Below are 72,089 nucleotides of genomic sequence, written 5' to 3' on the forward strand. Positions count from 1 at the left end.
TATTGTTTGTAGGTGATGGTGGAAATGTGTGGTAGCTGGGATAGAAGGGTTTATAGGTGTGGTTTGTGTGGTTTTGTAGTGTGTGCTGGTACATTGATTTGTGCATACTGTTGATTTCTAGTAAATATGTGGAGTACATTTGGTGTAAGTGTATTACTCTAGTCATGGATGGGGTGGGGTGTGTGCTGATGTATGGGTAAATGGGCAGTATTTCTGGCCCTATTCCCGACCAGTCTCAAACAGGCTCAAACAGGCAACTACCCTTGTCCTCTCCACCCTTAGCCTCTGCGCCCTTAGTCTCGACCCCCGGGCTGAGATGCCCTAAACCCTGTCCTTTTATAGCCCTAGTGACCCCTTCAGCCAATGGGAACCCTAGACCTAACCCTAACCAATCACAAAACTAGCCCTAAACTCTAGAACCAATAGGAGACCAAGACCTTACAGCCAATCAGAGCCCTAGTCCAAGCACTCAATCAGGCACAAAACCATAGTCCTTATGTCCAATCGAAGGCCTAACCTGGCTCTAGTCCCAACAATAGTCCCAGCAACCAATCACACAGGAAACCCTAATCCCTAGTTCCAATAGAAAGACTAACCTTAGTCCTAGTCCCAGTCCCACATCTACTCCAGCAACCAATCACACAGGAAACCCTAATCCCTACTTCTAAAAGAAAGTTTAATCTAGCCCTAGTCCCAACCCTTGTCCCAGCAACCAATCACACAGGAAACCCTAATCCCTGCTACCAATAGCAAACCTAACCCCAGCCCTAGTTCCAACCCTACATTAATTGAATCACTGACCCAGGAACCAATCAGAACCCTCAAATACCCAACCAATGAGAACAATAACCCTAATCCAATAGAAACACCAGATACAACCACTAATCAGTACACATGTACCATCCAATAGCAGGCTATATAAGGTCCAAGAGACCTCAGACAAGGTTTGCTGGCCAGGGGGGCTGGGGAGCAGCTCCTCTATTCAGAATCTCCTAGGAGATAGACAGGCTCAATCCACACTTTGGACTTCTGCAGGTAACTACAATTTTTAAACAACCACAAGCAAAACAGTAGAAAAAAATGCAATCACAGGTAAGAAAAATCGCTTTTTAAATTTTAGGAAAGAGGCAGCACTAGTTTGCCTCCTTACCACCTCCCGGCCTTAGGCTCACTGCAATCTGGGGCACAGGGAAAGTGCACCTGACAAAATGGAGGTGAATATTTTTGCGGGTTCACCCAGAAAACCCTTAAGGGGTCTGGGCAGATATGAGACGAGGGCTCAGGGTTGCCTGGGAGCTGAGGAGCCAATCAGCAAGCTTAGGTTTGCTGGCCAGGGGGGCTGGGGAGCTGCTCCTGTATTCAGAATCTCCTAGGAGACAGACAGGCTCAATCCACACTTTGGACTTCTGCAAGTAAGGGCCTAACAAACTTTCAGGCACATGCAGCAACCATTTTTGCGAGCGCAAACAGTGCGATACGCAAAAATCGTCCGTTTGCGCCCGCAAAAAGGGCATTTGCGATGCATCAAGGTTCAAGGCACTCGCAATTTGAGAATTCGCAATTATTTGTGATTTCTCAAATTGCGATTGCCTCCACAAGGGCCTGATCTCACCAGGTGTGCCTCCGGCTCGACTGGGCCTACATGCGGCGAAATACACGAGTGACAACGATCTCCTGTAGCGTTGATTTGCCTGCACAGCATCTCCTGAAACTGCGGCCTGGCTGATTGTAAGGTGGGCCTACATTGTGCCACTGCCCTACTAACTGTGGCCTGCGTGTCGAAGCGCCCCTTCCCCTGTTGGACAGCCCCGGGTAGATCCCGGTAGAGCCTGTGGTTGGGTCAAGCCAAGGTGGGCCGCGCTGGGTAGGAGCTGACCACTATCTTCCAGGCGCTAGCGGCACATGGCACACTTGGCAGTATATTGACCCTCACCTAATGATGCACACCGTGTGCAGAGTGTGACAACTGCCGCCGGCGACATCCACTAGCCACTGGGAAGCGGGTGCACAATCCCTGACTGCATCTTTTGCAAAGAGGCCCATCAGCGCTTGTGGGCTGCCTTGAACGAGAACCCACGCGGCATTACTGACTTTGAGTAGTTGGGCGTCTTTCTCATCCATTCTCTCGCCTACTCCACTGAGGCGTGCACCATGGGCAAGGCAAATGCGAAGCAGACCAAGATCTTGTTTGACAACAGGCGCCAAACCAGACAGGAAGGGCCAGCACAAGAAGCGGAAGAACAGCCCACCCAGACAGATGCCACCACAGCGAGAGACGACGACTTGAAGGCACTCCTGCTGGAAGTTAAATCCAGCCTCGGAACGATAGACTCCAAACTTGACCGCTTGACTGCTCGCCTCAACCAGGTGAAGGCGAGAGTGGACACGCATGAGGCACAGATAGCGCAGCTGGAGGTGCGAGCGTTGGAGGTTGAAGGCACGACAACAGCAGACAAGCAACAATTACTAAAGATGGACAAGGTGTTGGAACTGATTCGGGCAAAGAACGAGTATTTGGAGGAGCAATATTCACATCACGGGCCTGCCCGAATCTGCCAACATCGCGAGGATGGAGGACTACATGGAAACTTTGTTGCAAGACCTTTTTGGCGATGTGCTCTCTTCAGTATTTATTGTAGAGTGGGCACACAGATCCCTAGGGCCGCGCCCTCAATCGGTTGCGCCGGCTCGCTCGATCATAGTCAAGCTGTTAAATTACTGTGACCGCGACACTGTGCTGTGGGCGGCACGGGAGATGGGTGACGTGAGGCACCAGGGAAACCTTCTATCGTTCTATCCAGATTTCACCCTGGCGTTGCAGGCCACCTGCCGAGAGTTTCTCCCTGCAAAAAAACTTCTCCAAAAACTTGAGGTGCAGTACACTCTGATTTATCCTGCAAAGCTCAAGATCCAAAAGGGCGCCTAAACACAGATCTTCAGTGACCCTAAGGCTGCGTTGTGTTTTGCTAAAAAGTAAGAAGCATAGAAGCGTAATGCCACTAAGTGCCTTGAGAGTGCAGAAAAAGGACACTCGATTGACAATGACTAATTAAGATGCGGGGTACTGTTCATTGGTTTTTTTCCTGCGATGCAGCCTGGATAACAAAGTTACTAATGGGTTGATGTCTTGGGCTCATGGTTGAGTTTCTTTAGGGGCGGTACGCCTCTATGCTTACTTATAATTTGCTTCATTATTGTCCAACTACTAGTGTGGCTTGGCCACCCTGTCTATGTGGCAGGGGTGTATGCCAGGTGGAACCATGCCCCTTTGGGATGATTCCCTTTCCCGTCTACGTAGCTATTTCTCCAAGTTCGGGTTCCCTGGGTGGGGGGGGGGGGTTGGATACTCAAACTAATTGGGGGGTTGGAGTGGGTGGTGAGTGGGACGGGCTTCCTCTGTGGAGTTGGTACCTCCTACAAGAGGTTTGTTCTTTTTACTGTTCTGTTTTGTTTCTTGCACATTATTGTGGTATGCACTATGTAATGCGTTGTTTATCATGGCACTTCCTGGGGCCCCTTTCACTCCGCATCATTGCTACTCCGCTATCGACTCACCCCGCACTGCCACAGGACAGACACTGCATTGTGCACATGGAACATTAGAGGCCTAAATGACCATCGCAAGGCACGCCTTATGCACGTGCAGCTTATCAGACATTAAGTGGATGTCTGTTTCCTCCAGGAGACACAGCTCCTTCCAGCCACTATCTCTAGGCTACTTTCTCGACACTGGGGCAAGTCTTACACCTCCATCTATTCAAACTATTCCCGCTGCGTCTCCATTCTCTTCCTCAAAGGTCTCCCCTGGCAAAACACCCATTCTCACATTGACTCAGAGGGCAGGTACGTGATCCTCGCTGGCACCCTTTATAATCAGCCACTGATTTTAGCAGCACTGTACGGCCCTAATTCAGACGACCCTGACTTTTTCACACACATCTGGCAGCTCATCTCTTCCCTGGGACCCCTCTCCCTGATATGAGGAAGTGATTTAACATAGCTCCCTCGCTGGCTCTGGACCGCTCTGGCGATGGTGCCCAACACCCTCAGGCCACCTTCCTTCTCAACTCTATTATATCGGACAACTCTTTGCTGGATGCATGGCGACATGCGTATGCTGACAGTCGTACGGGTACATGCGTCACAGGCTCGCAGGGCTCATGGTCTCGCCTCGATCTTTGGATCACTACTCATGATGTCTCCTCCTGGACCACTTCAGTGGATCACATGGCACGCGCCCTATCCGATCACGCCCCTGTACACCTGCGCTTGTGGTTTCCACTTACACTGTGCTGTATGTTTGCTTGGCATTTGCCCACAAATGCCCTTCAGGACGCCGCTTTCCGTGAAAAAATTTGCGGCGCTATAACTGCCTTTTTTAACATAATGTAATCTCGGTGGAGTCGCCTTCGACCTTGTGGGAAGGTTTTAAGGTTGTAATTTGAGGGGAGTGTATTACCAATCAGTCCGGGGTGTTGAGGTCCATCCGGGGCACTCTTGAGTGTCTGGAAAACTAGGTTAAACTTTAGATCTCCAACAATGTCGGGTCCCCTGTCCTGCCACTCTTGCGTTGATTAGAGCCAAACTTACTGAATTCCATGAGGAGGCCGAAAGGAAGATCGTATTTTTGGGAAGAGAGGCGCGCGCCCGTCATTACGGTGAGGGAGATCGCCCCAGTAAGACACTCGCGAATCTCCTCAGGCAAACGCATGCCTCCTCCCACATAACAGCACTGCGGGATGAGACCACTGGCAGAACAACCTCTCCTACCGAAATAATCGCCAGAATCTCCGCTTTCTACTCACAGTTGTACTCTGCTGGAGAGGCGGCCCCTCGTGAGGTTATGGACCAATATTTTGATACCATCAAACTTCTATGGCTTAGTATTAATCATTGAGATTACCTTGATGAGCCTTTCACTCAGGAGGGGATCTCCACTGTCATCGCAGTTACAAGTTTCCCGGGTCCGATGGTCTCACCCCTGCATTCTATAAACAATATGCGCCTCTTCTTGTTCTGCGCTTAGCCACAATGCACAACGACTCTCTCAAACGCGGTTGTCCTCCTACATCTCTCCGTGAGGCTTTGCTCACCCTTCTCTTGAAACCGGATAAATCCCCAAGTGCTGTGATTCGTATCACCCACTGTCCCTCATAAACATCAACAATAAAATTTATGCCAAATTGCTTGCTACCTGCCTTCTTACTCTTATGTCATTAATCGCTCGCCCGGATCAATCTGGTTTTATTCCGGGGCGCACCACGTCTCACAACCTGCGGACCATCTTCTCAGTCCTCCACCAGATCAACCCCTCACTACTGGCTGGGGCTGCCTTATTGGACGTTGCCAAAGCCTTCGATACTTTGGAGTGGCCCTTCCTCTTCTACCTTCTCCCTCGCTTGGGATTCAGTCTAAATTTCATACGCAAGATACAGTTACTGTACATGCTTCCCATGGCTCGCATTAGGGTAAATGGGCAGGTCACTGACCCCATTGTTATCTTGAGAGGTACCAGGCAGGGGTGCCCCCTCTCCCCTACGCTTTGTGCCATAGCCATGGAACCTCTAGCGGCAGGACTGCGCCAACATCATACCCACCGGGGAATCGCGCCCTTGTCACATCCATGTACGTGGATGATGTCATGATTTATGTTCGAGACCCTCAGGAAAATCTTGCTCCCATGACCAGGGAGGTGGTGAGATTCGGGTGCCTATATGGAGTCCAAATCAACTGGAGCAAGTCGGTCCTTTTTCCCCTCACGGATGCATCAAAGCCCTTCACCCCTGACTATCCCGTTGTTTGGGCATCGGGTCCCATTAGATTCCTCGGCATCTGGCTGAGCAGGGATGTGGATGACCTGTGGAAGTCTAATTTTGGACGGGCGATGGACTGGCTGGAGACTAAGATCCCCATGTGGCAAAAGCTCCCTTTATCACTAGCTGGGCGCATTGCCATGGCTAAGATAGTGGTGCTCCCAAAATTCCTGTACCTCTTTTTAAACATCCCTGTCCCTCTCATGTCGCAATTTTTCCGCAAACTCCGCTCCAACATTATCACTCTGTTCTGGGCCGGACGCCAACCTAGAATTGCTTATGATATTCTTACTCTAACCCTGGTCCGGGGTGGTATGGGAGCCCCTGACTTTAAGCTCTACGTGCTGTGCACCCAAGCCAGCTTTCTCCACTTTTGGCTCCACCCCACGCCTTTTCAGCCTCACACGGCAGTCGAGGCGGACCTTGCTGCCCCATGGCCGCTTCAGACCGCACTATTTTTCCCACCCAAACCCCCTTGCGGCGAGATTGATACGGTCCAATACCTGCGTTGGGCCTGGGATGGGCTGCGTAAATACACTGGCGCCGGCACTTTGTACGCACCTTTGTTGAGACTTGCTAGCAACCCAGCATTCCCCACATTGCAGACGGCTGGCATGGCTCGCCACACGGCTCACCTAGGCCTCAACACTATAGCGGACATCTACCCTGACAACATCTTTTTCACCCTTCCCGATAACGCTGCTCCCCTTGACAAGCTGCTATATTACCAGATCAGAGCGACATGCAGAGAAGATAACCCTGCGTTCCCACATGCCCCCCAGGCCAATGCAGCACTTGAGTTTTTCCATTCTTCCAGTTCACCGCGGAAGCTGGTCACTATATTATATGCTCTTACTCTGGCCGCCTCCTCCGTTAACACAGAGCGTGCCCAAAATGCGTGGAGTGTGTACTTAGAGAGGGACCTTCCTCCTGAGCAGTGGCTCTACTGTTGCAACCAGATCAAGCGCCTCTCCCCCAACTATCGTCTGAGGCTCATTCATTTTAGGGTATTTGCACAGACTCTACAGCACCCCCGCATCCTTACACAAGATGGGCTTACTTGACAACAACAGATGCAGGGTATCATTGTTATGGCAGAGGGTATGCGCAGCCATCGGTGACATCACACTTGAATGTTTCACTCCTGATCCCCTGATATGCCTCCTGGGTTACGTCAAACACATGTCAGATGCCAACCGCAAACTAATTGCAATGCTGCTGGTGCTTGCTAAGCGTAGGGTAGCCATGCACTGGGGGCGTAAACCGGCTCCCACGGTCAAGAGTTGGTTGGATGATGCAGCCCATTGCCAGACACTCCTGACACGCTAAATGCCCGAGATGGTGTCGCTGGTGTCGTGCCCCCCACCCCCGGGCCAGATTATTTGTGTTTCCTCCAATGTGCCTTAATTATCACTCAACTACTGATGGGCCATTTCTGTGCTACTCTCGGCCTTCATCACCTTGCAACATGAAGTGCAATTGTAAGTGTAATATCTACTGTATTAACTGCTGTGATGCCTACTTGTAATGTGCTATGATTTTTTTTTTTGAATAAAAGTTTTTGAAAATAAAAATAAAAACAAAGGACGAGGTCTCCAAGATGTGAGCACTCACTATCAAGGCCAGTAAGTGCCAGATAGGGCAGGGATCTGTGGTGTACTTGGGACACCAGGTAGGGAGCGGCCAGGTGGCGCCCCTACAGCCCAATATTGATACCATTCTGGCTTGGGTACCCCCCAAGACTCAGACAGAGTTGAGAGCATTTTTAGGACTCACCGGGTAGTACAGGAGATTTGTCAAGGGATACGGCAGCATGGTTGCCCCACTGACGGAGTTGACTTCCAGGAAGCAGCCCAAAAAAGTGAACTGGACTGATGCCTGCCAGCAAGCTTTTGTTGCCCTGAAATCTGCCATGTACACGGCGCCCGTGCTGCAGGCGCCCAACTTCTCGAGAGAATTCATTGTGCAGACAGATGCTTCAGAGCATTGTGTGGGGGCTGTGCTCTCACAGCTAAATGAGGCGGGGCTAGACCAACCTGTAGCCTTCATTAGAAGGAGGTTACTTTCACGGGAACAGAGGTGGAGTGCGATTGAGCGTGAGGCATTTGCTGTGGTCTGGGCGCTGAAGAATCCAAAGCTGTTGAGGTGGTCCATTTCCCTACAGGGGATGGACTTTATGGTGGAATACCGCCCTGGTACAGAACACGAAAAATGCTGATGGTCTGTGCAGATTTTTCCGCCTTAGTGAAGAGAACTTCCAAGTGGGTGGGTAGTTCTTCCTACGTTTCAGCTGGAGGGGACACGTGTTAGACTTGGCACCATTGGCGTGGGTCTCCCTTCCATTTTTCGCTGTTGTCTCCTGTGTTTTTGCTGGTCTAGATGCTTTGGGCACTTTGCCACTGCTGTCCAGTGCCAAAGTGCAAGTGCTCCTGTTGTAAATTGTTGTTATGAGTTGGTGATTCCATGATAGGTTTATTTGATTCACTTGTCAGACCCTAGTACAGTGCACTACGCGTGCCCAGGGCTTATTAATCAAATGGTGCTGGTGGTTTTGCAGCAGGGATTTTGCCACCCACGGAAGCAGCTCGTAAAACGTGGCTCAGGCCTGCCATCACAGTGCCTGCGTGCAGTCTGGGACTGCCGTGTCGACATGGCAGGTGCACACACTTGCCAGTCCCCTAACCTTCCCTTTTCTGCATGTTAGTCACCCCTAAGGCAGGGTGCATTGTATGTGAAAGGTAGGAGATGCCTGATGTGCGTGGCATGTCCTGTTAGTGAAATACTGCCTATTTCGTTTTTCACTATTGCAAGGCTATCTGTTCCCATAGGCCAAAACGAGTAGTTTGTTTATAACATCTTATAAACATAACTGACTTGGGGAACAAGATAGAAAGAAACTGTTTAGTATGCCTGAACTCAGAATGTTAAAACGCATCCTCTAGTGAGGATGGTTTTCTCGTTCTCTGTTTGAAAATACCACTTTTAGAAGGTGGTATTTTCTTGACTAACCATCCAGAGTGCATATTGCTAGGGATGTGTATTGCATGTCTGGCTTTTGGGTGACAGGGACTGGAGAAGGACAGTGGCTCCAGAAGTATAATGAGTCAGGACTGGGCTGAATAGACCTGGGTTGCATTTAGAGTAGGGGGAGGAGATTTCCTTTTCACCTGATGGGCCGGTCTGCCTTTATCAAAGCCATCTCCACCTCCTTCCAGGAAGCTGCACCAGTGAAGACAGAACTGGTTTTGGCTAGGTACAGACACTCTCTGCCTCCAGAGAACAAAATATTATGAGGTATAAATATTGGTGCCCAGACCCCAAAACTTTGGATCACATATGGGAAATCAAGAGGAAACTTGTGCTGAGGAGAAGAGCCAGAGAAGTTGAAGAGGAATACTGCCCGTGCTGTTTGCTGCCTAGGGTTGGCCTGCAGTGGCTGCTTGCTGCCAAGGAAAGGAGAAGAAGGACTTTGCTGTTCTGCTTTGTCACCTGCTTGAAGAAACAAGACCTCCAAGGGCTTGATACTGAGCTTGCCTCCTGTCGTGAAGTCTCAGGAACACAAAGTCTTCACCCCTTCTGTCGTCCTGCATCTGGAACTGCTGTTTCAGCTGCTACAGAAGGAACTTGCAACGCCAACGCAGGCAAGCAGTACCGTAACCTGCACCGAAGTTGTGAGCGCTGCTCCGATTCGTGACGTAGGCCCGCTGCCATGCCGGATCTACGTTATTGCTGACTTCATCACCGCCGAGCCGATCCCCGACGTGGGTGACCCCCGAATCCATCAACAGCGCCCCGTCGTAAGAAACCGAGGCTTCGGCGCCATCGTGACATCACCTCCTTGACACAGCAAGGAACAGTCGTCTCACCTCCCCTGCGCTGCAGTAAGGAACAGAGGCTTCACCTCCCTTGGGGTTGTAAGGAACCAACGCCGCACAGCGCCAACGAAGCATCACCTCCCGACGCCGTGAACTGACTTTGTTTTCATCATTCCAAGGCACTGTTCTGTATGGGCCCGAAGCAGCGCACATCGCGGTCGGCGCCGTACTTTGTGATCTTTCATTGGTCACGACGTTGTGATAGCTCCAAGGGGAGTTATTTGTTCCTACTTGCTTTATTTTTATAAATAACCTATTTTGGAGGATTTTGTGATAACTGTATTGTGGATTTTTGTCGTTTGGTCTTGTTTTGGTTTACATAAAGATTATTTATTTTTCTAAACTGGTGTGGTGTCCATTTGTAGTGTCTTCACTGTATTACTGTATGTTTTCACAAATGCTTTACACACTGCCTCTGAGATAAGTCTTTCTGCTCTTGCCAAGCTACCGAGAGGGTAAGCAGAGGTTAATTTAGGAGTGTATCCCCCTTCCCATGACTAGAAGAAAAGGCCACTATTTGAACAAAGGTACCCACCTCTGCCAACTAGAGACCCCCATTTCTAACAATGGCTGTATGACCTAAAATCGTCAACAAAAATATCAGCGACAAAGATATTACCTACAAACTATTTAGGCTACGTATTGGCTTTACATAACTTGCATGTAAAACAAACTATGAACAACAAAAATATAGAACACCACAGTATCATCATCAAAAAGTAGGTAAGTATACTGAATTTAAACTATTATTCCCTATATTAACATTAAAACATAGGATAGCTTAAAAAAATGCATTTTGAAATATATTAAAAGATAGACTTATAAAAATATATATGAAAGTGTATAACTTACAAATATAAAATAAAAGTACATACTTCACAATTAAACTTAAATAAGAAACGGTACTAATGAAATTAATTATAATTCCAAACATTATGCATTCAAAGTGAAACCATGCATACAAAAAATTGGGTTGATATCCTTATCTTGACAGTATAAGCACAGCAAACAGAACCTAGTATGGCTGATTGCTGGTCTCAATGGAAGCACGGGTATGCACAAGCTAAAAGAGAGCATATGTTAGAAGCAAAAAAGACAAAGTGATATGCTAGAGTGTGGCATATGAAGTCATCTTTTAGTAGTAAAACTACATTTTAAAAAGCTCCAGCTTTCCCATTAACCCCTTCGACGCGCATGACGGAATGGTTCCGTCATGCACGTCGGTTGCGCTGTGCGCATGACGGAACCATTCCGTCATGGCCCCGCCCGCGCACGGAACCTTCAGCGTGGCGCGGAAATCCGCGCCGCGCTGAAGGGGTTAAAATTTTGATTGTTGCATATTTCTTTGTTTGTGATTTGTTTGTGATTTGAATAAACATTTCATAATTTGTGTATTTGTTTGATGTATACTTGTTTCTGTATTTTTCTGAATTTCATATCGTAGAAATTGCTTAGGGCCTCATTAAGATGCTGGCGGTCTACAGACCACCAAACTCGTGGGGGCGCGCGGTTGTGGTCTTCCGACACGGTGGTCTTGAGGCCACAATATGCTTGCTGGGGCCGCTGCAGCCACGCCAAGCATATTATGAGTTTCCTCACCTGCACACATGAAAAGTGTGGCAGTGAGGAAACAAATGGGGCTCTGAGGGGCTCCCTTGTGCCTCTACACCATAGGGTGCCCGCAGGGGGCATATGCTGTGCCCCCCTCTGTGCATGCACCCCAGTACCTGCATGGCATGGACTGCAGCAGTCCATGCCGTGCAGGTCTCGATTTTGACGTTCCCATTGCGGAGCCTATTTCATAGGCATCCCCCGTGTGAATGCCAGAGAACCGCCCGCCAGACAGGAGAAAACTCCTAATCTGGCAGGCGGTTCTACCACGGGTTTGGCGGTGTGGGAGTGGGGCGGTCCCGCTCCCGCACCGCCAAACTCCTAATGAGGCCCTTAGACATCTTTCAGTAACCAATTAACAAATAAATGTACTACTATATTTTTCAAATTATCTGTTAAACAGTTAAAACAATAACTTACATAATTAATTTTGAAAAATATGTATTAAAAAACGTTCAACCCTCGTCCACTACAAACCCAAGAACCCACCAACACAAACTGACATAAAATAAAAAACTTTAAATTATATTGCCCAATAAAAATACACCAAAAACTAATTAAACATACTTAGCATTACAATTATACCCACATATAACACAAAAACTAATTCATTTCAACAAGATAATTGCAAAATGAGATTAAATACAATGATATTTAAAAACAGTATGAAAGAATTATAAAAACAATATTTTTACCTTCTATATCCTGAACCACATTAGTCTTGATATTACAATATTTTGGACACAACATTTCTGCCTTACTGTATGTTTGAAACAATATTTTGGCAGAATAATGTCTGAACTTTCCTTGCTCCTTGTTTGGACATCATCAAGGGGAGAGCATACAAAGCCTTTACACAGAGGTATGCTGAAGGGGCCACTTACCCTGCTTAAACACCGTTCATTGTGGATTTATCTTACTGCAGCCTCTCTGTTTGCTTATAGCAAATGGTAATTCTTAGGGGTCATAAAATCCACATAAACAAAGGATGGTGACCTACTCTTTAATGGGCTCCCTTCACTGTTATTTTTCCATTTCTTTTGGTATCCTAAAGCATTTGAAAACGAGGTGAGAAGGCAGCTCACAGAGGGAGAAGTTATATTTGAACTTGGAGGTGCCCACAGTCAGGGTGTAATCATTCTTGTCCTATGCCCAGCATGCAGCATTTAATTACTTGCTGATTGGGAGGCTCAAAAGGACTGATTGCTCCCACCACTTCTTTTTTCTGCATCATTATTTTTTCGCCCAAATCTTTTTATTGACATTTTTATTAAAAACTGCATCATAAATTTCAGTCATGAATTGACATCAGTCTTGCTCCAGCACATATCTGGATTTGCAGATTTATTCCAACAGGTAGTTCAGCCAAACACCTTTCAATATGCCCCCTCAAATTCTTCCTATGTGCTGGCAATCTTATTAACATATTACATCTGTGGCCCCAATAAAGGTCACTTTTCTAGGAGAATGGATTGGTAAACAGTGAGGCTCTTGACGAAATTGGTCAATGTTTCTTCAGCCTTGGGAGTACATTGTTCATGGGAACACTCCTTAGCTTTGTTACTCTTCTGCCCTATCAGCTTCCCAGAGATCAAGTTAAAAATATTTACAAAACAACATGTATGTGTTTTTTCCTGTAATTTCTCCTTTTCCATCAATTGGTCCTTGTGGGGAAGAACTAGTGGCCTGATTACGAGTTTGGCAGTGTGGGAGCAGGCTGCCACTCCACCGTCCCAATCCCACACCTCTAAACTCACCTGCCAATTCCCACCAGATTACGAGTTAATTTGTGGGCTGGCGGGCGTTGGTTTTACAGTCCCACAATGCTGCTTTTTTAGAAATGAATCAAACATATATATAGAGATACAGAGATGAAGAGCAACACAGGTGTAAGTATTCCAAAATCTGTTTTTATATTAGTAAAAGAATATCGTTAATTTATAAAGGGTACAAAATCAGGAAAACAACACAATGTAGCCAGAAGTAACAGCATATACAACAAATTAAATAGTCTTCATAGTTACAATTGTCAACACCTTTTCACTGAATATTTATGGGCAATCCGAAAAGTTTACACAATCCCAAGAATCAGCTGAACTGGTTTTGGAATACTCCAACAGTAAGCGACTTTTATAGAGTTTACCTTAATTTATTTTCTTAATTGATATTATTTCACATTTGAATTAATCCCTTGTAGGCACACTTACCTGCTTATCTAACTGTCCAAGCCTCCAAGGGTTTATTGGGTTACCCATTTTTGTATGCTTTTTTAGAAAGGCACCACAATGGGAGTGCCAAAGCACGTTTCTGCATGGCATGGACTGTGAAGTCCATGCCGTGTAGGAAATAGGGGCACATGCAGACCGGGGGCACATCATGTGCCCCCTGCATGTATCCCCTGGCCCAAAGGCAACAGGGCCCCCTTAGTTTCCTCACCACCACAGTTTTCATGGCAGGCTCACCGCCATGAAAACTGGCTGTGAGGAAACTCATAATATTCTTGCAGTGTCGCAGCGGAACTGCCAGCATATTGCTGGGCTAGACCTCGCGCCACAGCCGAGGGATCATGGATCCCCGGCGGTTGTGGTGGTCTAGTGGCAGTGGGACCTCCGCACTCGTAATGCAGCAGTCTGACCACCAGCGTGGCGGATCACGCCACGCCACCCCGGATTTGATGGTTTGATGATCCACAAACCTCTTAATCAGGCCGTAAGTTAGAAACTGGCATAGACTGGAGCTTGGCCTAACTTTTTTTTCACCCTCCTTGTCCCCTAGATGTTCTTGCTCAGTGGGGGCCACCGTGGTAGGGTGACCCTGAACGAGGGGCCCAAGCCCCTCCTCTAACTAACCTTGGTTCTTAGTCATTGGTTCAGTTATGTTATGAATTGCTGTCACCCCTGTTAATGATGGAACCTGAGTTTTTACCTGTGATGATTTCTTTTCAGCATTAGCCAAGGTTGGGCTTGTGGTAGTAACAGTAGCGGCCAAGGCCACTATCTTCAACAAGTATTTCAACACTTGTGACAAATTATGGAGCAAATCTGATTGCTTCTCCTGACTTGTGTGACCCCGATCACAGAGCCTGAAGTAGACAATCATTATGTAGGCACAGGGAGTCTTTGTTCATTCAAGTCTAAAACTTGCGTGGGGGGTAATCTCGATAGTTCCCCTGGTCCTTTTTCCCTTGTGGATTCTTTCTGGCCCTTTTTGGTACAGGCATAAAAACCACTTTAGGAGGAATGCCTGACCATCTGGGCTTACTTCCTCATCAATGATTGATTTTACCAGGTACCAGCGTTGGTGCCTGGGTGGAGGTCTGTGGAGGAGCCTCACTGAAGCAAGAAGGCTTCTATACTACCTAGTTTACTAGGATACATAGTATATATTTTTCAGGCAATGTCACTTTAAACAAATTCATCATATTGAAATGAAGGGGCAACAGTGCACATCTGGGACGTGATAAGGCTAGCATCCAGAGTGAGGAAGGTGACCTTTCCTGCCCGGTCTCAGTCGGATTTTGTGTAAAAGTAGGGCCCCTGAAGAAGGGCTACCCGAAATACCGTGTCATTAAAATAATAAAAATCACCTTTTATGTTTGCAGACGTTTGAAAGCTATTATTTGCATTGAAAGCTATTTACTCATTTGAAATATATAATTATGGATTTAGACCACTGCATATATGTACGCCTGAGACAGATTGTTATTCTAGAGTGTGCTACTTTATGGATTATATGGACTTCAAGGCGGTAGGAGTGTTAAAGGGGCGCAAAGCAAAAAGGACAAGATTCAATTTGAGTCATAGACAAATATGTGAGTGCACCTCAGTGCGGTCACCATTGCCTTTGTGTGTTCTGCTGGAAAAAGGGCCCCGAATGAGGGAATTAGAGAACAAACATCCTTTCTGCTGTAATTCCCCACTCCAAGCACTGAACCTTAGAATGCTACTGGAATTTCTCCTCGGGGGAGAGGAATACCAGATCTAGCAGTATCAGTATCTTGCCAGTGGAAACAAGTCTGAGCCAGTTTTACCAACAAGCTTTAGAGGATTTACAGTACTCTTGTCTTGACCATAAACAAGTGTTTACAGTAGAAACGAAATTATAAACAGTGCAGGAACAACGTACCACTAAGCTGTTTACCAGCGTGAATTTTAGTAAGAAAAACAGGACAAAATTAGCACTGACTAAATGGTCTCGAACAACAGAAAAACATGCCACAATCAGTCCACATACACCACTACCCGTTGTAAGTCCTCATTCCCAGTAGAGAAGCATGGAATGCCTTGGGAATGATGACCGGTGAGATACCAATGCCTCACTATTAATATTGCCATCAAGGGAGATATTCCCAGTTGTTAGACCTGGCCTCCTTGTCGGGGTTTCCCCAGACTTTTTGCCTCTACCTCCTGTATTTTTGACACTGTGCTGGATTTCATTTTTGCTGGTTTAGATGCTTTGGGCACTTCGCCACTGCTGATCAGTGCCTGTTAGACCTGGCACTATTGGCGTGGGTCTCCCTTCCATTTTTCGCTTTTGTCTCCTCTGTGTTTGCTGGTGATAGATGCTCTGGGCACTGTGCCACTGCCATTCAGTGCCACAGCGCGAATGCTCCCTATTGTAAATTGACTGTATGAATTGGTATAATCCTAATTGACCCAAGGAACATGATAGGAAAGTCGAATTTAGTATGCCTGAGCTCCAAATATTAAAGTGCATCTTTTAGTGACGATTATTTTTATATTCTGTTTAAAACTACCACTTTTGGGAAGTAGGTATTTTCTTGCCTAAGCCTTCCCATGTGCTCTGCTGTTATGTGTTTTGGCTGTCTCGTTTTGGACGGTCAGGGCAGGCTGAGACCGACCTGGATTAAATAGAGAGATCTGCAGTTGGAGTATGGGGAGGGGTGACCCTTTGATCTGAGCAGGGCTGTGCCTGGCAAGGTGAATGATGGCTCCACCTCCCGAAGTGCGTCTGATGGCAGACCCTCTCTCCCTGAAAGGCAGGATGTAGTCTCGTAAATAAAGTGCTCCAGGACGACACCAAACTGGTTCTGGCTGGGTTCAGTAATTTATGACTTTTTGAGAACAAAGACTTTTGGGGTATAAAGATCTGTGCTAAAACCCCTACAGGGTGTGTTACTTCTGGATGTCAAGACAAACCTCTGTCCGTGTAACGAGAGGGAAAGGACTTTGAAACTTTCATCCATCTTGCTGAAGCAACTACCCAAGGGCCTGATTTGAGCTTGCCTCCTGCTGAAGTCTCAGGGACATTAGACTTCACCCATCAGCCGTCCGGAATCCTATTTGAGAGGGATTCTACACGCAGGTGAGGCCTCTGTTGAGAATTTCAGAGCCTCTGGTTCTACTGCGGGGAACGCGGACTGAAAGTCATCGCATCGCTATTGTGGGCCGCCGCAGCTGAAGAGCTGTTGCCGCTGAGATCCTGCATTTGCCTGTGTTACCAAGGTCATCATGATCGCTATTGTGGGCCGCCGCAGCTGAGGTGCTGTTGCCGCTGAGAGCCCGCATTTGCCTGTGTTACCAAAGTCATCGTGATCGCTATTGTGGGTCGCCGCAGCTGAGGAGCTGTTGCCGCTGAGAGCGTGCATTTGCCTGTGTTACCAAAGTCATCGTGATCGCTATTGTGGGCCGCTGCAGCTGAGGAGCTGTTGCCGCTGAGAGCCCGCCTTGGCTGTCCTACGACAATCATCGCTATCGCTATTGTGGGTCACTGCAGCTGAGGAGCTGAGCGCCCGCATTTGCCATCCTACGAGAATCATCGCTATCGCTATTGTGGGCCGCTGCAGCTGAGGAGCTGTGCCGCTGAGTGCCCGCATTTGCCGTCCTACGAGAATTATCCCTATCGCTATTTTTGGCCGCTGCAGCTGAGAAGCTGTGCCGCTGAGTGCCCACATTTGCCGTCCTACGAGAATCATCGCTATCGCTATTGTGGGCTGCTCCAACTGAGGAGCTGTGCCGCTGAGTGCCTGCATTTGCTGTCCTACGAGAATCATCGCTATGGCTATTGTGGGCCGCTGCAGCTGAGGAGCTGTGCCGCTGAGTGCCCGCACTAGTCACCACTTCGAGGATCTTATCACCTGCGGGTGCCGCTGGGTCCCGCCTTTAAGCCCCATTCCAGGATTATCGTGAGGTCACGCCGCGGACCGCTACAGCGGGGAGCTTTGGCCGCTGCGAGTCCGCCTGTCATCACCGTGGCTTCCTTGTGAGGCTGTGTGCCGTGCCCCTTTAAATCTCAGGTACATTGTGCATCACCGGGTCACGTGGACCCCGGCCTCGAATTAAATTCGTTCCACACACTTTTTGAGTGCCTCTATTGTTTTTGAAGTGAATCTTTAATTATGTGCATTGTGTTTTTTTTATCCCTTTTGAGCCTTGTTAAGCCTATATAAAGATACTTATTTTTCTAAAGCTATTTGTGTGGTGTCCCTTTGTAGTGCCTTCACTGTGTTGTTGTGTATGGTCATAAATGCTTCACACACTGCCTCTCAGATAAGCCTGTCTGCTCGTGCTACGTTACCACAGGGTTGAGCAGGGGTTATCAAAGGGTGTAGCCCCTTACTCTGACTTAGGGAGAAGGATCCCTATTTGTACATCGGCGCCAGCCGCTGCCAACTAGAGATGCCCATTTCTAACAGTGCCAAAGTGCAAGTGCTCCCTGTGTAAATTGTTATTGTGATTGGTTATCCATGATTGGCTTATTTGTTTTACCAGTAGATCCCTAGTAAAGTGCACTGAGTGTGCCAAGGTGGGTAATTCAAATGCTACTAGTGGGCTTGCAGCACTGATTGTGTCACCCGCATGAGTAGCACTGTAAAGATATCTCAGGCCTGCCACTGCAGTGCCTGTGCGCAGTTTGTTAACTGACCTGTTGACCTGGCCAAGTGTACCCACTTTCCAGGCCTGACCCTTCCCTTTTCTTACACATTGGACACCCCTATGGCAGGCCCAAGGTACCCCCCTGGGCAGGGTGCAGTGTATGTGAAAGGTAGGACATGTACTAGTGTGGGTAACATGTCCTGATAGTGAAATACTGCCAATTTCTTTTTTCACTATTGAAAGGCGCTCTTGCCCATAGGACAGAATGGGGAATGCTGTGTAACATGTTTACCTGCATATCTTCCCATAGGAGCCAGATGGAAAATTGAAGTCTGGTATCCGTGAACTCAGGATTTAATAACACATGTTTTAGTAAAGATGTTTTATAAATACTGTGTTTGAAAATAGCACTTTTAGAAAGCGGCTATTTTCTTGTTCAACTATTCTGTGTGCCTCTGCCTGTTTGTGGATTGACTGTCTGGTTTGAGAGTGACAGGGGCTCGGGTGGCTCCAGGAGTCTGGGTGAGTCAGCACTAGGATGAATAGACCTATCTGCATTTGGAGTGGTGGGAGCAGTAGCACCTGGGCCTGAATAGGACTGTGCCTGCCTTCCACAATGCTGGCTCCACCTCCTGTGGTGTGTCTGATGGCCCTGGCCGCCACTCACACAGGAAGAAGATGTGCACTGGCAGAGTGCCCCCAGAACTGGTTTGGACTGGGTCCAGGACCCCTCACACATGGAGAACAAAGAATTTTGGGGTATAAATATGAGAGCTGAAACCCCTGAAAGTTAAACTACTTCATGATCAAGAGGAATCCCTGTCAAGGAAGATCAGCTGAAGAGACTGAGGAGAAGTACTGCCCTTGCTGTGTGTCTGGGGTTGGCCTGCAGTTTGCTGTTTCTACTGAGGAGACGACCAAGGGACTTTGCTCTGTGCTGTGTCCCCTGCTTAAAGAAGGACTTTGCTGTGTGCTGTGTCAATCTGAAGATTAGTCTCCAAGGGCCTGAGAAGAGCTGGCCTCCTGTTTCTGAAGTCCCAGGTGCAAAATGACTTCACCCCCAGCTTCCCTGAACTTCCTTGCTGGGAGTTCCAGTCTGCCAGGAGGGCCTGTAACTGTGTGTGATGCCTTTTTGATGTTGGGAGCTGGAAGCGTGACGTAACGAGAGAGAAGCGTGATGCCGCCGCAGCAGCCGCTGTTGCATCATCAAGGAAGCGTGTCGCCGCTGCCTCTGTTCGCCGTCTCATCACCGGAGAAGCATGCCGCCGCCACAGAGGGTGCCATCGCATCACCGGAGAAATGTGTCGCCGGGCCGTTGCATCGCTGAGGAAGCGCGCCGCCACTGATTGCCGCCGCAACACCAGAGAAGCGTGTCGCAGTCGCCGAGGGTGTCGTCGCATCACCGGGGAAGCGTGTCGCAGGGCCTGTCGCAACTCAGAAAACCACGGAGTTTGCCGCACGGCCGTTGTCCACATTGTCGCATCACAGTAAAGACTCCATTTTGTCGCATTGCACCGGATCGTCGCAACGCATCGAGGCGCCATGTTCGCGCTTCAGAACCGAAGCGCAGGAAGAATCGGCGCATCGCCTTCTCTGCGCCCCTTTTGTTTGTTTTGCGTTACGCATCCCAGGTACTTTGAGACTAAAGTGTTGCATTTATCATCAACAAGTTTATTTTTGCAACAACCCTTTTTAAAGACATTCTACTGAGATTCTGATTGTTGGATTTTTGTCGCTATGGTCTTGTTTAGTTTAGATAAAGATATTTATTTTTTCTAAACTGGTGTGGTGTCCATTTGTGGTGTTTTCACTGTGTTACTGTGAGTGTTGGTACAAATACTTTACACATTGCCTTTGGGATAAGCCTGTCTGCTCGTGCCAAGCTACCAACGGGGTGAGCAGGGGTTATCTAAAGTGTGTATCTCCCCTTGCCCTGACTAGAAGCAAGGGTCCCTATTTGGTCAAAGGTACCTACCTCTGCCAACTAGAGACCCCCATTTCTAACATTGGTGGTCAGCGGTGGGGACTTGAACTTGTATTTGTACTTGACCTACAGTGATTGGCGTACATCACCTGATTAGTGCAAACCAATACGTAACCACATACTGTGTTTTATTTTTGGTTCTATTTTTGATCTGATCCTTGAGTCATCCACGCATCATGTCAAGTGGCAAAGCAGCAAGTGAGAAGGCAGAATTGGAGTTTCACATTGAAGATTTGTATTCCTACAAAGTAGATCAACTCAAACAATTTTGCAAGGATTTGGGATGTCCTGTGAGGAGTAGCTCTAAGAAGGATGAGCTACAGAAGGCCTTAAAAGCCTGGTGGGAGGCCAAAGGAGCTGAGGAGCCAGAGAATGGAGAAGTGGATGAGGATGCACAAGGGGATGGTTTCGGGCTGCCAGCGTCCATTCCGCAGGAAGTCTCTCCCGAGAGGAGCGGGAGGAGAACCAGAGGATCAGAGAGCATGAGCTGGAGATCATGAGGTTCAAGGAGAAGGCAGAGGAAAGGGCTCATGCCTTGGAAGAAAGGAAATTGCTTTTGGCTCATGAGTTGAGCATGAGGGAACTGGACATCAAGGCAAAGCAACTGGAGTCCAGTTCAAATGGTGGCAGTGCACAGCCAGTGCAAGGGGGTAAGGTGTACATACCCAAGGATTTAGTGCAGAATTTCCAGAAGGGAGAGGATATTTATGCATGGTTTGAATCGTATAAGCTTGCATTGAGGATGAATGAGGTGCCTGAAAAGAACTAGGGGGCGGGTCTATGGAAACACTTTGAGGCTTCTGGGAGGGCTGTTTTACCACCTTTAGAGAAGGTGGGTACCCTGACCTACTCCAAAATGAAGGAGGCATTATACCTCAAGTATGGGCTCACCCCAGAACAGTACAGAGTGAGGTTCAGGAACTTCAAGAAGCATGATTCAGACACTTGGGTTAAATGTGTGAGGATGTACACGCGTGCACTGGAAGGTTGGATAAAGAGCAGCAAAGTTACTGATTATGAGGGGTTGTGCCATCTAATTAGTTGGGAGCACTTGAGCAGTCTATGTGTTCTAGAGCTGCGCCAGCATCTTTTGGACAGTAAGTTAACTGATCCCAGTGAGCTTGCTAAGGAGGCAGACCGCTGGACCAGCACCAGGGTCCACAAGCGGATTGTGGGTACCACAGCCAAAGGTGGGCAGGGTCGCCAGCAGAAGAGTGGGGGGGACAAAGATAACCAGAAGGAGTTCTCTAAAGGGCCACAAAACAGTTCAGAGGGAAAGGAGTCCCAGCCCCCCCAGCCTAAGACGTTGCAGCCCCCTAAGGGAGGGGTAACTTCCAGGGTCCCCCAGGTGTTACAATTGTGGTGAGAAGGGCCACATTGCCCCTAGGTGCCCCAAGAAATCCCAAGCACCCACTGGTGCTCAGACACTGGGTTTTGTGAGCATAGCTTTGGGGGAGAAATTAGTTTCCAGTGAAGGGGAGGAGCAAGCATTTATGACCCATGTCTCTTTAGGAGACAGGGAGATGGTCCAGGAGATCTACCTGCCTAAGAACACTAAAAAATACAGGCAGTGGGTGACCATAAATGGGAGGAGGCTCTGAGAGACACAGGAGCCAGTGTGACATCTGTTAGGTGTCAGTGGATGTCTGAGGAGCAGGTCATTCCCAATGCACTTTACCCTGTAGTTGCAGCGGACAACTCCGTGCGCCTCTGCAAAGTGGCGCTAGTTCCCTTTGAGTGGGGGGTCTCAGGTTCCTTGAAGGTCGTTGTCAGTCCATCCATGCCTGTAGACTGTCTGCTGGGTAATGACCTGGAGAGTTCCCCATGGAGGGAGGTGGAACGCCAGGCTCATTTGGAGATGTTGGGTCTGCACAAGTGGTTCTGTGTGACCACTCGGTCAATGGCAGCCAGTAGGGGTAATCAAGCGGACCTGGAGCCTGAAACTGTGGCCGAGGTGCCTGCCAGGAAGAGAAGGGGCAGGGGGCATGGGAAACCAGCCCCAGCCGTTCCAGCGGTCCAGGAGGAAGCAGAACCTGAGGGGGATCCCCTGGAACCTACAGGGGAACAGGTGGCCGAACTAGGAGACCTGCCTGAGCTGACCCATTGGCAGCAGGAAGGAGGTCCCTCCAGGGAGGAGTTCTGCAAGGTGCATATTGACTGCCCTTCTCTCAGTGGTATGCAGCAACAGGCTGCAGACCAGCCGGCAGGTGGCGAATCTAAGACTCATCTCATTTACTGGGAAGATGGATTACTCTATAGTGAGCCTAGGGTCACTGAGTCCGGTGCAGCCCATGTACTGATGGTACCCAAGCGCTTCAGGGCCTTCCTACTGGGTCTGGCTCATGACGTGCCTCTCGCAGGACATTTGGGGTGCGACAAGACCTTTCAGAGGCTTGTCACCCACTTTTTCTGGCCCCAAATGAGGAAGCACATCAATACACACTGCAGGATTTGCCAGACTTGCCAGGCAAGTGGCAAGAGTGGAGGGAAGTGTAAGGCTCCCCTCCAACCCTTTCCCGTGGTGAGCACCCCTTTTGAGCAGGTGGGCATTGATATTGTGGGGCCACTGGAACCCAAGGCAGCCTTAGGCAACAAGTTTATCTTGGTGTTGGTGGACCATGCCACCAGGTACCCGGAAGCTGTCCCTCTCTGGACAATCACAGCCCCGTGGTGGGCCGTGCATTGATGGGAATCTTTTCCCGTGTGGGGTTCCCCAGAGAGGTGGTCTCCGACCGGGGTACCAACTTCATCTCTAAGTACATGAAGTCTGTGTGGGGTAACTTACAAGTTCACCACTCCTTACCATCCTCAAGGGAATGGGTTGGTTGACAGATTCAACCGAACCCTGAAAGGCATGATAATGGGCCTTGCGGAGCCCATGAGACAGAAGTGGGACGTCTTTTTGCCATGCCTGTTGTTTGCCCACAGGAAGGTTCCTCAGAAGTCCTTAGGGTTTAGTCCCTTTGAACTCCTGTACGGTCAGCCTGTGAGTGGACCTCTGAGTCTGGTGAAGGAGGGTTAGGTAAAGAACCCTGGTAAGACCCCCCAGGATGCGTTCAGGTATATTCTGGGCCTCCGCAACCAGACTCAACGCTTCAGGAAACTCGCTCAGGTGAACCTGGAAGCTAGCCAGGAGGAAATGAAAAGATGGCATGACCAGAATGCCACTCTGGTTGAATTTCAACCTGGGCAGAAGGTGTGGGTGATGGCGCCGGTGGAGACCTGTGCGCTCCAAGACAAGAGGACTGGGCCATATGAGGTGGTGAAGGGCAAGAGTGATGTAACCTATCTGGTTGACTTGCAGTCTCCCAGGAACCCTTTGAGGGTCCTACATGTGAACCGCCTCAAGCCACACTTTGAGATGTCTGATGTGACAATGCTCCTGGCTACAGATGATGGGATGGAAGAGGAAAGTGACCCTCTGCCTGACCTCCTGTCAGCAGAGGAGCAGGATGGGTCAGTGGATGGGGTGAACCTCTCGCCTACCCTGACCCCAGAGCAGCAGAGGGACTGTCGCCATGTGTTGGGTCAGTTCGCCTCCCTGTTCTCCCTGACGCCAGGAGTCACCGATTGTTGCGTCCATGATGTGGACACTGGGGACAGTCTACCTGTGAAACAGAAATTTTACAGGGTAGCTGTCAAGGTCAGGGCCAGCATCAAGGAAGAAATTTCCAAGGTGTTGGCGCTAGGGGTAATTGAGCCCTCCAGCAGCCCGTGGGCTAGCCCACTGGTCTGAATACCAAAAGCTGCTGCACCTGGTGCCACTCCAGAATTCCAGTTTTGTGTGGACTACTGTGGGCTCAATGCGGTCACCAAGACTGACGCACACCCCATCCCCAGAGCTGATGAGCTCGTGGATGGGTTAGGAGCTGCCCAGTACCTCAGTACGTTTGATTTAACATCTGGGTACTGGCAGATTGCCTTAACTGAGGGGGCCAAAGAGAGGTCAGCGTTTCCAACACCAGAGGGGCACTTCCAGTTCTGTGTCATGCCCTTTGGGTTGAAGAACGCCCCTGCCACCTTCCAAAGACAGGTCAACCGGGTACTGTCCAGGCTGGAGGAATTCAGTGCTGCTTACCTGGATGACATTTCTGTGTTCAGCTCCAGTTGGGAAGAACATTTGCAACACCTTTGTAAAGTGTTGAAGGCTCTGGAAAGGGCAGGCCTCACTATCAAGGCCAGTAAGTGCCAGATAGGGCAGGGATCTGTGGTGTACTTGGGACACCAGGTAGAGAGCGGCCAGGTGGCGCCCCTACAAACAAAGATTGATACCATTCTGGCTTGGGAGCCCCCAAGGACCCAGACAGGGGTGAGAGCCTTCTTAGGTCTCACCGGGTATTACAGATGGTTTGTCAAGGAGTATGGAACCATTGTTGCCCCTTGACAGAGTTGACTTCAAGGAAGCAGCCCAGGAAGGTGATCTGGACTTATGCCTGCCAGACCGCGTTTGATGCCCTGAAAGCTGCCATGTGCACGGCACCTGTGCTCAAGGCGCCTGATTTCTCCAAAGAGTTTGTGGTGCAGACAGATGCTTCAGATCATGGAGTGGGAGCAATACTCTCACAATTGAACGACGAGGGCTTGGACCAACCTGTAGCTTTTGTTAGCCGGAGGCTTCTTCCCAGGGAACAGAGGTGGAGTGCAATTGAAAGGGAACCTTTTGCAGTGGTCTGGGTGCTGAAGAAGCTAAGGCCCTACTTGTTTGGGACTCACTTCCGGGTTCAGACAGACCACAGGCCCCTCAGATGGTTAATGCAAATGAGGGTTGAGAACTCAAAACTGTTGAGGTGGTCCATCTCCCCACAGGGAATGGACTTTATGGTGGAACACCGCCCTGGTACAGAACACGCCAATGCTGAGGGTCTGTCCAGGTTCTTCCGCCTTAGTGATTAGAACTCCCAAGAGGGTGGGTAGTTCTCCCCACTTTTCAGCTGGATGGGACACGTGTTAGACCTGGCATCCTTGGCGTGGTTTCCCATGACTTTTTGCCTCTACCCCCTGTATTTTTGATACTGTGCTGGATTTCGTTTTTGCTGGTTTAGATGCTTTGGGCACTTTGCCACTGCTGATCAGAGCCAAAGTGCAAGTGCTCCCTGTGTAAATTGTTATTGTGATTTGTTATCCATGATTGGCTTATTTGTTTTACCAGTAGGTCCCTAGTAAAGTGTACTGAGTGTGCCAGGGCTGGTAATTCAAATGCTACTAGTGGGCTTGCAGCACTGATTGTGCCACCCACATGAGTAGCGCTGTAAAGAGGTATCAGGCCTGCCACCACAGTGCCTGTGCACAGTTTGTTAACTGCCATGTTGACCTGACTAAGTGTACCCACTTGCCAGGCCTGACCCTTCCCTTTTCTTACACATTGGACAACCCTATGGTAGGCCCAAGGTACCCCCATGGGCGGGGTGCAGTGTATGGAAAGGTAAGACATGTACAAGTGTATAAATACTGTGTTTGAAAATAGCACTTTTAGAAAGCGGCTATTTTCTTGTTCAACTATTCTGTGTGCCTCTGCCTGTTTGTGGATTGACTGTCTGGTTTGAGAGTGACAGGGGCTCGGGTGGCTCCAGGAGTCTGGGTGAGTCAACACTAGGGTGAATAGACCTATCTGCATTTGGAGTACTGGCCCACGCTCACAAAGGAAGAAGATGTGCACTGGCAGAGTGCCCCAGAACTGGTTTTGACTGGGTCCAGGACCCCTCACACATAGAGAACACAGACTTTTGGGGTATAAATATGAGAGCTGAATCCCCTGAAAGTTAGACTACTTTGTGATCAAGAGGAATCCCTGCCAAAGAAGATCAGCTGAAGAGACTGAGGAGAAGTACTGCCCTTGCTGTGTGTCTGGGGTTGGCCTGTATTTTGCTGTTTCTACTGAGGAGAGGACCAAGGGACTTTGCTGTGTGCTGTGTCCATCTGAAGAAAAGTCTCCAAGGGCCTGAGAAGAGCTGGCCTCCTGTTTCGGAAGTCCCAGGCACAAAAGGACTTCACCCCCAGCTTCCCTGAACTTCCTTGCTGGGAGTTCCAGTCTGCCAGGTGGGCCTGTAACTGTGTGTGAGGCCTTTTTGTGTTGAGAGCTGGACGCGCGACGCAACGAGAGAGAAGTGTGATCCGTCTCAGCAGCCGCTGTTGCATCATCGAGGAAGCGTGTCGCCGCTGCCGCTGTTCACCGTCGCATCACTGAAGAAGCGTGCCACCGCCACAGAGGGTGCCGTCGCATCACCGGAGAAGCATGTCGAAGGGCCGTTGCATCACTGAGGAAGCGCGCCACCGCAGATTGCCGCCGCAACACCGGAGAAGCGTGTCGCAGTCGCCGAGGGTATCGTCACATCACCGGGGAAGCGTGTCCCATGGCCTGTCGCAGCTCAGAAAAACCACAAAGTTTGCCGCACGACTGTCGGGCGTGCACGCATCGCATCCATGTTGTCGTATCGCAGTAAAGACTCCATTTTGCACGGGATCGTTTCAATGCATCGAGGCGCCATCTTGTCGCATCGGAACCGGAGCACAGGAAGAATCGACGCATCGCCTTCTCTGCGCCCCTTTAGTTTGTTTTGCGTTACGCATCCCAGGTACTTTGGGACTAAAGTGTCGCATTTATCATCTACAAGTTTATTTTTGCAACAACCCTTTTAAAGACATTCTACTGAGTTTCTGTATGTTGGATTTTTGTCGTTTTGGTCTTGTTTAGTTTAGATAAAGATATTTTATTTTTCTAAACTGGTGTGGTGTCCATTTGTGGTGTTTTCACTGTGTTACTGTGAGTGTTGGTACAAATACTTTACACATTGCCTTTGGGATAAGCCTGTCTGCTCGTGCCAAGCTACCAAGGAGTTGAGCAGGGGTTATCTAAACTGTGTATCCCCCTTGCCCTGACTAGAAGCAAGGGTCCCTATTTGGTCAAAGGTACCTACCTCTGCCAACTAGAGAACCCCATTTCTAACACCAGTGCTTAATTTGTAAAAAAAAAAAAAAAAATGCCCGGCCTTAAGTCAGCAGGACACTTCCACATGCACTGCCCATTGCAGCATAAGTAATAAGACACACTCCTACAAGTATGAGAATTCTGACAATTTCAGGCTCCCAAAAGTTAAAAGAATGGCTTTGGCATCAGGTATTGCTCAGTCTTAATGTATACTGAATTAATAAACAATAGCTGTTGTGCTCATCTCTGAATTTATAAAAAACAGTGCCACTGTGCGGCAGACTGACATAGGTGCTGGTGCTGACAATTAAGTGCTGGTGCTGAGCACCGAAAACCACCTGCTCAAATTAAGCACTGGAAAGTCCAAGGCTCAACGGGCACACACTTGCAGCGAGCCACCAAAGGGATAACCTCTGGGGCTCTGATTATGATTTGCATGCTTTTGAAGAGGATTTACTTCACAGTAAATTCGCACACAAATTTGCTTGTGGCATAATCGCCCTTGTACAATGGGTGGAGTAGGGAAGTAAAAGGAAGGTTTTTTCTAGCTGGCGGAAGCATTGTATTCTTACTCCATTAAAAAAAAGCAGAATGAAACTTGGCTCTGCTGCAGCCAAAGACTCTGGTAGTTTTTCCAGATGGTTTTTCCTGCTCAAGAAATTGGGTCAGGTTCTTCCACAACCAGTAAAACCAAGAAAACCTTAAACAGTAGTAATCAGGCGGAGCTAAATTCATGCATAAAACCATGCATCAATTTCACTCGCTTGACTGTTAATTGGACCCAGGATGATGTCATACTGTCAGCAGCACTGAGTGTTTTGCCTTTGTGATTAATCAACAGTTGCCCCTTAGTTTTGAGGAGCTGATTCAGTTGTATGGTGAAGGAAATCTGGCGAGGGAAGGAAGTCATCTAGGAACATAGCCCAAGGCAGATCCTACAGATGCCATTTAGGAAATTGCTTGCATGAATATTGAGTGAATGCAGTTGAAAAGTGCAAAAAAAGAGTGAATACAGTTGAAAAGTTCACGGACGTTCTCCTCTGCTGGTGAACTGAACTACACAAGACGTGTTTCCATTGCACAGTGGAACTTTGTGTGCTCACCATTTGCTTAATCGCACAGACATCCTTGCACCATCTCTTCTCCTGGCATGATGCCATCTTGAGGCCACAGAACAAATCCTGGGTTCAAATGAAGTGTTAATTTCAAGTAACAGCTGTTTCTGGCGCGTGCCACTGTTTGGAGACTGCAATCAACCCCACAAGCACTGTAGACACATACATCGCAAATAGGTCCCTTCTACAGTGTGCATTGGCAGGCGGACACAGCAGCGGCAGCTCCTCCGCAATGGTAGAGGAGCGTCGCCACACCTGCCAGCAGCTGGAAAAAAATAAAACAATAATGAACCTTTGTTTGCTATTGTTTAATTTTTTTTCTCGGAGCTGAGGCTTGGGGGCGGGGACAGGGTGATGACAGGATGGAGAGGGTGTATTGGGCACTTGGGCACTGCTACTCAGTGTGCATGGCATCATCTGCATTGGTTGCCCCTTGAACAAAGAGTTCGTTTTAAAGCGCTCTGTATCACGCTTAAGATTCTTACAGGCATCGGCCCAGGAATCCTGAGTGATCTATGCGCCCATTACTTACCCTCACAAGCACTGCGCTCAGCGGATCTGCTTCTTGCAAGAATTCCATGAATACGAAGGACCAGATTGGGTGGTCGATCTTTTAAACGGCTGGCTCCCGCTTTATGGAACTTCCTCCTTCTACATAACCGTAGCAATCCTGATCCCCTGGCCTTCCGAAGGCTGGTAAAGACCTGGCTTTTCTCCCACTGCTAGTTCTCCGTCTTGCTTCTTTACTCTGTGCTCTGCTTCTGCGCTGGGACACCTCGTTGCTGGGGCAGCCATGCTCTATACAAGTATTCTAATCTCATCTAATCACGGCATGCGCACTGAAGCTCTCTTCAACCCCAGGTGCGTTGCCGGGATGGAGAGAAGGCACAGGCTCCCAGTCTAACTGAGAGCACAAATCATCAGCACTCAGGGCAATTATGACGCTACTTTCAGCAACATGAAAGCAGCAACAGGATTGGCCGCAGTGCACTCTGGGAGTTTGTTCCTGAAAAAGCGAGGGGTGCGATGTGGCGAGCAGGTACGTTTAAAAAACAAATTATTATTTGTCTCCCCCTATGTCCGTTGTCGCCCCCTGCCCCCACCTGTTCTCCACCTCCTCCCTGCCCTGCAACTCTGTTAACACCCAGGCAGCCACTGGGACACAGATGAGCTGTGCAGGGAACTCCGGGTAACCTTTAGGGGGCGCAGGGCATGTGACAGAAGCCAAACCCAACATGGTTTGCAGACTACACTCTAGGCGTGGTGCACATGAGCGTTTGGTAAAATAACGGAGATATCATTTTTTTTTAGGCGAGCAACGCTCAATGGGCTGTAAGGGCTTCACCCTCCTCCCCTATGTGTTCCGTAGCCTGGGCTGCAGGCCTGCAGCTGTGTGGGTGTCTGTCCCAGGGAAAGTCTGGGCAAACTACAGCTGAAGAAGAGAGTGTTTGAACAAACATTTTCTTCAACAGACACATTCAGCTTATCTTGCTTCTGCAGTGTCCTTAAAGGAGATGATAGGGGTCACAGATGAACCACAACACCTAGGACAAAAACCTCACAGTGGGGGATCAAATGTGTAAGGAAGTGTGCTTTACTGATCACCATTGTTTTAAAGAGAGACAATGCGTGCTCTATAATGCTCTATTTAAGGGACTGCGTCTACAGTACACTTCAAAAGCAATTTCTGCGTCTTCCTCTGCTTTCAAGCAAACAAGGCAGAAATAGCAAACTGGCTTGCTTTGGAATTGCATTTATATAGTGCTTACTACCCATATATGATGAGTAAGAAGCAAGACATAAATGCTGAAAAGGTAAAGAAAGACATTTTGTTTTTTAAATGCAGCGACCAGACTCTTCTGCCAATAGCGCTTTCATGATGGGGGGGGGGGGGGGCTCAAAGGCATCATGGCGCTTTACACAAGCACCAGATTAAATAACACACAATCATATATTTTTTTTAAGCACAAGGAGAATAAGTGATCTGCCCAGGATCACAGGATACTAAGCTGACGCTGAGATTCAAACTACCCAGTACCAGAGTCAGCAGCTCAGTCTGTTAGGCCACATCTCACCGATTGGTATTGGCGTGAGTGGCTGCTGATCTTTGAAAGTGGTGGGGTGCAATACTCCCCAGGAGTTCAGCCCATCTTTTTCAAAATTTGCCTCACTCATACTTACTCCCTCTCACATTTAGACCAAGATTAAAAAACATTTTGGGCTGGGTTTGCATCTCAAAAGGGACGCACACCTACTCAAAATGTGTTTTTTAATTTACTTTCCAGCACAAAATCTGTTTTGCACTGGAAAGTTGCCTGAAAGTAATGCAAAGCAGTGCAAAGAGCTGCTTTGCTTTATTCTCTGTCAAGGGGGCGTTCTGTGGGTGGGACATGGGGGTTCCCGTGCAACCACCTATGGTTTTTGACGCAAACCCCTATCTACTAACAACAATTGACAGGGTTTTGCAGCAAAATATAAACACCACTTGAAAACAGGCATTAAAAAGGAGAAACACTTTTATTTCTCATAACTTTTCCCGTTTTGAAACTGTACTACACTATACAGCACCACTTCCAAAGCAGGAAAAGTTTTATTGTTAGACAAAGCATAGTTTAATGCTGGAAGGGCACCCTTCCAGTACAGAAGCTATGCTACAACTCAAACAGACATCTTTGCACTACGGTGCAAAGGTGTCTGTATGATGCATGGCAGCCTAATTGTACACCAGTGATGCGGAGAGGGCAGGATAGTATCACATCTTTGCAGCTGTGGTGCTTTCCCGCTCTCTCATGCAACACAGCAATGTTGGGTGCTGTTCTGCATTGTGTGAAAGTATTGATAATCTGTGCCTTAGTCTCTTCCCCTCACTGACTCCAACTCACATTCTCTCACTTGCTCATTTCTTCCCACTCAACGTTACTTATACACAAACATACTCCTAATCAATGGTTCTCATTCTCACTTGCTAACACACTTATACACACTCCACACACAGGTCGTCATACCCAGTGGTGGCTGGACAGAGTGCAACCCGAACCCCCTGCCAAAAAAATAATCTTCACCCTCTCTGTCTCAGTAATCCTTGTTACCTGGAGTCTACAAAGTCTTAGAAAAACATGTTAATAAAATCTCTCCCCTGTCCTCGAATCCAAGGAAGTGCTTCATCCAACTCAAATGGGCGTCTGCCCACAGCACTGAAACAGCTCTGTTGGTGGTGGACCAGGAACTGAGACGTCTCCTTGATCAAGCAAGATCTGCAGCCATTATCGTCTAAGATCTCAGTGCTGCCTTTGACACCGTGGACCTTCTAACTCTCCCTCAGAGAATTTCAAAGGTCGGTGTCAAGGGCCGGGCACTAGAATGGCTTGACTCTTTTCTGGAGAACCAAACTTTTCAGGTCTCGGATTAGTCCTATAACTCAGCCAGACTCCCCCTTAGCTGTGGGGTTCCTTAGTGCTCCTCCCTGAGCCCCAGCCTTTTTCATCATTATATGGTCCTCCTTACCGACATCGTGCGCTCACTTGGGCTGTCATTGATCTCAAATGCCGATGACACCTAGTTGGTCATGTCAGTTTCCCCCGACCCCAACTCCAGACACCTATCTTTGATTTCATGTCTCCAGGAAGCAGCCAGTTAGATGGCTGCTGGTAAATTTAAACTCAATGAGGAAGAAGTGAAACGGGATGTTGAGGAAATAGGCGACCGTGTAGCGACCCTTGAAGAGCATGAAAACAGAAGGGATGAGGAACTGAATATGATGCAGCAAGAAATCCTCCGGCTCAAAAAACAGAATATTGAGCAACAGGGACGCACTGATGATCTGGAAAACCGCTCCTGCTTCAACTATGTGTGCATCAGAGGTGTGAAATCAGGTGCAGAGGGAGAGGACATTAGGGAGTTTGTTGTGGCCCTCTTTCCAAAGGTGTTGGGCGACGACCACACGGCCGACATCCAGATTGACAGGGTCCATCGGTGGGGTTGCCGAGAAGTGGTAAGGCTCCACCGCCGGACATTCTGGTTTGTGTACACAACTTTTAGCTGAAGGAACTGATTATTAAGAAGGCGAGAGCCGCTCACCCCTTGCAGTTCCGCGGTCACTCTCCTACATTTTTCCAAGATCTGTCGACTGCCACCCTGTTCAAGCAACGTGAATTTCGGCAAATTACGATGCACCTGAAAGAGAAAGGAATCACATACTCCTGGGGTCATCCCTTCCGTATTATTTTCTGCTATGAGGGTAAGCTGCAACAGATACGTTCACTTCAGGAGGCCAGGGATGTCCTGGGAATTACGAAGCCCATGTCCCCGGAAATGCAACGTAAATCCCTGGAGGGATCAAAGCACACTCAACCTCTCTGCAGACGGTGCGGAGGACCCCTTCCTTCCACTAACCAGACACAGCGACTATAGTGAAGCAACGAGAAGCAGTCATTTCCTTGCTGGCCACTAGCCAGGGCCATTCGTCCCCCTATCTGAACGCTTAGAGAAAGCACGATGAGCACAAATAAGTGGCGGAGTCAGAGACCGCCCTCACCTTCCCTTGAAGCTCGGCCGTGAGCACTTGCCCCCTTACCCAGTTCTACCTAGACGAACTTTTGTCTCCAGGAATGCTTTCTCTTGTTCCACCCAGTCTGATGGAGAAGTTTATAATGTTTTCTTGCATGAGTTTTTTTTTTTTTGTGTAACCTGCACCTCTACATAGGGAGGCCAGATATGCGAGGGTAGCGCCGCACACTCCCCGGCCCACCCCACTTCGCCCATCCTACTATGCGTACACCCCCATATATCACTTAACATCTGATACACCACATGGGTAAGGATCAAAAGATTGTATCCCTCAACGAACGGGGCCTCAACGACCCTGTGAAATGTGCTGCCATCCTCTCCCTGCTGGAGAATGCAGACGATTACATTTGCATGTTACAAGAAACCCACTTGTTATCTAGAGACACGGCCCGCATGCATACATGCTGATTTCCACACCAGTACTGGTCCTCGAGTGCCACTAAAAATAATGGAGTATTATCCTGTTTAGAGCAAAATTCAAAGGGAAAGTTCTCTCTACCCTATATAAGGTGAAGGGGAGGGTTTTCGCACTTAGAATTTAATGGAGCTCCACTCCTTTTACCTTAATTAATATCTACACGCCAAACACGCACCAAGAACCCTTCATTATGAGGACCCTCTCAGAAGGTCTAGCATCTCCTGACGCAGCGATCCTGGTGGGAGGCGACTTCAACTTAGTAATGGATAATGCCAAGGACCGTTCCAACCAGCGGTCAGCTCAGATAGGGGCACTCTCCCCAGTGGGTAAACAATGGTTCAAAGATAATGGGCTGCATGATGTCTGGCGCCACCACCACCCAGAGACAATGGGACTACACACACTACTCAGCTACGCACAAATCTTATGCGCGCCTAGAACACTTTCTAGCCTCCACAGCGCTTCTACATAGGGTGCGTGAAGCAACTATAGAGCCATGGTCCCTGTCGGACCATGCGCTGATCGCTATCACCATTTAACCAGACGAGGCCAGCCACAAATACACGAGATGGCGCCTGCGGAAGGGCCTGTTGCAGTCACCGGAGATGGTGAAGGTGATCTGAGCAAAAATTGTAGAATACATACAACACAATGATAGGGAGGACATCTCGCTGGCGGCGATATGGGAGGCCCTGAAATTAGTAACGAGGGGGGAATTTGTGGCTGTCTCTTCCGCTGACAATAGAAAGCGCCGGGAGATCCGTCGGAACATAGAACAAGAGGTGAGAGAGCTGGAAACTATACATAAGCGCGCAGGTGTGCCATGGGTATGGAGAGAACTGGAGAACAAAACGTCTCCTCCTAAATTGCCTAGACCTGGATAGGGTGGAGTACGCCCTACTCCGTCTCTGCCATAAGTTCTACCTGTGCAGCGACAAATGCGGGAGGTTGCTTGCTCCGAGGCTTAGAGCTAAAACTCTGGCAGCAGCTATACCGTCGATTAAGAAGCCCTCAGGCGAGGAGGTGTACTCGGACTCTCAGATAACGGCGACCTTTGGTCAATTTGACCAGTCTCTCTATACCGAGGAGGAGGCAGGGCAGCCGGTAGCCCATGCTTACCTGGAGGCAAGTAATTTCACGCGACTACCCAGGGCCCTGGCCAGCCAACTGGACGAGCCCATACGCCCGGAAGAAATTATCTCAGCCATCGCTAGGCTGAAATTAAATGAAGCCCCTGGACCCGACGAGTTTCCCGCTCTGTTTTATAAAACCTTCTGCGTGGAACTGGCGCCTTTGTTGATGTGGCTTTTCAACTCCTTTTTGGAGAGCGGTGCGGTGACCGACTCCATGGCAGAAGCTGCAATCTCAGTAATCCACAAACCTCACAAGGATCACAGTGTATGCGGCTCCTACCTGCCAATATCACTGCTTAACTTGGACGCAAAACTCTTGCGGGAATACTGGCGGTCCGTCTAAACCCATTGATGGCGGGCCTGATCGACCCAGACCAGGCGGAGTTCATCCCCACACGACAGGGGAGTGATAATACAAAGCGACTCCTACACCTTCTGGATATTATACATAGATCACGTAAGGAAGCCTTACTTCTGTCAATAGATGCGGAGAAAGCATTTGACAGAGTGCGATGGAACTACTTGTTTGACACACTCCATTGCTTTGGTGTCGGCGAGTGCTTTATAAAATGGGTTTGATGTATCTATGAGGCCCCCCCGGGCATTTGTCAGGGTGAATGGGGTGTCTTCGGAATTCTTACCAATAGTACGGGGCACGAGGCATGGGTGTCCACTTTCGCCCCTCCTCTTCGCTCTGTACATGGAGCCCCTTGCCCAACGGATTCGGGCCCACCCACAGAAACAGGGACTACGATTTGGAGGCAATGTCCATAAGATAAGCCTTTATGCGGACAACATAATTCTATCCCTGGTGGAGCCACTCACCTCTCTGCCCGTCCTCGTGGCCGAGCTGGAGGCCTTTGGGAAAGTGTCGGGATTTAAAGTGAACCTAAGGAAGTCACAGATTCTTAACCTTTCCTCCCCCCAGGCACATGAAGAGATTTTAAAGGGAGAGATTTCCCCTACAATGGGTCAAACAGCTAATAACTTCACCGGGCATCCTCCTGGCTCCAACAATAGCAAAAACCCTGGGGATGAACTACTCAGCAAGGGTGGAACAAACGACGAAGGCCCTGGATGGGTGGTCGAGACTAAAACTAGCCTGGTTTGAGAGAATAGTGTCAAACCTACCTTGAGGCTGCTGGTATCCACCCATTCACTCCTTAATGAGGATTGCACCTTCTCTCTCTGCTGGCATTCCCTTTTGAAATATTTACTCAGTACTTTGGAAAATATGTCACACCCCAACACCCAAGCTGGAGCTATTTCGTTTTCACTTGTCAACTACATTATCACCACTGTAAGAAATGGAATTATTAGTTGAGGGAGGTAAGTACCCATCTAATGTAATAATCAGAATCCTGGTCAGGGTGAACCACTAAAGTCACTTATTAAACCCCAGCTCAATCGCCTGGTAGCTATGGCACAGAGCAAACGGGCTTAACTAAGGGGCAATGTGTAAGTATTTATGCAGTATTAACACAGTATCAAAGTCAAAATGCAAAACAATACAAAATTCCAAAACAAATTAGAAAAACAGAGTACAATTTAATAAACAAAATGACACCGACATGACAAATGGCAAACATCCAATAAGGGAAACAGGAGATAAGTTTTAAGTAAGAATAGAACCAAGAAGCCCAAACAGGGGTGGCTCCTCCATGTGGGCGGAGGAGCGTCATCCCACTGCTTTCTCGCAGTGCGATAAGCAAAAACATAAAATGGTTTTATAAATACCATTTTATGTTTCTGCTTCTCACTCTGCGAGAAAGGAGAAGGGTTTGGTTGGGAGTGGGCCGGTTGGCGGGCCTGCTCTAGGGCAGGGGAGGAGTGGCTTGCCCACTATTGTGGCGCTGACCGTTTGGTCAGCCCTTTAGGGCCGACCAAACCAGTCATGTGCACTCTCCATTTTCTCCATGTAGGCTGCCGGCGAAGGTAAGTTTTCTATTTTAAATTAACCCCTCCCCCCCCCGGGAGCGAACCCCCTGCCCCCCCCCCCCCCCCCCCCGGGTCATGCCGGCCGCGACTGAGCCCAAAGTGACAATAATAGTTAATGGTCACGGTAGAACGGGTCCTAGGTGTAATTTGACACTGACCACGATAGAGTGCGGGTCAGACACACTAACAAAGTCTGTCCTGGTCAGACATTTTCTCTTCTGACTTTAGTCCTTTAAGTCCCAATCCCCCACAGGAGTACACTTCTAAAGCCCACCAGGACCTCAGGGAGACACTTAGAGCAGCATTTCCCAAACTGTGGCTCGGGACCCACCGATTTTTGGTGGGTTGGGAAAGTCCAATCAATAAATAAAGATGCCTTCAAATTCTGTGTTTATCATGTCACATTTGCTGTGCTTCAAACACAAAGATCAAATGTCAGGCTATGTCTTCCGACAAATTGCTGCTGATTCTTTTAACGTGGAATTGGTGTGTATTTTTCTTTCTCTGACTGCAAAGTGAGAGGAGTTTTTAAAGTGAATTATGTGACAATCTTGCTGGAGTACAGCAAAGTGTGATATTGTTTTTTTTGCACCACACACCAAAATATAACTACCTGTAAATGGACTGTATACATTCAGCTGTTAGGAAAAGCAAAAAGTAAGCACATTATTTTGTAATTCTGCAGTGTGCTGGAAACAGCGACTTTAAAAGGGTCAAAACAAATCAAGACATTGCGATGCACAAATGATGAATAATACCAGAAACCCGATTTCCACACACATTATCATCATAGAACTTTATTTTGATCGCAGTGGATCATAAAAGTATAGACACACAAGACAACCACAGTACACATTCCACACATTACCACGTGTGCGCTACATAGTTTTATTAGTAAACAGTATGTCTGTGCAAAGTTAGAGGCCATTTCAATGGGAAAATGTGCCATCTGTAAATGAAAATGTGATACTACACAATGCTTTAGGCACATCAAAAAAATTACCACGTCTCAAGTCCATTAAAGGTAGGTGGGTCTTGAACGTTTGTTGATTTACAAAGTGGGTCGTGGTTCTAAAAAGTTTGGGAACCACTGACTTAGAGACTCACAGCGTGGCAGGTGGAGACAAGCCCAGATCTAGTTGCTACTGATCAGCTGCGCAGTTGCAGGAAAGGCTTCTTGGAGCTTGTTGTATCCCTGTAGATTGAACAGGAGGTCAGCCTTATGATCCTTAGAGTCCACTTCCTTATCGTGGGTACAAGAGGAAGGGCAGGTTCCAGTCTTCTAGGCTCTTCTCAGGTCCCAGACAGCAGATTTAGTCCTCTTTTGATCTTCCACAGGTCCAGGAGGGTCCTCAAGTCGGTGCCTATCGATACCACATGTATTACTGGCATGAGCTAGTGGGTGGGAATGACCCCTGAGGGCTCCCTAAGCAACAGGAGACAGGTTCCCACGGCTAACCCTACAAATATGAACATTTTCAAAACGGGTGAACTCTTCAACCACGCTAAACTTGGATTCCGTGGGTGTAAGTGTGGAGTATACTATGGTAATCCTAGTGCCCTCCCACATCTATCACTAAAATCCAGTTCTAAACAGCCCCTGTACCCCCAACAAACTCAGAGGCAGAATTGTGATAAAATCAAAGTTGAGCTTTTGGCAACCAGACTGTGCATACACATAAAGTGTTATGCCATTCTTTTTTCCTCATTTGAAGTGCGTCCAGAATGTTATATGTAAAACTCCAGCAGACCTGTTAAGAAGGATGTGACATTCAAGCAGAATTTGACATTCTAATTTCAAAGGGCGTGCCCACAGCCTCTAAACCAGTTCTGGGGGAGCTCCTCCTCCCACTGGGGTTGGTGCCTGGAAACTAGAAGGACAAAATGAGTAGCAGGCCCTGGTGCGAGATGCATCTGCTTGTGACAGGGGAGGCCCCTATGAAGTGCACCACCGAGGCCTTAGGCAGGTAAACAGTAACTTTTCCAAACTGTCTTTCCTGTGATAGTTGCACAAAAATTCGAATTATTTTTCAAGCTGTTACCAATTTGAAATTAGCATTATAAGGTATTTTAATGTATTCCAGCACTTCCCTATGGAAGCAGCCAGCCTCGCTACAGTGAAAATAGCTTTTATGCTTTTTCACTGTAAGAACATGCAGAATATTAAACTTCTACACATACTGCTTTTAAATAGCTGGCATCCTGCCCAATGGACAAAAGGGCCAACATTAAGGGTGACTTATTAATATTTAAAAGGAAGGTTTGGGCCTGTCAAAAGGGTTTATTTTGAAAGTTTGAATTGTCAGGTTAAAACTGCACGGCCAGGCTACAGTGGTAGCCATGGAGATATGCGTTACTCCATCACTCTTGTGGTTGACACAATGAGTGCCGCAGCCCACTGGTGGCATTTAACTTACAGGCCCTGGGTACACTTTGGGTACTATATGCTAGGGACTTATAGCTATGCTAAATATGCCAATATGGAGTATATGAATTTTGCCATGTTGAAAAGAGAAGCACAACAAACATGTTACCACTGGTTAGCAGGGGTAAAGTGCGCAGAGTTACATAACCAGCAAAAATAGGGTGCAGCAAAAAGGCCAATGAATCAGGGTGACCCTGAAGAGAGGGCACATTTCCAACAACCACCCCTGACCTCCTTCCTGCACACTTACCTCATCCAGGTAACATGCAGCTCGGATGCTGGCTCACTGGTTTCATCAATGCTCACCGCCAGTCGGGCCTGGCTAGAAGGCTATATAGGTAGGAGGGAGTTGCCAATCTCCCACCTGCCGTTAACAATGCTGCTGAACATCCAGCGGTTCTAGGATATATGCAAAGGCTAAAGACACCCTTTAACCCCTAGAGTACATTGCGAGGAACCGTATGTCACTTGTTACCTGGTTTTTCGGAGGATTAAGATGCCAGGCCATTCACGGCCTTTCTCACAACGGCAGCCGTGACAAACTGGAGCCAGAACGAGGTGTGCGTCATTTCCGGCTGCCTTAATGGACACAGCAAAGCAGGGGCGGGGAAGAATAAGTGTGACTCTGTGTGACCAGAAATAACTTCTCCAGTCCTGGGCTTTTCTGGGATCTCTTGTTTTATTTCTGTGTGTTCGTCCAGTTCAACGGGAATAGCTCCCAGAATGCACTGCTTTGTGAAATGACACTGCATGATTTGAAACAGACTGTCACGGGCATGGAATCATTTAACAAGTGCTGGCACGGCACCACCACCAGAGCCCTGTAACCCATTTAAGGAATGATTGCTAAAGGATTTTCCAATTCTCCACCAAATTATCCATCGATGCACTCACTCCTTCATTTACCCGTTCACTCACTCGCCCCTTTACCAGCCATCCACCCTTACACATATCGGGCCATCTACTAATGCACTGAGTCACTCGGTGCACTTGTGCGCCCATTGCTTCATCTATACAAGCATTCATTCATTCATCCATCAGTGCACTCAATCATTCATCCAAACATCGACTTTTTCACGCATTCACCACTCACTTGCTAATCATGTTGTCAGGGAAGGAGAAAGAATTGTTTCCCAAAGACATTCTCATGACGTCAGTGCTCGTTTTCATATCACATTCATTGAAATCATAAATAGTGAAATGACTGGAATAACACCAATCACCTCGAGTGCAATGAGGCTTTCCGCACAGAACTTACCGCTGCTAGATAGGTACCAGGGGTCTGAGGCTCCATTCCCAGTGTATTCATGAGTGAAGTTCGAGGACTTCCGTGTCTGACGATGATGTCACGCCTCGGGTTGGGGCCCGGGAGATGTCTGAGCCACGGGGTATCAGTGAGAAGGGCTTGGAGGGAAGTCATGCCTGGAGGCTGTGGACGGAGGGGGGTTTCGGGAGTTCCATCCCTGGGGGGGGGTGCAGGAATCAATGTATTAATATGCCGGACGGGCAGTGGGACGGGAAGTGCTTTTACTTGTTAACGAGTGGAATGGCTTTTTTAATCCGTTGCATTTCTGTACAACGGATTTAAAACAGTAGAAAGTGTCAAATGTAAGTATTCTTCAAACAATTCATAAAATGGAAATAGGTAATTTCTCCGAAGTGTCTAACAGCTGTCGTAACTCGTAACACAGGAAGGAGTGGATTACTGGACAGTACTCGAGGGGAGGAGCAGGGCAGACGCCAGACGGGGAGATTTTGTTGTTGCAGTTTTTTATAGCGCTAAATCGACCCGGAGCTATCAGAGCGCTTTACTTGAACACCAGTTACATGACAGAGGAACACATTCATTATTAAGGCAGGGGGAGATTTGCCCAAGACTTTCAGGGCGAATGTATTAATGTGCCGGGACATGCAGGGGGACGGGAAGTGCTTCTCTACGTGTTAATGAGTGGAATGGCTTTTTAATCCCGTTCAATTTGTATACAACGGATTTAAAACAGTAGAAAGTGTCAAATGTAAGTATTCTTCAAACAATTCATAAAATGGAAATAGGTAATTTCTCAGAAGTGTCTAACAGCTGTAGTAACTCGTAACACAGGAAAGAGTGCATTACTGGACAGTACTCGAGGGGGGGAGCAGGCCAGACGGGGAGATTTTGTTGTTGCAGTTTTTTATAGCGCTAAATCGACCCGAAGCTATCAGAGCGCTTTACTTGAACACCAGTTACATGACAGAGGAACACATTAATATATTAAGGCAGGGGGAGATTTGCCCAAAACTTACAGGGCGTTTGAGCCCCCTGTCAGACTGGAACCTCGTCCCGAACTTCAAGGTCGGCCGCTCTAGCCGTTAAACCACATCCTCTCCCCTCTTGGAGACGGTGATGTGACCCAGTAAAAATCATTTAATTTTTACAATGAAGGAGCGCTGTTTGAGCAAGGGATGGTAATGAGGCCTATAATAAAAAGTTTCATTTATTTAAAATGAAGACTTAGAAAAACCTGCATTTTATATTGATTTGAAAGGCGCGTGCCGTCCCAGCGGCACCAGAAGCAGAATCCTGTGAATGGAGGCTTATGATGTAACATCACTGTGATGGCACGAGGCGCAGGGCAAATGCAGGGGGGAGGCCGTCACCGCAGTAAAGAGGAAAGGAGAGATCACTGTTGAGGAAGTGTGTTGGGTAGGAGTGGATCTTCTTTCAGGTCCATCGCAGGAGCTTTTGTCATTAAATAGTTTGATTTTCTTAACGAATTCCGCAATACCAGTGCCTTGCCTGCTCCCCCGTTAATCTTAAAACACATGGTATCACCCACGAAGTTGTGCTGTGTGATGACACGCTGAAAAGCCTCCATTGTGACGTGTCCTTGGTATAAGAGGCTGGTAACCAGGCAGCTGCATCATTGCACTCGGGGACACTGGACAGAGAGGACCGCTGCTGGCCGCTGGAGCTCGGGGCAGGGAGAGGCCAAAGCTGCAGGGGCTGGGCAGACTCCGAAAAGGAAGGGGGCAGAGAGAGAGGAGGGGCAGAATAAGGAGACAAGGTGAGTGAATAAACCAAACTGAAAGCTGAGCTTGAAATCAAACTGAAAACGAACTTGAAACTGACTTGAAATTCCAATACCCTTCCCTGAAAACCAAGCTGAACTTGAAACCAAACTTGAAACTGACTTGAAATTCCAATACCCTTCCCTGAAAACCAAACTGAACTTGAAACCAAACTTGAAACTGACTTGAAATTCCAATACCCTTCCCTGAAAACCAAACTGAACTTGAAACCAAACTTGAAACTGACTTGAAATTCCAATTCCCTTCCCCCTTTTCATCTTCTCTTTTTCCGTCCATTTCATTTCATGTCCTTTTCTTTTCTTCTTTTCTCTTTTCCTTTCATTCATTTCCATTACCTTCCTCCCCCCACACCACCCCTCTCTCTCTTTCTCTCCTCTCCTCTCCCCTTCTCTTCCTTTCTTTTCTGCCATTCCTTTCCCTCCTGGCCTTCCTTTCCCTCCTGCCAATCCCTACCCTCCTGCCATCCTGCCGTTCCTTGCCCTCCTGTCCTTTCTTTCCCTCCTGCCCTGCCTTTCCCTCTTGCTCTGCCCTCCTTTCCTACCCTGTACTCAAGGAGCCCTGACCCCTGTCTTGCCTTCCTCACTTGCCGCCTGCCCTGACCTCCTGCCCTGTCCCCCTGACCTGCCCTCCTGCCTTGCCCCTCTGCCCTACCACCCATACTACCCTCCTACCCTGCCTTGCCCCCTGCCCTGCTCTCTGTCCTGCCCTCCTCCACTGCCCTCCTGCCTTGCACTGTGCCCTCTTGGCCTCCCACCCTGCTCCGCTGCCCCGGCCTTCTGCCCTACCCCCTGCACTGCCCTCCTGCCCAGCCCTCTTGCCTCCCTACCCACCTGCCCTCCTGCCCTGTTCTGCCTTGCCATCCTGCCCTGCTCTGCCCCGCCATGCTCTGCCCTCTTGCCCAGCCCTTTCCTTTCCTTTCCTTTCCTTTCCTTTCCTTTCCTTTCCTTTCCTTTCCTTTCCTTTCCTTTCCTTTCCTTTCCTTTCCTTTCCTTTCCTTTCCTTTCCTTTCCTTTCCTTTCCTTCCCTTCCATTCCCTTCCTCTCTCTTTACCCCTTCCCATCCTCCTCCCATATCCTTTCCCTTCCTCCTGCTATATTTTCCCCTTTCTCCTCCTATACCACTTCCCTTCCCTGTCTCCTCCTATACTCATTCCATTCCCTTCCCTTCCTTGTCTCCTCCTATACCCCTTCCCTTCCCTATCTCCTCCTACACCCCTTCCCTTTCCTCCTCTTTCCTGTCCTCTCCTATACCCATTCCTTTCCCTGTCCCTCCTGTACCCCTTTCCTTCCCTTCCCTGTTTCCTCCTATACATCTTCACTGTCTCCTCCTGTACCCTTTCCTTTCCCTTCACTTCCCTGTCTCCACCTATACCCATGCCCTGTCTTTTCCTAAACCCCTTCCCTATCTCCTTCTATACCTGCTCCTGTCTTCTCCTGTAACCCTTCCCTTTCTCCCCCTATACCCATTACATTCCCTTCCTCCCTCTATACCCCTTCCCTTCCTCCTCCCATATCCTTTCCCTTCCTCCTGCTATACTTTTCCCTTTCTACTCCTATACCCCTGCCCTCCCTCCTCCTATATACCTACCCATCCTCCTCCTATACCATTTCCCTTCCGTTTCTCCTCTTATAGTCATTCGATTCCTTCCCTTCCCTGTCTCCTCCTGTACCCCTTCCTTTCCCTATCTCCTCCTCTCCTCTCCTCTCCTCTCCTCTGCTCTTCTCTCCTCTCCTCTCCTCTCCTCTCCTCTCCTCTCCTCTCCTCCTCTCCTCTCCTCTCCTCTCCTCTCCTCTCCTCTCCTCCTCCTCTTCTCCTCCTCTCCACTTCACTTCACTTCCCACCCCCTTTCCATTTACCTTTCCTTCCCTTCCCATAACCTTCCATGTACCCTCCCCTCCCCTCCCCTTCCCATCTCCCTTTCCTTTCTCCTCCCTTTCCTTTGCCCTTTCCCCCCTGCCTTTTCCCCCTTTCATGTTCCCCTTCCCTTCATTTGCCTTCCCTGCCCTTCCTTTCCCCTTCCTTGTCTGCCTATACCCTTCCAACCCTCACTTTACCTCCAGTTCCTTCTTCCCTTCCCAGTCTCCTCCTATTACCCTTCCATTCCATGTCTCCTCCTATACGCCTTCCCTATCTCTGTCTATACCCTTTCCCTACCCTTTCTCCTCCTATACCCCACTCTTCCCTTCCTTTTTCCTCATACCCCTTCCCTTTTTCTCCTATACTCCATCCCTTCCCTGTCTCCTCCTATTCCCCTGCCTTCCCTGTCTCCTCCTCTATCCCTTCCCTTCCTTGTCTCCTCCCATTCCACTTCCCTGTCTCCACCTATAACCTTCCCTTTCTCCTCCTATACCCCTTCCCTGTCTCCTCCTATACCCCTTCCCTGTTTCCTCCTATACCCTTCCCTTCCGTTCCCTTCATTCCCTTCCCTGTCTATACCCCTTCCCTTTCTCCTCATATACCCTTCCCCATCTCCTTCTATACCCCTTCCCTTCCATGCTTCCTCCTATACCCCTTCCCTTCCCTGTCTCCTACGTCTTTCCTCCCCTTACCTGTCTCCTATACCCCTCCCCTTCCTTTTTCCCTTCCCCCTTCCCTTCTCTTCTCCCTTCCTTTATCTTTCCTTCAATGTATCCCTCCCCTTTCCTCCCATCCCCTTCCCCCTTCCCTTTCCCCTCTCCCTTTCCTTTCGCCTTCTCCCTTTGCTTTGCCCTTTTCATTTTCCCCTTCCCTGCCCTTCCCTGTCTCCGCCTATACCCTTCCAACCCCCACTTTCCATCTCCTTCCTTATTCCTTTATCTTCCCTGTCTCCTCATATTACCTATCCCAGTCTTCTCCTATACTCCTCTCTTTTTCCCCATACTCCTTATCTTTTTCCACCTTTACCCCATCTCTTCCCTGTCTCCTATACCCCTTCCCTGCCTCCTACTATACCCATTCCCTCTCTTACCTGTCCCCTATACCCCTTCCCTGCCTCCTCCAATACACCACCCCTCTCTTACCTGTCTCCTCCTTTAGCCCTACCCTTCCCAGTCTCCTCCTATACCCCTTCACTTCCATTCCTTTCCCTGTCTGCTCCTATACCCCTTCCCTGCCTCTTCCTATACCCCTTCCCTGTCTCTTCCTATACCCCTTCCCTTCACTGTCTCCTATACCCCTTCCCTGTTTCCTCCTATGCCCTTCCCTTCCGTTCCCTTCATTCCCTTCTCTGTCTATACTCCTTCCCTTTCTCCTACTATACCCCTTCCCCGTCTCCTCCTATACCCCTTCCCTTCCATGCTTCCTCCTATACCCCTTCCCTGTCTCGTACGCCTTTCCACCCCTTACCTGTCTCCTACACCCCTCCCCTCCCCCTTTTTCCCTTTACCCTTCCCTTCTCTTCTGCCTTCCTTTATCTTTCCTTCCATGTATCCCTCCCCTCTCCTCCCATCCCCTTCCCCCTTCCCTTCCCTTTCCCCTCCCCCTTTCCTTTCTCCTTCTTCATTTGCTTTGCCCTTTTCATTTTCCCCTTCCCTGCCCTTCCCTGTCTCCGCCTATACCCTTCCAACCCCCACTTTCCATCTCTTTCCTTCTTCCTTTATCTTCCCTGTCTCCTCATATTACCTATCCCTCGTCTTCTCCTATACTCCTCTCCTTTTCCCCATACTCCATATCTTTTTCCCCCTATACCCCATCTCTTCCCTGTCTCCTATACCCCTTCCCTGCCTCCTCCAATACACTACCCCTCTCTTACCTGTCTCCTCCTTTATCCCTACCCTTCCCAGTCTCCTCCTATACCCCTTCCCTTCCATTCCTTTCCCTGTCTGCTTCTATACTCCTTCCCTTCCCTGCCTCTTCCTATACCTCTTCCCTGTCTCCTCCTATACCCCTTCACTGTCTCCTATACCCCTTCCCTTCCCTGTTTCCACCTATACCCTTTCCTTCCATTACCTTCATTCCCTTCCCTGTCTATACCCCTTCCCTTTCTCCTACTATACCCCTTCCCCGTCTCCTCCTTTACCCCTTCCCTTCCATGCTTCCTCCTATACCCCTTCCCTGTCTCCTACGCCTTTCCTCCCCTTACCTGTCTCCTATACCCCTTCCCTTCCCTTTTCCCTTCCCCTTCCCTTCCCTTCTCTTCTCCCTTCCTTTATCTTTCCTTCCATTTATCCCCCTCCCCTCTCCCCTCCCTTTCCCCTCCCCTCCCCCTTTCCTTTCCTTTCTCCTTCTCCCTTTGCTTCGCCTTTTCCCCTTTCCTTTGCCAATTTCCCCTTTTCATTTCCCCCTTCCCTTCATTTCCCTTCCCTGCCCTTCCCTGTCTCCGCCTACACCGTTCCAACCCCCACTTACCCTCTTTCCTTTTTCCTTTCTCTTCCCTGTCTCCTCATATTACCCCTCCCTGTCTCCTCCGATACTCCTCTCTTTGTCCCATACTCCTTATCTTTTTCCTCCTATACCCCATCCCTTCCCTGTCTCCTATACCTCTATACCCATTCCCTCTCTTACCTGTCTCCTCCTTTATCCCTACCCTTTCCAGTCACCTCCTATACTCCTTCCCTTCCAGTCCTTTCCCTGTCTGCTCTTATACCCCTTCTCTGCCTCTTCCTATACCCCTTCCCTGTCTCCTCCTATGCCCCATCCCTTCACTGCCTCCTATACCCCTTCCCTGTCTCCTTCTACACCCCTTCACTTTCCCATCTCCTTCAATACCCCTTCCCTGTCTCCTCCTCCTATGCCCCTTCCTTTCCCTGTCTTCTTTTTTGTACCCCTCCACGTCCCTTCTTCCCTCCCCTTCTTCGCTTCTCCCTTCTTTTCCCTTCCGTTCCCTTTCCCCTTTCCCCTCCCTCCCCATTTCCTTTCCCCTTCCCCCTTTTCCTTGCCCTTTCCCCTTTCCTTTGCCCTTTTGCCCCCTTGCCCTTTCCTTTTCTGCTTCTCCTTCCTCTTCCCTGCCTCCTCTTATACCCCTTCTCTTCCCTTCCCTGTCTCCTCATATACCACTGCCCTTTCCTTCCCTGTCTCCTACACCCCTTTCCTTTCATTCCGTCTCCTCCTATACCCCTTTCTTGCCTCCTCCTAAACCCCTTCCCTGTCTCCTCCTATACCCCTTCCCTTCCCAATCTCCTCCTATACTCCTTCCCTGTCTCCTCCTATACCCCTGCCCTTCCCTTCCATGTCTCCTCCTATAATACCCCTTCCCTTCCCTGTCTCATACGCCTTTCCTCCCCTTACCTGTATCCTCCTATACCCCTTCCCCCTTTCCTTTTCTCTTCCCCCTTCCCTTCTCCCATCCTTTACCTTTCCTTCCCTTCATCCCCCTCCACTCCCCTTCCCTTCCCCCTTCCCCTTTCCTTTCCCTTTCCTTTCTCCTTCTCCTTTTGCTTTGCCCTTTCCCCTTTCCTTTTCCCTTTCCCCCTTTTTATCTTCCCCTTCTCTTCATTTCCCTTCCTTGCCCTTCCCTGTCTCTGCCTATACCCTTCCAACCCCCACGTTCCCTCTCTTTCCTTCTTCCTTTCTGTTCCCTTCCCTGTCTCCTCATATTACCATTCCCTTGCCTTCCCTGTCTACTCCTATACCCCTCTCTTTTTCCCCATACTCCTTATCTTTTTCCCCCTACACCCCATCCCTTCCCTGTCTCCTATACCCCTTCCCTGCCTCCTCCTATACCCCTTCCCTCTCGTACCTGTCTCCTATACCCCTTCTCTGCCTCCTCCAATGCACCACCACTCTTACCTGCCTCCTCCTTTATCCCTTCCCTTCCCAGTCTCCTCCTATACCCCTTCCCTTCCATTCTTTTCCGTCTGCTCCTATACCCCTTCCCTTCACTGCTTCTTCCTATACCTCTTCCCTGTCTCAGCCTGTACACCTTCCCTTCACTGTCTCCTATACCCTTTCCCTGTCTCCATCTATACCCCTTCACTTCCCTGTCTCCTTCTTTACCCCTTCACTGTCTCCTCCTCCTATACCCCTTCCTTTCCCTGTCTCCTTTATACCCCTTCCCTCTCTCCTCCTATATCCCTTCCCTCCCCTTCTGTCTCCAACTACACCCCTTCCCTGTCTCCTACTTTACCCCTCCTCTTCCCTTCTCTTCCTTTCCCCTTCAGTTCCCTTTCCCTATCCCCTCCCCTCTACTTCACAATCTCCTTTCCCGTTCTCCCTTTCCTTTGCCCTTTCCCCTTTCCTTTTCCCTTTTGCCCTTTTCCTTTTCCGCTTCTCCTTCCTCTTCCCTTCCCTGCCTCTTAAATCCCTTCTCTTCCCTTCCTTGTCTTCTCCTATACCCAAGCCTTTTCCTTCTCTGTCTCCTATACCACTTCCCTTTCATTCCCTGTCTCCTCCTATTCCCCTGCCTTCCCTGTCTCCTCCTCTATCCCTTCCCTTCCCTGTGTCCTCCCATACCACTCCCCTGTCTCCACCTATACCCTTCCCTTTCTCCTCCTATACCCCTTTCCTTCCTCCCTTCCCTTTCTCCTCCTATACCCCTTCCCGGTTTCCTCCTATACCCCTTCCCTTCCATCCCCTTCCCTGCCTCATCCTATACGCCTTCCCCCTTCCCTTATCCCTTCCCCCTTCCCTTCTCATCAGACTTCCTTTACCTTTCCTGTCCTTTATCTCACCCTCCCCTCCACTCCCCTTACCCCTCCCCTCCCCTCCCCTTTTCTTTCTCCTCCCTTTGCCCTTTCCCATTTCCTTTGCACTTTTTCTCTTTTCATTTCCCCTTCCCTTCCCTTCATTTCCCTTCCCTGCCCTTCTTTGTTTCCGCCTATACCCTTCAAACCCCCACTTTCCCCTCTTTCCTTCTTCCTTTCTCTTCCCTTCACAGTCTCCTCATATTACCATTCCCTTCCCTCCCCTGTCTACTCCTATACCCCTATCTTTTTCCTCTTACACACCATCCCTTCCCTGTCTCCTATACCCCTTCCCTGACACCTCCTATACCTCTTTCCTCTCTTACCTGTCTCCTATACCCCTTCCCTGCCTCCTCCAATACACCTCCCCTCTTACCTGTCTCCTCCTTTATCTCTTCCCTTCCCAGTCTCCTCCTATACCCCTTCCCTTCCATTCCTTTCTCTGTCTGCTCCTATACCCCTTCCCTGATTCTTCCTATACCCCTTCCCTGTCTTCTCCTATACACCTTCCCTTCACTGTCTCCTATACCCTTTCCCTGTCTCCTTCTATACCCCTTCACTTCCCTGTCCCTTCTATACCCCTTCACTGTCTCCTCCTCCTATACCCCTTCTTTTCCCTGTCTCCTTTATACCCCTTCCCTCTCTCCTCCTATATCGCATTCCTCCCCTTCTGTCTCCAACTATACCCCTTCCCTGTCTCCTACTTTACCCCTCCCCTTCCCTTCTCTTCTCTTCCCCTTTTGTTCCCTTTCCCTCTCCCCTCCCCTATACTTCCCAATTTCCTTTCCTGTTCCCCCTTTCCTTTGCCCTTTCCCCTTTCCTTTTCCCTTTTGCCCTTTTCTGCTTCTCCTTCCTCTTCCCTTCCCTGCCTCCTCTTAAACCCCTTCTCTTCCCTTCCTTGTCTTCTCCTATACCCAAGCCCTTTCCTTCTCTGTCTCCTATGCCACTTCCCTTTCATTCCCTGTCTCCTCATATTCCCCTGCCTTCCCTGTCTCCTCCTCTTTCCCTTCGCTTCCTTGTCTCCTCTCCCCTGGTTCCACCTATACCCTTCCCTTTCTCCTCCTATACCCCTTCCCTTCCTACCTTCCCTTTCTCCTCCTATACCGCTTCCCTTCCCATTTCCTCCTATACCCTTCCCTTCCATTCCCTTCCTTCCCTTCCCTGTCTATACCCCTTCCCTGTCTCCTCCTATACCCCTTCCCTGTCTCCACCTATACCCCTTCCCCCTTCCTTTTTCCCTTCCCCCTTCCCTTCTCCACACTTCCTTTACCATTCCTTTCCTTTATCCCACCCTTCCCTCCACTCCCATTCCCTTTCCCTTTCCCTTCCCCTTTTCTTTCTCCTTCTCCTTTTGCCCTTTCCCATTTCCTTTGCCCTTTTTCTCTTTTCATTTTCCCCCTACCCTACCCTTCCCTTAATTTCCCTTCCCTGCCCTTGTCTCCGCCTATACCCTTCTAACCGTCACTTTCCTCCTCTTTCCTTCTTCTTTTCTCTTCCCTTCCCTATCTCCTCATATTACCCTTCCCTTCCCTGTCTCCTCCTATACCCCTCTCTTTTTCCCTATACCCCTTATCTTTTTCCTAGTATACCCCATCCATTCCCTGTCTTCTATATCCCTTCCCTGCCTCCTCCTATACCCCCTCCCTCTCTTACCTGTGTTCTATACCCCTTCCCTGCCTCCTCCAATACACCTCCCCTCTCTTACCTGTCACCTCCTGTATCCCTTCCCAGTCTCCTCCTATACCCCTTCCCTGTTTTCTCCTATACCCCTTCCCTTCCATTCCTTTCCCTATCAGCTCCTATACCCCTTCCCTTCCCTGCCTGTTCCTATACCCCTTCCCTTCCCTGTCCCCTCCTATACCCCTTCCCTGTCTCATCCTATACCTCTTCCCTCCCCTGTCTCCTATACCTCTTCCTTGTCTCCTTTATTACCCCTTCACTTCCCTGTCTCCTTATATACCCCTTCCCTTCACTGTCTTCTCCTCCTATATCCCTTACCTATCTCCTTTTATACCTCTCCCCCTTTCCTATATCCCTTCCCTCCCCTTCTGTCTCCAACTATGCCCCTTCCCTGTCTCCTACTTTACCACTCCCCTTCCCTTCTTCCCTCCCCTTCCCTTCTTCCCTTCTCCCTTCTCTTCCCTTCCCCTCACGTTCCTTTTCCCTTCCCCTCTCCTTCCCCATTTCCTTTCCCCTTCCACCTTTCCTTTGCCCTTTCCTTTTACCCTTTTGCCTTTCTGCTTCTCCTTCCTCTTCCCTGCCTCTTCCTATACCCCTTCTTTTTCCTTCCCTGTCTCCTCCTATACCCCTGCCCTTTACTTCCCTGTGTCCTATACCCCTTCCCTTTCATTCCCTCTCCTCCTATACCACTTTCCTGTCTACTCCTAAACCCCTTCTGTCTCCTCCTTTACCTTTTACCTTCCTTGTCTCCTCCTATACCCCTTCCCTGTCTCCTATACCCCTTCCCTGTCTTCTCCTATACCCCTTCCCTTCCATATCTCCTACTATTCCCCTGCCTTCCCTGCCTTCCCTGTCTCCTTCTCTATCCATTCCCTGTCTCCTCCCATACCACTCCCCTGTCTCCACCTATACCCTGCCCTTTCTCAATACCCCTTCCCTTTCTCATCCTATACCCCTTCCCTTCCCTGTTTCCTCCTATACCTTTCCCTTCCCTGTCTATACTCCTTCCCTGTCTCTTCCTATACCCCTTCCCGGTCTCCTCCTATACCCCTTCACTTCCATGTCTTCTATACCCCTTCCCTTTTCCCTTCCCTTCCTCCGTCCCTTCTCTTCTCCCTTCCTTTATCTTTCCATCTATTTATCCCACCCCTTCCCCTCCCCTCCCCTCCCCTCCTCCCCCTTCCCTTCCCTTTCCCCTCTCCTCCCTTTTCCTTTCTCCTTCTCTCTTTGCTTTCCCCTTTTCATTTTCCCCTTCCCTTCATTTCCCTTCCCCGCCCTTCCCTGTCTCCTCCTATACCCCTTGCCTTCACTGTCTCCTATACCCCTTCCCCGTCTCCTTCTATCCCCCTTCACTTACCCGTTTCCGGTCTATACCCCTTCCCGTCACTGTCTCCTTTTATACCCCTCCCCTTCCCTTTTTCCCTCCTCCCTCTCTTTCTTCCCTTCTCCCCTTTTTTCCCTTTCCCTTCCGTTCCCTTTAACCTCCCTCCCCATTTCCTTTCCCCTTTCCCTTGCCCCCTTTACTTTGCCCTTTCCCCTTTACTATGCCATTTTCCTTTTCTGCTTCTCTTTCCTCTTCCCTTCCTCCTCTTATACCCCTTCTCTTCCCTTCCCTGTCTCCTCCTATACCCTTGCCCTTTCCTTCCCTGTATCCTATACCCCTTCCCTTTCATTCCGTCTCCTCCGTCGCCTCCTATACCCCTTTCCTGTCTCCTACTAAACCCCTTCCCTGTCTCCTCCTAAACCCCTTCCCTGTCTCCTCCTATACCCCTTCCCTGTCTCATACGCCTTTCCTCCCCTTTCCTGTCTCCTCGTATACCCCTTCCCTTTTCCCTTCTCCCTTCCTTTACCTTTCCTTCCCTTCATCACTCCCCCTCCCCTCCACTCCCCTCCCCCTTCCCCTTCCCTTTCCCCTCCCCCTTTCCTTTCTCCTTCTCCCTTTTCTTTGCCCATTTCCCCTTTTCATTGTCCCCTTCTCTTCATTTCCCTTCCTTGCCCTTCCCTTTCTCTGCCTAAACCTTTCCAACCCCCACTTTCCCTCTTTCCTTCTTCCTTTCTCTTCCCTTCCCTGTCTCCTCATATTACCATACCCTTCCATTCCCTGTCTACTCCTATACCCCTCTCTTCCCCCCATACTCCTTATCCTTTTCCTCCTATACCCCAACCCTTCCTGTCTCCTATACCCCTTCCCTGCATCCTTCTATACCCCTTCCCTGCCTCCTCCAATACACCTCCCCTTTTACCTGTCTCCTCCATTATCCCTTCTCTTCCCAGTCTCCTCCTATACCCCTTCCCTTCCATTCCTTTCCCTGCCTGCTCCTATACCCCTTCCCTACTTCTTCCTATTCCCTGTCCCTGTCTCTTCCTATGCCCCTTCCCTTTCTCCTCCCCTTTCCTTCCCTCTTTTTTTCCCTTCTCCCTTTCCTATCCCTTCCTCCTTCCCATTTCCTTTCCCCTTTCCCCTTCCCCCTTTCCCCTTTCCTTTGCCTATTCCCCTTTTCCTTTGCCCTTTTGCCCTTTTGCCCTTCCTCTTCCATTCCCTTCCCTGCCCTTCCTATCCCTTCTCTGTTTCCGCCTTTACCCTTCCAACCCCATCTTTCCATCCCTTTTCTTCTTCCCTTCCCTTCCCCTCCGTTCCTTTCCTTTTCCTTTTTCTTTCCTTTCCTTTCCGTCCCTTTCCTTCTCTGTGCTCTGTCCTATCCCCTTCCAACCCCTCCCATCCTCTTCCCTTTCATGTCTTTCCCTATGCCTTCTTCCCTTTCCTTTCCTTCCTTACCCTTCCCTTTTCTATCCTTTCCTTTCCTTCCCCTTCCCTCCCCTTCCGCTTCTCTTTCTTTCCCCTCCCTTTCCCCCTTCCTTTTCCCCCTTCCTTTTCCCCCTCCCCCTTCCCCTTCCCTTCTGCCCCCTTCCCTTTTCTTTCCTTTCCTTCCCTCCTCTTCCCTTTCCATTCTTTCTTTGTCTCCACTAGTACCCTTCCGCTCCATCTTACCTATCTCTATCTTCTGTCCTATACACTTCTAACTCCACCCATCCCCTTCTATCCTTCCCTGTCTCTCCTCTCCCTATATATCTATATATATATATATATATATATATATATACATTATATATATATATATATATATATATAAATATTATATATATATATATATATATATATATAATGTTTTTATCAACCTAAAACCCTAGGATTACCCTTACTACCCCAATACCCATACCCCATCGTAAATTACCCTTAGCACTCCAAACTCCATACCCATCCTGCACCCCTAAATTAGCCTTGACACCCCAAAACCCATACCCCCTGAACTTTAAAATTACCCCAGGCACCCCAAAACCCATAGCTACCCTGAACCCTAAAATTACCATTGGCACACCAAAACCTAGACTTACCCTGAACACTAAAATTACCATTGGCACCCCAAAGCCTATACACCCCATAACCCTAAAAATAAACTTGGCACCCCAAAACCCATACCAACCCTGAACCCTAAAATTACCCTTAGCACCCCAAAACCCATACCCCCATACCCTCCAAAATAACATTGGCACCTCATGCCTACAATGTAGCCTAAAATTACCCTTAGCAGCCCTAACCCATACCCACCCAGAAACCTTAAATTACCCTTGGCACCCCAAAACCCATAACCACCCTGAACTTTAAGATTGCACCCCAAAACCAATACCTAAATTACCCGTGGCACCCCAAAACTCATACCCCCATAACCCCAAAAATAACCTTAGCACCCCAAATCCTATACCTATAATGAACCCTAAAATTACCTTTAGCACCCCAAAACCCATACTCACTCTGAACCCTAAAACTACCCTTGGCTCTCCAAAACCCATACCCACCCTGAACATTAAAATGACCCTTGGCACCCCAAAACCCATACCCACCCTGAACCCCAAATTACCCTTAGCACCCCAAAGCCCATATCCACCCTGAACTCCAAAATGACCGTTGGCACCCAAAAACTGATACTCACTCTGAACCCTAAAATTACCCTTGGCACACAAAAACCCATACCCTCCCTGAACCCTAAGGTTAACCTTGGCACCCCAAAACCCACCCCCACCCTGAACCCCAAAATTACCCTTGGCACCCCAAAACCCATACCCACCCTGAACCCCAAATTACCCTTAGCACCCCAAAACCCATATCCACCCTGAACCCCAAAATGACCGTTGGCACCCAAAAACTGGTACTCACTCTGAACCCTAAAACTACCCTTGGCTCCCCAAAACCCATACCAACCCTGAAATTTAAAATGACCCTTGGCATCCCAAAACCCATATCCATCCTGATCCCTAAAATTACTCTTGGCACCCCAAAACCCACACCCAGCCTGAGCCCTATAATTACCATTGGCACCCTAACATCCATACCCGACCTGAATATTAGAATTACCCTTGGCACCCCAAAACCCACACCCACCCTCAACTTTAAAATTACCATTTGCACCCCAAAACCAATACCTATAATTACCTGTGTCACCCCAAAACCCATACCCCCCATAACCCCAAAAATAGCCTTTGCACCCCAAATCCCATATCTACAATGAATCCTAAAATAACCTTTAGCACCCCAAAACCCATACTCACTCTGAGCCCTAAAATTACCCTAGGCACCCCAAAACCCACATCCACCCTGAACCCTAAAATTATCCTCAACACCCCAAAACCCACACCCACCCTGAACCCTAAAATTACCCTTGGCACCCCAAAACCCACACCCACCCTGAACCCCAAAATTACCCTTGGCACCCCAAAACCTATACCCACCCTGATCCCCAAAATTACCCTTGGCACCCCAAAATCCATACCCAGGCTCAACCCTAAAATGACTCAACACTCCAAAACCCATACCCACAGTGAGCCCTAAAATTAATCTTGGCGGCCAAAAATCCATACCAACCCTGAGCCCTAAAATTACCATTGACACCCCAAACCCATACCTAACCTGAACCCTAAAATTACCCTTAGCACCCCAAAACAAATACCTAAAATTACCCTTGGCACCCCAAAACCATACCTCCCAATACCCCAAAATAACCTTGGCACCCCAAAACCAATCTCTACAATAAACCCAAAAATTACACTTAGTACCCCAAAACCCATACCAACCCTGAAACCTAAAAATACCCTTGGCATCCCAAACCCATACCCACCCGCAACTTTAAAATGACCCTTAGTATCCGAAGACCCATACCCACCATGAGCCCTAAAATTACCCTTGGCACCCCAAAACCCACACCCACCCTGAACCCTTAAATTATCCTTGGCACCCCAAAACCCACACCTATCCTGAACCCTAAAATTACCCTTGGCACCCCAAAACCCATACCCACCCTGAGCCCTAAAATTACCATTGGCACCCTAAAACCCATTCCCACCCTGAACCCTAAAATTAACCTTGGCACCCCAAAACCCACACCAACCCTGAACCCCAAATTTTCCCATGGCACCCCAAAAGTCATACCTTCTCAACCCTAACATGACCCTTAGCACCCCAAAACCCATACCCACCCTGAACCCTAAAATTGACCTTGGCAGCCCAAAATCCATACCCACCCTGAACCCTAAAATTACAATTGGCACCCCAAAACCCATACCCAACCTGAACCCTAAAATTACCCTTTGCACCCCAAAACCAATACATAAAAATTACCCTTGGCACCCCAAAACCCATACCTCCCATAACCCCAAATAAACTTTACACCCCAAAACCCATACTCTGAACCCTAAAACTACCCTAGGCTCCCCAATACCCATGCCCACCCTAAACTCCAAATTTACCCTTGGCTCGCCAAAACCCATCTCATACTGAACCCTAAAATTACCCTTAGAGCCCCAAAACCCATACCCACCCTGAACCCTAAAATTACACTTTGTACCCCAAAACCAATACCTAAAATTACCCTTGGCACCCCAAAACCCATATCTCCCATAACACCACAATAACCTTGGCACCCCAAAACCCATACCTACAATAAACCCAAAAATTACACTTAGCACCCCAAAACCCATACTCTGAACCATAACACTACCCTTGGCTCCCCAAAACCCATACCCACCCTGAACTTTAAAATGACCCTTGGCACCCTGAAACCCATACCGACCATGAACCCTAAAATTACCTTTGGCACCCCGAAACCAACACCCACCCTGAACCATTAAATTATCCTTGGCACCCCAAAACCCACACCCATCCTGAACCCTAAAATTACCCTTGGCACCCCAAAACCCATACCCACCCTGAGCCCTAAAATGACCATTGGCACCCTAAAACCCATACCCACAATAAACCCTAGAATTACCATTGGCACCCCAAAACCTACACCCACCCTGAACCCCAAAACTTCCTTTGGCACCCCAAAACTCATACCCACCCTGAACCTCCATATTACTCGTGGCACCCTCCCTCCCCATTTCCTTTCCCCTTTCCCTTGCCCCCTTTACTTTGCCCTTTCCCCTTTACTTTGCCATTTTGCCATTTTCCTTTTCTGCTTCTCTTTCCTCTTCCCTTCCTCCTCTTATACCCCTTCTCTTCCCTTCCCTGTCTCCTCCTATACCCTTGCCCTTTCCTTCCCTGTATCCTATACCCCTTCCCTTTCATTCCGTCTCCTCCGTCGCCTCCTATACCCCTTTCCTGTCTCCTACTAAACCCCTTCCCTGTCTCCTCCTAAACCCCTTCCCTGTCTCCTCCTATACCCCTTCCCTGTCTCATACGCCTTTCCTCCCCTTTCCTGTCTCCTCGTATACCCCTTCCCTTTTCCCTTCTCCCTTCCTTTACCTTTCCTTCCCTTCATCCCTCCCCCTCCCCTCCACTCCCCTCCCCCTTCCCCTTCCCCTCCCCCTTTCCTTTCTCCTTCTCCCTTTCCTTTGCCCTTTTCCCCTTTTCATTTTCCCCTTCTCTTCATTTCCCTTCCTTGCCCTTCCCTGTCTCTGCCTAAACCTTTCCAACCCCCACTTTCCCTCTCTTTCCTTCTTCCTTTCTCTTCCCTTCCCTGTCTCCTCATATTACGATACCCTTCCATTCCCTGTCTACTCCTATACCCCTCTCTTCCCCCCATACTCCTTATCCTTTTCCTCCTATACCCCAACCCTTCCTGTCTCCTATACCCCTTCCCTGCATCCTTCTATAACCCTTCCCTGCCTCCTCCAATACACCTCCCCTTTTACCTGTCTCCTCCATTATCCCTTCTCTTCCCAGTCTCCTCCTATACCCCTTCCCTTCCATTCCTTTCCCTGCCTGCTCCTATACCCCTTCCCTACTTCTTCCTATACCCTGTCCCTGTCTCTTCCTATGCCCCTTCCCTTTCTCCTCCCCTTTCCTTCCCTCTTTTCTTTCCCTTCTCCCTTTCCTATCCCTTCCTCCTTCCCATTTCCTTTCCCCTTTCCCCTTCCCCCTTTCCCCTTTCCTTTGCCTATTCCCCTTTTCCTTTGCCCTTTTGCCCTTCCCCTTCCTCTTCCATTCCCTTCCCTGCCCTTCCTATCCCTTCTCTGTTTCCGCCTTTACCCTTCCAACCCCATCTTTCCATCCCTTTTCTTCTTCCCTTCCCTTCCCTTCCCCTCCGTTCCTTTCCTTTTTCTTTCCTTTCCTTTCCGTCCCTTCCCTTCTCTGTGCTCTGTCCTATCCCCTTCCAACCCCTCCCATCCTCTTCCCTTTCATGTCTTTCCCTATGCTTTCTTCCCTTTCCTTTCCTTCCCTACCCTTCCCTTTTCTATCCTTTCCTTTCCTTCCCCTTCCCTCCCCTTCCGCTTCTCTTTCTTTCCCCTCCCTTTCCCCCCTCCCCCCTTCCCCTTCCCTTCTGCCCCCTTCCCTTTCCTTTCCTTCCCTTCCCTTTCCATTCTTTCTTTGTCTCCACTAGTACCCTTCCGCTCCATCTTACCTATCTCTATCTTCTGTCCTATACACTTCTAACTCCACCCATCCCCTTCTATCCTTCCCTGTCTCTCCTCTCCCTATATATATATATATATATATATATATATATATATATATATATATATATATTGTTTTTATCAACCTAAAACCCTAGGATTACCCTTACTACCCCAATACCCATACCCCATCGTAAATTACCCTTAGCACTCCAAACTCCATACCCATCCTGCACCCCTAAATTAGCCTTGACACCCCAAAACCCATACCCCCTGAACTTTAAAATTACCCCAGGCACCCCAAAACCCATAGCTACCCTGAACCCTAAAATTACCATTGGCACACCAAAACCTAGACTTACCCTGAACACTAAAATTACCATTGGCACCCCAAAGCCTATACACCCCATAACCCTAAAAATAAACTTGGCACTCCAAAACCCATACCAACCCTGAACCCTAAAATTACCCTTAGCACCCCAAAACCCATACCCCCATACCCTCCAAAATAACATTGGCACCTCATGCCTACAATGTAGCCTAAAATTACCCTTAGCAGCCCTAACCCATACCCACCCAGAAACCTTAAATTACCCTTGGCACCCCAAAACCCATAACCACCCTGAACTTTAAGATTGCACCCCAAAACCAATACCTAAATTACCCGTGGCACCCCAAAACTCATACCCCCATAACCCCAAAAATAACCTTGGCACCCCAAATCCTATACCTACAATGAACCCTAAAATTACCTTTAGCACCCCAAAACCCATACTCACTCTGAACCCTAAAACTACCCTTGGCTCTCCAAAACCCATACCCACCCTGAACATTAAAATGACCCTTGGTACCCCAAAACCCATACCCACCCTGAACCCCAAAATTACCCTTGGCACCCCAAAACCTTACAGTCTCAACCCTAAAATACCCTTAGCACCCCAAAACCCATACCTACCATGAACCCTAAAATTACCCATAACACCCAAAACCCATACCCACCCTGAACCCTTCAATTACCCTTGGCACCCCAAAGCCCCTAACCCCCCAAAAGGCACCCCATACCTACAATTTACCCTAAAATGACCCGTATCACCCAAAAACCCATACCCACCTTAAAACCTAAAATTACCCTTGGCACCCCAAAACCCATAACCACCGTGAACCCTAAAACTACCCTTTGCACCCCAAAACCAATACCTAAAATTACCCATGGCACCCCAAAAACATATCCCCTATACCCCAAGAAAACCTTGACACCCCAAAACCCATACCTAAAATGAACACTAAAATTACCCTTAACACCCACCCTGAACCCCAAAATTACACTTGGCACCCAAAACGCATACCCAGGCTCAACCCTAAAATGACCCTTAACACTCCAAAACCCATACCCACCGTGAACCCTAAAATTAATCTTGGCAGCCAAAAATCCATACCCACCCTGAACCCTAAAATTACCATTGACACCCCAAACCCATACCTACCCTGAACCCTAAAATTACCCTTGGCACACCAAAACCCATACCCAGGCTCAACCCTAAAATTACCATTGGCACCCCAAAACCCATATCCTCCCTGAACCCCAAAATGACCTTTGGCACCCAAAAACTGATACTCACTCTGAACCCTAAAACTACCCTTGGCTCCCCAAAACCCATACCAACCCTGAACCCCAAAATGACAGTTGGCACCCAAAAACTGGTACGCACTCTGAACCCTAAAACTACCCTTGGCACACCAAAACCCATACCCAGACAACCCTAAAATTACCCTTGGCACCCAAAAACCCATACCCTCCCTGAACCTTGAGGTTAACCTTGGCATCCCAAAACCCACCCCCACCCTGAACCCCTTAATTACCCTTGGCACCCCAAAACCCATACCCACCCTGAACCCCAAATTACCCTTAGCACCCCAAAGCCCATATCCACCCTGAACTCCAAAATGACCGTTGGCACCCAAAAACTGATACTCACTCTGAACCCTAAAATTACCCTTGGCACACAAAAACCCATACCCTCCCTGAACCCTAAGGTTAACCTTGGCACCCCAAAACCCACCCCCACCCTGAACCCCAAAATTACCCTTGGCACCCCAAAACCTATACCCACCCTGAACCCCAAATTACCCTTAGCACCCCAAAACCCATATCCACCCTGAACCCCAAAATGACCGTTGGCACCCAAAAACTGGTACTCACTCTGAACCCTAAAACTACCCTTGGCTCCCCAAAACCCATACCAACCCTGAAATTTAAAATGACCCTTGGCATCCCAAAACCCATATCCATCCTGATCCCTAAAATTACTCTTGGCACCCCAAAACCCACACCCAGCCTGAGCCCTATAATTACCATTGGCACCCTAACATCCATACCCGACCTGAATATTAGAATTACCCTTGGCACCCCAAAACCCACACCCACCCTCAACTTTAAAATTACCATTTGCACCCCAAAACCAATACCTATAATTACCTGTGTCACCCCAAAACCCATACCCCCCATAACCCCAAAAATAGCCTTTGCACCCCAAATCCCATATCTACAATGAATCCTAAAATAACCTTTAGCACCCCAAAACCCATACTCACTCTGAGCCCTAAAATTACCCTTGGCACCCCAAAACCCACATCCACCCTGAACCCTAAAATTATCCTCAACACCCCAAAACCCACACCCACCCTGAACCCTAAAATTACCCTTGGCACCCCAAAACCCACACCCACCCTGAACCCCAAAATTACCTTTGGCACCCCAAAACCTATACCCACCCTGATCCCCAAAATTACCCTTGGCACCCCAAAATCCATACCCAGGCTCAACCCTAAAATGACCCTTAACACTCCAAAACCCATACCCACAGTGAGCCCTAAAATTAATCTTGGCGGCCAAAAATCCATACCAACCCTGAGCCCTAAAATTACCATTGACACCCCAAACCCATACCTAACCTGAACCCTAAAATTACCCTTAGCACCCCAAAACAAATACCTAAAATTACCCTTGGCACCCCAAAACCATACCTCCCAATACCCCAAAATAACCTTGGCACCCCAAAACCAATCTCTACAATAAACCCCAAAATTACACTTAGCACCCCAAAACCCATACCGACCCTGAAACCTAAAAATACCCTTGGCATCCCAAACCCATACCCACCCGCAACTTTAAAATGACCCTTAGTATCCGAAGACCCATACCCACCCTGAGCCCTAAAATTACCCTTGGCACCCCAAAACCCACACCCACCCTGAACCCTTAAATTATCCTTGGCACCCCAAAACCCACACCTATCCTGAACTCTAAAATTACCCTTGCCACCCCAAAACCCATACCCACCCTGAGCCCTAAAATTACCATTGGCACCCTAAAACCCATTCCCACCCTGAACCCTAAAATTAACCTTGGCACCCCAAAACCCACACCAACCCTGAACCCCAAATTTTCCCATGGCACCCCAAAAGTCATACCTTCTCAACCCTAACATGACCCTTAGCACCCCAAAACCCATACCCACCCTGAACCCTAAAATTGACCTTGGCAGCCCAAAATCCATACCCACCCTGAACCCTAAAATTACAATTGGCACCCCAAAACCCATACCCAACCTGAACCCTAAAATTACCCTTTGCACCCCAAAACCAATACATAAAAATTACCCTTGGCACCCCAAAACCCATACCTCCCATAACCCCAAATAAACTTTACACCCCAAAACCCATACTCTGAACCCTAAAACTACCCTAGGCTCCCCAATACCCATGCCCACCCTAAACTCCAAATTTACCCTTGGCTCGCCAAAACCCATCTCATACTGAACCCTAAAATTACCCTTAGAGCCCCAAAACCCATACCCACCCGGAACCCTAAAATTACACTTTGTACCCCAAAACCAATACCTAAAATTACCCTTGGCACCCCAAAACCCATATCTCCCATAACACCACAATAACCTTGGCACCCCAAAACCCATACCTACAATAAACCCAAAAATTACACTTACCCCAAAACCCATACTCTGAACCATAACACTACCCTTGGCTCCCCAAAACCCATACCCACCCTGAACTTTAAAATGACCCTTGGCACCCTGAAACCCATACCGACCATGAACCCTAAAATTACCTTTGGCACCCCGAAACCAACACCCACCCTGAACCATTAAATTATCCTTGGCACCCCAAAACCCACACCCATCCTGAACCCTAAAATTACCCTTGGCACCCCAAAACCCATACCCACCCTGAGCCCTAAAATGACCATTGGCACCCTAAAACCCATACCCACAATAAACCCTAGAATTACCATTGGCACCCCAAAACCCACACCCACCCTGAACCCCAAAACTTCCTTTGGCACCCCAAAACTCATACCCACCCTGAACCCCCATATTACTCGTGGCACCCCAAAACCTTACAGTCTCAACCCTAAAATACCCTTAGCACCCCAAAACCCATACCCCCCCTGAACCCTTCAATTACCCTTGGCACCCCAAAGCCCCTAAACTCCCAAAAGGCACCCCATACCTACATTGTACCCTAAAATGACCCGTAGTACCCCAAAACCCATACCCACCTTGAAACCTAAAATTACCCTTGGCACTCCAAAACCCATGACCACTGTGAACCCTAAAATTACCCTTTGCACCCCAAAATCAATACCTAAAATTACCGATGGCACCCCAAAAACATATCCCCTATACCCCCAAAAAAATTCTTGACACCCCAAAACCCATACCTAAAATGAACACTACAATTACCCTTAGCACCCCAGAACCCATACTCACTCTGAACCCTTAAATTATCATCGACGCCCCAAAAATCACACCCACCCTGAACCCTAACATTGCCCTTGGCACCCCAAAACCCATACCCACCCTGAACCCTAAAATTACCATTGGCACCCTATAACCCATACCTACCCTGAACCCTAAAATTACCCTTAGAACCCCAAAACCCATACTCACTCTGATCCCTTAAATTATCCTCGACACCGCAAAACCCACACCCACCCTGAACCCAAAAATTACCATTGACACCCCAAAACCCATACCCACCCTGAACCCCAAAATTTCCCTTGGCACACCAAAACCCATACCCGGGCTCAACCCTAAAATGACCCTTAGCACCCCAAAACCCTTACCCACCCTGGACCCTAAAATGAACCTTAGCACCCCAAAACCCATACTCACTCTGAACCCTAAAACTACCCTTGGCTCCCCAAAACCCATGCCCACCCTGAACCCTAAAATTACCCTTGGCACCCCAAAACCCATACCTACCCTGAACCCTAAAATTACCCTTAGCATCCCAAAACCCATACTCACTCTGATCCCTTAAATTATCCTCGGCACCCCAAAACCCACACCCACCCTGAACCCAAAAATTACCCTTGGCACCCCAAAACCCATACCCACCCTGAACACCAAAATTACCCTTGACACACCAAAACCCATACCCAGGCTCAACCCTAAAATGACCCTTAGCACCCCAAAACCCATACCCACCCTGAACACGAAAATTACATGTGACACCCCAAAACCTGTACCTACCCTGAACCCCAAAATTACCCTTGACACCCCAAAACCTTACAGTCTCAACCCTAAAATACCCTTAGCACCCCAAAACCCATACCTACCATGAACCCTAAAATTACCCATAGCACCCAAAACCCATACCCTCCCTGAACCCTTCAATTACCCTTGGCACCCCAAAGCCCCTAACCCCCCAAGAGGCACCCCATACCTACAATGTACCCTAAAATGACCCGTATCACCCCAAAACCCATACCCACCCTGAACACTAAAATTACATGTGACACCCCAAAACCCATACCCACCCTGAACCCTAAAATTACCCTTGGCATCCCAAAACCCGCACCCACCCTGGACCTTAAAATAACCTTTTACATCCCAAAACCCATCCCCACCCTGAACCCCAAAATGATCCTTGGCACCTCAAGACCCATACCCACCTTGAACCCCAAAACTACCCTTGGCACCCCAAAACCCATACCCACCCTGAACCCTAAAATTAACCTACACACCCCAAAACCCACTCTGAACTCTAAAACTAACCATGGCACCATAAAGACCCATACCCCCCAATACCTAAAATTACTCTTGGCACCCCAAAACCCATATCTCCCATAACACCACAATAACCTTGGCACCCCAAAACCCATACCTACAATAAACCCAAAAATTACACTTAGCACCCCAAAACCCATACTCTGAACCATAACACTACCCTTGGCTCCCCAAAACCCATACCCACCCTGAACTTTAAAATGACGCTTGGCACCCTGAAACCCATACCGACCATGAACCCTAAAATTACCTTTGGCACCCCGAAACCAACACCCACCCTGAACCATTAAATTATCCTTGGCACCCCAAAACCCACACCCATCCTGAACCCTAAAATTACCCTTGGCACCCCAAAACCCATACCCACCCTGAGCCCTAAAATGACCATTGGCACCCTAAAACCCATACCCACAATAAACCCTAGAATTACCATTGGCACCCCAAAACCCACACCCACCCTGAACCCCAAAACTTCCTTTGGCACCCCAAAACCCATACCCACCCTGAACCCCCATATTACTCGTGGCACCCCAAAACCTTACAGTCTCAACCCTAAAATACCCTTAGCACCCCAAAACCCATACCCCCCCTGAACCCTTCAATTACCCTTGGCACCCCAAAGCCCCTAAACTCCCAAAAGGCACCCCATACCTACATTGTACCCTAAAATGACCCGTATTACCCCAAAACCCATACCCACCTTGAAACCTAAAATTACCCTTGGCACTCCAAAACCCATAACCACTGTCAACCCTAAAATTACCCTTTGCACCCCAAAATCAATACCTAAAATTACAGATGGCACCCCAAAAACATATCCCCTATACCCCAAAAAAAATTCTTGACACCCCAAAACCCATACCTAAAATGAACACTACAATTACCCTTAGCACCCCAAAACCCATACTCACTCTGAACCCTTAAATTATCATCGACGCCCCAAAAATCACACCCACCCTGAACCCTAATATTGCCCTTGGCACCCCAAAACCCATACCCACCCTGAACCCTAAAATTACCATTGGCACCCTATAACCCATACCTACCCTGAACCCTAAAATTACCCTTAGAACCCCAAAACCCATACTCACTCTGATCCCTTAAATTATCCTCGACACCGCAAAACCCACACCCACCCTGAACCCAAAAATTACCATTGGCACCCCAAAACCCATACCCACCCTGAACCCCAAAATTACCCTTGGCACACCAAAACCCATACCCGGGCTCAACCCTAAAATGACCCTTAGCACCCCAAAACCCTTACCCACCCTGGACCCTAAAATGAACCTTAGCACCCCAAAACCCATACTCACTCTGAACCCTAAAACTACCCTTGGCTCCCCAAAACCCATGCCCACCCTGAACCCTAAAATTACCCTTGGCACCCCAAAACCCATACCTACCCTGAACCCTAAAATTACCCTTAGCATCCCAAAACCCATACTCACTCTGATCCCTTAAATTATCCTCGGCACCCCAAAACCCACACCCACCCTGAACCCAAAAATTACCCTTGGCACCCCAAAACCCATACCCACCCTGAACCCCAAAATTACCCTTGACACACCAAAACCCATACCCAGGCTCAACCCTAAAATGACCCTTAGCACCCCAAAACCCATACCCACCCTGAACACGAAAATTACATGTGACACCCCAAAACCTGTACCTACCCTGAACCCCAAAATTACCCTTGACACCCCAAAACCTTACAGTCTCAACCCTAAAATACCCTTAGCACCCCAAAACCCATACCTACCATGAACCCTAAAATTACCCATAGCACCCAAAACCCATACCCTCCCTGAACCCTTAAATTACCCTTGGCACCCCAAAGTCCCTAACCCCCCAAGAGGCACCCCATACCTACAATGTACCCTAAAATGACCCGTATCACCCCAAAACCCATACCCACCCTGAACACTAAAATTACATGTGACACCCCAAAACCCATACCCAAATTACCCTTGGCATCCCAAAACCCGCACCCACCCTGGACCTTAAAATAACCTTTTACATCCCAAAACCCATACCCACCCTGAACCCCAAAATGATCCTTGGCACCTCAAGACCCATACCCACCTTGAACCCCAAAACTACCCTTGGCACCCCAAAACCCAAACCCACCCTGAACCCTAAAATTAACCTACACACCCCAAAACCCACTCTGAACTCTAAAACTAACCATGGCACCATAAAGACCCATACCCCCATAACCCTAAAACTTCCCTTGGCACACAAAAACCCATACCTACCTGAACCCCATAATTACCCTTAGCACCCCAAATCCCATAACCACTATGAACCCTAAATTAACACTTGTCACTCCAAAATCCATACCCTCCTTTAATTCTAAAATTACTCTTTGCACCCCAAAACGCATAAATAAAATTACCATTAGCACCCCAAAACCCATCCCCACCCTGAACCCTAAAATTACCCTTGGCTTCCCAAGACCCATAATCACCCTGAATTCTACAATTACTGTTGGAACCCCAAAACCCACACCCACCCCATACCTTAAAACTACCCTTGGCTCCCCAAAACCCATACCCACTCTGAACTTTAAAATGACCCTTGGTACCCCAAAACCCATACCCACCCTGAGCCTTAAAATTACCCTTAACACCCCAAAACCCACACCCACCCTGAACCCTTAAATTATCCTCGATACCCCAAAACCCACACCCAACCTAAACCCTAAAATTACCCTTGGCACCCCAAAATCAATACCCACCCTTCTAACTGGAAAAATGCTACATTGCTTTCAGTTAATGCGTGATGGGAATCGATTCTTTTTCTTAGACGTGAGCCATGCTCCTTTCCACGTACTCCTAATGATTCATCTCCTTCCAGGTCTAACATGTGGTCAAGTCTTGATTCTTATATTATTGCATGTTCCTCAATTTAAAGTATGTATTTTAGTCTTCAGCAGTCAATATACAGTCAATGTAGCCCCTTTTTTGTTTTTATTTTCATTTATCTCTTTTTTATGCAACAGTTTTGTTATAAGTATTATATTTAGATGCAACTAGATGTTTATATTCCTTCTTTTGCAATGCTTTTTTGAAATTCACAGTTCGGTAATATTCTCTGTATTGTGTTTAATATTTATGAAAAATACTTTTAAGAAAAAAATTTGAACACAAAAAAAGGAAAGTCTTTCTTGTTCAACTTTTCTTGTTAAAGGGTGAGACGTTTTGTGTTTTTCATGCTCAGTTCAGTTTGCTCTCCAATCTGCTGCATCTTTGAGCTAGTGGAAATGGGAATGGAAGAGATGGAAAAGTAGAATTAGGGGTGGAAGGGGAAAGGAGTGAAGGTCAGGGGATATAAAAGAAAGTCGAGAGGAGAGCCAGGGAACTAAGAACGACAAGGGAAGTGAAGAGAAGGGCAAGGAGGGGAATGGGAGATAGTGAAGGTGGGAAGGAGAGAGGGGAGACAGGCAAGAGAAGAGAAGGTATTATAAAGGGGAAGGAGAGGTGGGGAGAGGAAAGAGCGAAGAAAGGAAAAGGGTGGGGAAGGAGATAGGCAATGGAAGGGAAGGGGTGAGAAGGAGAGGGAGGGATTGAAGGAAAGTGCACGGAAAGGGGAAAGCTGAGGAGAGTGGATATGAGAAGAGAAGAGTGGAGAGAAAGGTAAGGAAAGTGAAAGGGGGAGCCAAAATAGGGAAGGCATGTAGGGGAAGTGAAAGGAGAGGGGGGAAGGAGAGCTAGATAAGTAAGGAAGAGAACCAAAGGGAATGGAAGGGAAGGGAATAGAAGTGGAGAGGGAGTGTAAGGGAGAGTTAGACAGGAAAGTAGAAATAGGGAAGGGAACGGAAAGGAGTGTAAGGGAAATAGGAAGTGAAGTAGAGAAGGAGGGGAGGGAGAAGAGGGAAGGAGAAACAATGGAAGGAATAGGTAGAAATGTTGGGGAGTGGAGGGTAACAAGGGGGAGAGAAATTAAGGGTGGAAGTGAGGAAAAGAAAATGGGAAGAGGAAAGGGAAGGGATTAGAAGAGATAAAGGGGGAGCAGGAGAGAAGGCATGAGGAGGGAAGGAAAAGGGAGAGAAGAGATGGGGTGGAACGTCAAGAAAAGTGTATGTAAAGGGGAAGAGACGCTGAGGAGATGAGAAGAGTGGAGGGATAGGGAAGGAAAGTAAAGGGTAGAGAGCAACTAGGAAAGGGAAGGGAAGAGTTAGGGAAGTAAGGAAGAGAAATGAAGGGGAAAGGAATGGAAGGGAAGAGTAAAGGAAAGGGGAAAGGAGAGGAGAGGAGAGAGGAAAGGACAAGGAGTAGCAGAGAAGGAAAGGATTGGGAGAAAGAGGAGTGTACAGATAGAGAAGAAAGGGAAGGGGAGGGAAGGGGATGGAAGAGAAGAGAAGGGAAAGGAAAGGGGAAAGGGTGGAAGGATAGCTAAAAAGGCTGGGAAGGGTAAATGGGGAAAGAAATGGGCAAAGATAGGAAGGGAAGGGAAAGAAGAGGAGAAAGGGAAGGGGGAGAAAGGGAGAGGGGATAGAAGAGATAAAGAAACTAATGGGAAGGGAAAGGAAAGCAAGGGAAGGGGTGTATCGGGAGGGAAGGTGAGAGAATAGATAGGGAAGGAAGTGAAGTAAGGGGGTGGGAGAGGAGAGATAGGGATGGAGGGGAATGGGAGAATTAGAAGGAGGGTAGGGACGGAAAGAGTATGGAGAGGGGAAAGGAATGGGAAAAAAGAAAAGGGAAGTGAAGTGAAAGGGAAAGGGAACGGAGGTATGACAAGATGGGGAAGGGGAGGGAAGGAGAGAGAAAAGAAGAGCTAGGGAAGAGGGAGTGAAAGGGGAGGGGAGGGTACTTGAGGGAAGGCTAGAGTAGAGGAGAGATAGTCGAGGGAGGTAATGGAAGTTAGGGGAAGGGAACAGTAGGGGAGAGAAGAGACAGAAAAGGAAGGAAGTCAGGGATGGAAAATTAAGCAATGGGAAGGTAAAGGAAGGGAAGGGGACAGGAGTGATAGGGAAGCAAAGGAGGGAGGCAAGGGAAGGGAGGAAAGATATGGAAGGGGTAGGGTAGAAAGAAAAGAAAGGGCAGGGAAGAAAAATGAGGGAAGGTGAGGAGAGCCGAGAGAAGAGCAGGAGAGAAGGGATGCAGGGGAAAGTAACCGGGAGAAGACAGGAGACATAGGTAAGGGAAGAGGGAAGGCAAGCCAGGGAAGGAGAGATATAGGGACGAGAAACAGGAAAGATATAGAGAAGAGAAGAGGATAGTGGACGGGAAGGTGAGGAGAGCAGATGGGAGAGGAGAGGCAATGAGGGAAGTAGATAAAAGGGAAGAGGAAAGCAATGGAAGAGAAGGAAAGGGATAGAAGGCAGATGAGCCATACGGAAGGGACAGGAAAGTAATGGAGAGATAGGCAATGGGGAGGGGAAGAGGGATGGAAAGGAATGGGAAGCGTAGGGGAGGCAAGGAAGTGGAAGTTGCAGAGGGGATAGTGATTAAGAAATGGGGAGGGAGGTGAAGGGAAGGGGAGAGTTGAGACAGCGAAGGTAGGGGGTGGGAAAGAGAGCGGAAGAAGGTTAGAGAATGGTAAATGATACAAAAATTAGGGTAGTAAGGAAGGAAAGGGGAATGGTGGGGAGGCGAGGGGAGAAAAGGGAAGGTGCAAGGAAAGCAGAGACAGAAGGAAGGGAAAGGATATGGGAAGGAAGGGAAAGGGAATGTTAAGGGAAGATATTGAAGGGAGGGATGGGGTGGGGATGAAATGGAAGAGACAGAAGGGATAGAGAAGCAAATAATGCATGGGAAAGGGAGAGGAGAGCAAGGTAAAGGCATACAGGGAAGGGGAGAGGAGAGGAGAGATAGGGAAGGAAGGAACAGAAGGGAAGGAGGGGGAAGTGAGGGGAGAGATAAGCTAGAGAAGGGTAGGGGAAGGGTAAAGGAAATGAATGGAGGGGAGAGGGGAGGAGAGATGGGAAGGAGAGGCAAGAGAAGATAAGCCAAGAGATAGGGAATGGAGAGGCCGGGGGAAAAGGGAAGGGTAAGGAAAAGATATGGAACAGGGGAAGGGATGGAAATTGAAGGTGAGAGAAGAGAGATAGGCAAGAGGCCTAAAGGGGAGACGAGCAATATGGAAGGAAGAAAGTGAGGGGAAGGAAAGAGGGGGAGGGAATGGTAGAGGAAGGAGAGATAGGGAAGGGAATGAAATGGAAGGGAAAATGGAATTGGATGGAAGTAAGAGGGAAGGCAATGAAAGGGAGGGACAAGAGGAAGGGGAGGGGGAGTGGAGGAGAGAGGGAGAAGAAAGGGAAGGAAGGGAATTGAATGGAAATTGAAAGGGAAGTGAAGCAAATGGAGGAGAAGTGAAGGAGAGGAAGAGGATGGAAGGGGAAAGGATAAAAGAGAAAGGAAGGCGAGTGGAGGGCAGAGGAAGGATGGGGAAGAAAGGTAGGGGAGAGGCGATGTAGAGAAGGAAGGGAAAGGACATTTGAAGGGAAATGAGAAGGAAAAGAGAACAGAAGGGGATGGAAGAAATTGGAAAGGAAGGGAAGGGGAGATGATAGGAGAGTTAGGGTAGGGAAGGGAAGTGAAGAGGAGATAGTCAAGGGAAGTGATGAGAAATAGCAAAGGGATATGGAGGAAAAGGAATGAAAGGGAAGGAAGGAGATGGGAGGGAAGGGGAAAGGCTATAAGAGATAGGGTAGAGAGAAGGGAAGGGCATTGGATGGGAGGCGGGGACAGGAGAGGGAAGGGGAGAAGAATGAAGGGTAGAAGAGAAGATACCTAGAGAAGGAAGGTAAAGGAATAGGAAGGGAGGTAAAGGGAAAGGAAGGGAGAGGGAGGGAGGGTCCCCCTTCCTTTTCGGAGCGAGGGGCCCCCTTTCTTTTCGGAGCCTGCTCAGCCCCTGCATCTTCGGCCTCTCCCTGCCCCGAGCTCCAGCCGCCAGCAGCGATCCTCTCCGTCCGGTGTCCCCAAGTGCAATGCTGCAGCTGCCTGGTTACCAGCCTCTTATACCAAGGACACGTCACAATGGAGGCTTTTCAGCGTGTCATCATACATCACTGCTGTGTGGGTTATGCTATGTGTTTCAGTTTAACAGGGGGAGCAGGCAAGGCACGGGTATTTTGCAATTTATTGAGAAAATAAAACTTTTTAGTTACAAAATGTCCCTGTGATGAACCTGAAAGAAGATCCCATCCTACCCGATATACTTTCCCAACAGTGGTCTCTCCTTTTCTCTCCGCTGCGGGGACGGCCTCCCCTCTCCATTTACCCTGCGCCTCGTGACATCACATTGGAGGACCTGTTAAATCATAAGCGTTCCATTCACAGGATTCTGCTTCTGGTGCCGCTAGGAAGGCACGGGCCATTCAAGCTTATATCAAATGTGGTTGTTTTTAGTCTTCGTTTAAAATAAATTACATTTTAATTGTACGTCTTATTCTCACAACTTGCTTGCGCGGCGCCCCTTACATTGTACAAGTTAAATGATTTTTACTGGGACACATCCGCATCTCTGTCTGTCCAGTTTCTCCCCTCTTGTATTGTCCAGTAAACCGCGTCATCCCTTTTAAGAAATGTATGTATTGATAAATATAAACGTAATTGTGCTCAAACGGTGAATATTATAGTGAACAGAAGGGGCCAGTCTTTGAGTCTCTCCTCAGGAGACCTGTAGTTCGAACCCTGTGCGATGCTGGCCGCTCGGTCAGGTTGACCTTTGTGCGTCTGTAGATGATAACAACTAAAGCTGTTCTGGTCTCCTGCAGGAAGCACACCTTTGCGGAAGGGCGAATGTGTAAGTCTCAGATTGAAATGTACAGGCCCAGCTCTTTACAACCTGTGCGGAAAGGGGCGCTAATGTCTCGTTTATACGCATGGCTGAATAAACGTGAACATTTTGCCACCTCGAAAACCACGAGATAAGACCAGGGAATGACTGACATGTCTGGAGTGCGCGTCAAAGAGGAATGATTACGGTGACCAGCTGGCATGGGTACATATTCAGGATGGTGGGTGTGAAAATTCAGGACAACGGGGCAAAATTCAGTTAAAAAATTCAGGACAGAAGGTCAAAATTCATGACAAAAATTTGGGACAAAAAGGTACGATTTACAGACAAATCAGAGGAGGTCGCGCAATAGTATATGAGTAAGTAAATTGACCACCAAA

The sequence above is a fragment of the Triturus cristatus genome, chromosome 8, assembly GCF_964204655.1.
Source record: "Triturus cristatus chromosome 8, aTriCri1.1, whole genome shotgun sequence".
Lineage (NCBI taxonomy): Eukaryota > Metazoa > Chordata > Amphibia > Caudata > Salamandridae > Triturus > Triturus cristatus.